The 71001-nt window shown below is 41.3% G+C and overlaps 2 protein-coding genes across 2 annotated transcripts; both read left to right on the top strand.

Annotated features, from left to right (window-relative positions):
* Window positions 1-10423: 10423 nt before the first annotated feature.
* On the top strand, window positions 10424-57582 carry HIPK1 (homeodomain interacting protein kinase 1). Its single transcript, XM_082857529.1, has 16 exons — window positions 10424-10502; window positions 20660-21737; window positions 29179-29302; window positions 35451-35570; window positions 36351-36437; window positions 37170-37354; window positions 37697-37859; window positions 38725-38950; window positions 42763-42884; window positions 43830-43964; window positions 46594-46736; window positions 47145-47327; window positions 47820-48026; window positions 49607-49848; window positions 51512-51642; window positions 52727-57582. Exons 2-16 carry the CDS (start codon window positions 20662-20664, stop codon window positions 53213-53215), a joined length of 3633 nt encoding a protein of 1210 aa, XP_082713655.1. The 5' UTR covers window positions 10424-10502; window positions 20660-20661; the 3' UTR covers window positions 53216-57582.
* Window positions 57583-59436: 1854 nt separating this feature from the next.
* Window positions 59437-62234, top strand: OLFML3 (olfactomedin like 3). The gene is made up of 3 exons (XM_082832951.1): window positions 59437-59664; window positions 60373-60658; window positions 60971-62234. The coding sequence occupies exons 1-3, from the start codon at window positions 59551-59553 to the stop codon at window positions 61789-61791; spliced, it is 1221 nt and encodes a 406-aa protein (XP_082689077.1). The 5' UTR covers window positions 59437-59550; the 3' UTR covers window positions 61792-62234.
* The last annotated feature ends 8767 nt before the right edge of the window (window positions 62235-71001 follow it).

The following is a 71001-nucleotide window of genomic DNA, read 5'->3' as shown; positions in this document are numbered from 1 at the left end:
CCCCTGCAGTGGAAGCAGAGTCCTAACCACTCTGCAGACTTTGTGAACATGCAGTCCTCTTCTTGTGTGGCTGCAGAAAGAGATAGAGTCTGATCAAAAAGGACCAGTTTATTCCCATTGTTTTGTGTGTCATGTGTCATTCCCCATGTCCCCTTCTGTCTCTTCCTAGATAAAAGTCCCTAGGTGGTTCTGTTTTTTTAATTTAGGAACTGTGGTGCAGGAGGATAAAGTGACCCAGGCAGCACGTTCCAATCCTGAAGGTCACTGATTTGCTGTGACCCCATCCAAGTCACTTCCTGTCTCTGCCTCTGGGAGGGAACAGGAAGTGATGAAGATCCTTGAAAAACTGGAGACAATTTCCACCTCTGCCTCCGTGAGAGTTTGCAGTTAGTGTCCCTGAGGACCTACCTGGAATACAGCCAGCTGGGGGACTGGGCACCCCTCACCAAGGCAGTATCTGGAACCCAGCCAAACATTAGGCTTAGGGTAAGATGGGCCTCCCAGCTGCCTAGAGGCCCTGACTATTTGGCTGAAATAAGGTTACAAAAGATCAAATGTGCTGCCAGATAGTCTTGATTGTTCACACAGCTGGGATATTTGCTGCCCCCCTCCACCCAGTATCCCCCCCTTCCATCCTTGGGTTGAGTAGGGAGCTGGAGGACATAGCCTGTTTGTTTCAGTAACCAGGGCAGAGACGAAGGAGCCAGCTGGTGGAAGGGGTGAGGGTGTGCAGTTCTGCCCTGACCTTCTGCTCACAGCCTGACAAAATGCCAAACCAATAAGCAGGACAGCAGATACCACAGTCACAGGGGGCACAGGCATGTGGAGCTGGGCACATGGATAAAAACTGTTTCACAATGGAGCTTCAAGCCTTCACAATGAAGAAGCCTCTGATTCTTGTCCAGGGGGCTGGAAATTGTCTACTTCTGGAGGAAGATATAAAGAGTTTAGAAAGCAAAATAAGGCCTTTCTCTTGGGCAAGCTGTATACAGCTCTGTTTTGTCAGTGACCTTCACTGTAAGCCTCCCATGGGCCCACTAGGAGCCATAGCAGGTGAGGCATGTGGGGTAGCAGGGGACATGGGCACTGTCCTGGGCTTGAATCCAGGGTACCTGGGCAAATAGAGATATCAGGCTTCCATAGCAGAGCCTCAGTTTCTCATCTGTAAACCAGGGACTCTCCTGATTGCTTTGGAGGTTAGAGAATTGGTAAAATTCCTAGCTCAGTGCCTATCACATGATGGATATTTTAAATATTGGTTCTCTCAGCCTCTGGTTCTTTAAAAAAAAATTATTCTCTATATAAAATAAGAAACTTTGGAAGTCATACAAAATATAAAGAAAAAATCAGAATTCCTCCATGTAGATCAATTATTTTCTTCTAGTCTTTTTCTGTGCATGTAAATATATTAAATATATAATTTTTTTTCCAAATTGGGATAATACTGTATATAGTTTTATATCCTGCATTTTACTCTTAATATTTTAAGCATTTTCTCATATCATTAAATATTATTCAAAATGTCATTTTAATAGTTGTATAATACCCTATCATATGGGTATACCTTAATTAAAACTATTTCTGTTTTATTCAACATTTTGTGCTCTTTTTTTCACAATTACACATATTACAATGGACATTCTTATGCATATATCATGGCATTTGTGTTTATTTTCTTGGAGTAAATTACTGGAAGTGGGATAAGTTTTAAGTTTTTAAAATTTATTTTATTGAAGTATAGTTGATTTCCAGTGTTGTGTTAATCTCTACTGTACAGCAGAGCGATTCTGTTATACATATATATACATTCTTTTCCATATTCTTTTCCATTAGGTTGAATATAGTTCCCTGTGCTATATAGTAGGACCTTGTTTATCCATTCTCTATATAATAGTTTGTATCTGCTAATCCCAATAGTCTTAAGTTCTTGATGCAGATTGTGCCCAGTGCCCTCCAGAAAGGTTTCCTTACTATCCTTTCTGCAGAAGAGGATAGCATTAAAATACCTTGAAGACTCATTAAGTTCAAATGGTGTCATTAGAATGGTACGTAGAAAACCATCTTGTGTGCTACATTAATATTTACTAAGCTGTGTGGGCAAGGCTTAGCCTGACTTCATCTGGGAGCCTCTAGCTGTCTCACTTCTGTGCTACTCGAAGGTGGCTGGGAGAGATAAGGTAGTCTTCAGTACAAGGGCCCCCAGATGGGAGTTATCTTCTAGCAACAAGGAAACCTGTCAACTCTTGGCATGTGCTGTGTCACACGTATTCCTATAGAATACCTTCCATATAGAAGCGGGATCTATATGAATTCAGATGGGGGGGTGGGAGGTAGAAGCAAAGGGCTTTGAGGAATTTAGTTGTTGGTGGCATGTTTCTGTATTAATAATGGGAAGGGACTTCCCTGGTGGCGCAGTGGTTAAGAATCTGCCTGCCAATGCAGGGGACATGGGTTCGAGCCCTTGTCCGGGAAGATCCCACATGCCGCGGAGGATCCCACATGCCGCGGAGCAACTAAACCCGTGCGCCACAACTACTGAGCCTGCGCTCTAGAGCCCGCGAGCCATAACTACTGAGCCCGCATGCCACAACTACTGAAGCCCGCACTCCTAGAGCCCATGCTCTGCAACGAGAAGCCACTGCAATGAGAAGCCTGCACACCACGACGAAGAGTAGCCCCCACTCACTGCAACTAGAGAAAGTCCACGCATAGCAACGAAGACCCAACGCAGCCATAAATAAATAAATAAATAAAATTTTAAAAAAAAGAATGGGAAGATTTCATACTATTCTAAATTAAATTTGTCTGGTTTATAATAGAGATTGGCAGTTGTCTTATTTGTTTCACTTCTCAACACTCCCTCATATAAACATGCTGCTTTGCTACATCTTTAAGAAGCCAATTTAATTTCTTTTTAGAATTTAAGGATGACCCCATAGATCTATGAAGATCTTGCAATGAAGCTTGAAGTTACTGGGAGACAAGAAGTTCCCTAGAGATCAATTAGTTATTTGCTTCATGATCTGTGGGAAAACTTGTACTTTTCCACAAGGAGACTGAAAGTGATTTAAGTCCCTTTAGGGAAGAAAATCTGCCTGACTGGCCTTGGGGAACCATCTCTTACTCCTGATCCAGACTATCCTTTGTGGTAGGAAATAGAAGATAAGTGAATCCACTTGTTCAAGAAAAGGGATTTAGACCTGGGTTCTCTATCTCAAGTCCACCCCCAAAGAGACAGTTCTCTCTACATTCTTGGAGTGGTTCATAAGCAGGAGAAATTCCATCTGGAGGTCCATTTAAAAGAAAAATTATTTTGCTGAACTATAACTGATTTTCAATGTTGTGTGAATTTCTACTGTAGAGCAAAGTGGTTCAGTTATACATATATATATATAGGTATATATACACATATATGTGTACATATATGTGTGTGTATATATATATACACACACATATATGTACACATATAAATATACATTCTTTTTCATATTCTTTTCCATTATGGTTTATCACAGGATACTGAATATAGTTCCCTGTATGTGCACATATTTCCGATGCTATCACTAGTGAGTAACTGTCAGTCCGTAACCTGTTCCCACCTCTCACCCTCTCTAACCACCACCACCACAAGCTGTTTTGTCTTGGGTTCATGGCACTTCTCCCTTTCTCTTCCATAAGATATCCCACCTACATCACTACAGAATGATTCTGCTTGCCCTTATTAGTATCTGTATCTACAGCTGCCCGTGGGGGATTCTCATCCTCAGAATGGTTAAGCTTGTCTTTATTTTGGCCACAATGCTTTTATTTAGATACACCCTTCCACCTTGACTATCTCATTCCTGGGTAACTTTCTCTTCTTTGACCACATCCTGGACCCACCAGATCACAGAAAGCTCCCAGATTCTTGGGCTTGGTTCTTTCCCTAAACGGATAGCTTATTGAATCATCTTTCAATCACACAAAACTTCTGGTTAGCCTTGGGTTAGTGTTTCCCTTGCAGTATCCACATATTTAAAACACTATTGTATTAGGGCTATCTAACCAGTCCTAACTCCTCCCATCAATTTATAATAACTTTGGGGAGTGGAGGATGAAGTCTGTCTCCAGTGCTACAACCGCATCCTTAATGTGCTCACTGAAAGGTGTGCTTCTAAGAAGCCAAGAAAATTGGGTCAGGCTCACTCACCCTACTAACCAGGCTCTGTAGAAACAAAGCATGAGGGTGAGACCAGACACCTGGTGCTTAGGGAGTCGGGAATATAAGGTTTGGAGAAAACCTGCTAAAAGGTCTGAGCACCCAAAATTGCAAGCAGGGGTTCCCCTGCCAGCCAACAATGCTCTAACACCAGTTGGGTGTCCTATAATTCAACTCAGTTCTGACACTATCTACTCGGAGAGGACATCAGATCTCACAGACTAAGGCTTCAGTCTCACAAGCCTGCCCCCGCCACCACTTGAGATGCCCATCATCACAAGTCCAGGTTATCATCTGTGCTTCTGACCGATCACTATAGATTGGAGGTTTCAATGACCCCCTCTTTGGGTTTGATTAATTTGCGAGAGCAACTCACAGAACTCCGAGAAACATTTTACTCACTAGATCATCAGTTTATTATAAAAGGATGTAACTCAGGAAGAGCCAGATGGAAGCGATGCATAGGGCAAAGGATGTGGGAAAGGGCCAGGAGTTTCCACCCTCTCTGAGTGCCACTCTCCCCATATCTCCACCTGTTCACTTCCTCCTTCAGAACTCTGTCTTCATCCTGGATGACTTCAACATTCTGGCCTCTCAGTTTCTTTGACCTCCTCATCTCCAAAGACCTTATTTCCCTCTCTCTACCTTAGCACCCTGTCATTATCATAAGTTGTACTACATCTGAAATCTCAAATTTAAACCCTCTTTTCTCCCAGCTTATCTGCTCAAGTACCCTCATTGCCAATGTTTTACTGTTCATAAGCTCTCTCTGAGCTTCACTTCCTACCTTGACTGGACTGTATGCTACAATCCATCAATATAATATCACTCCCTTGCTCTCTTTCACTCAAACTTGCCTCGAAAAACTCCAATTCTGGATAAATCATAATATCTATCTACTCTTTGCCTGCACTAGAGCAGCTAGATGTTGCTGGAGAAATCATTCAACCAGGGTGACTGGTTTCATTTTAAAGTCATGATCTCATACACCAGAATGGCGTTCCATACTGCTGAGTAACCCTATTATGTGTCTCTAGTAAGCTTGGTTTCCTATTCTCCCTTTCCTGTTGCTTTCCCCTCCTACCCACACTATCATCTGTCAGTATATCCTGTTGACTGTACCTTGAAACATATCCTGAATCTTATTTCTTTTCACCATCTTCACCGCTATCACCCTTGTCCAAGCAACCTTTGTCTCTTGTCCAAGTTCTTCAGTAGCCTCTTAAATGTTCTCCCTGCTTCCAACACTGCCCCCCTCCTCTCCAAATACACAAGTAGAGTCCCCACAGCAGCCATGACATAAATCATAGCATGTTACTTCTCTGCTCAAATCCTCCGATGGTTTTCCAGCTCACTCAGAATAAAAACCAAAGTTCTCCTGGTGGTCTGAATGGTGCCCACCATCTGCCGGTTCCTCTCCTCCTCGTCTCCCACACTTCATTGACTCTGCTCCAGGCACACTGACCTCCTTGCAGTTACTGCAATGTGCCCGGTAAGCACTCACCTCACTTCTTCCCTCTCCCTACCATCTTTTCCACCCAGGATACCCACATGGCTCCCTCACCTCCTTCAAGGTTTTGCTCAGTGAGGCTATTCCTGGTCATCGTATTTAAAATTACAACCACCTTGCCTACCACTCCCTCTTTCCCTGCCTTGCTTTTTCTCCATAGAGCACTTCACATATGATATCATTTACCTATTGAGGTTAGTGTGTGCCTCACTGTACTAGAATGTAAACTCCAGGACTCTTTTTTTTTTGTCTGTTTTGTTCACTATTTCATCCCTACTGTCTAGAACACATAGCACGTTCTTAATGATAAACATCGGGTGAATGAATAAATGAATCAATCTGAAGGAATGGATGGATTGCACATCCTTTAGGCAATCCTTCCTCAATAAATACTATTTCTCTCCAAGAGGGAATAAAGCAGAGTTCATAGCCCTCAAGGGGCTGACAACCATTGAACGCTTAGTTCGGCAGATACTGTATAAATATTATCTCTATAACTGGCAACTACCCTATGTGAAAACTAGTGTCCATAAATGCCTTCATTCATTTGTTCATTCAACAAATATTTATTGAATGCCTACTATGTGCCAGGCATGTGTTCCAGACATTGAGGATATAAAACAGTGAACAAGACAGAAGATGTCCTGCCCACATGGAACTTAAATTCTAAAAGAGAGATACACGCAGTATACATGAATAAATATCAGATAGTGATACGTGTTAAGAAGAAAATAAGACTGGCTAATGGGGGTAAAGTGCAGTTCAGATAAAGGTCAAGGAAGTGTCCCTGTGGAATAGAATAGAAACAGACTCACAGACATAGAAAACAAACATGTTTAACAAAGGGGAATTAGAGGGGGGGAAGGGATAAATTAGGAGTATGGAATTAACAGATATAAACTACTATACATAAAATAGATAAGCATCAAGGATTTACCGTATATCACAGGGAACTATATACAGTATCTTGTAACAACCTGTAATAGAAGATAATCTGAAAAAAAATATGTATATAACCTAATCACTTTGCTGTACACCTGAAAACTAACACAGTATTGTAAATCAACTACACTTCAATTAAAAAAAATATTATCACCCAATGAGGGACAGAGACATTCATCTAACTTTGGGTGTGATACCCTGAGAAGAACGCAGTGTCATTATTCTGGCCGGAAATGGATAACTTGAACCTAGTAATGAAGGAACATGAGATAAACATAAATGACAAACCTAAAATGAGGAGCATTGTGTTATTTTAAAGAAGGATTCTGTATTCTTCAAAAATATCAAAGACAAAGAAAGGCTAAGGATCTCTTTCAGATTAACAGAGACTGAAGGGACTGACAATTAAGTGGAATATTTGATTCTAAACTGGATCTTGTGCTGGAAGAGGAAAAGATGGTAAGAAAGACATTATTGGATTGACAAATCTGGAATACAGATGGTAGATGAGATAAAAGTATTGTATCAATGTTAAGTTTCCTGGAATTGATAATTGTATGTATTGTGTCTGTAAAAGAATGTATTTATTCTCAGGACATTCGAATATTAAGGGATAAAGGGGCATGACGTATGCGATTTACTTGCAAATGGTCAGATAAAAACGTGTGTGTAATCTATTTGGCTGAGAATGCAAATGTTAAAGTAACAGGCTCAAAATGTTAATAAGTAAATATGAGTACAGGGTATACGGGTGCTCCTTTTACTATTCTTGCAACTTTTCTATGAGTGTGAAATCTTTTCCAAATAAAAAGTTTCCTGGAGTCTAGATTTGAAAAATCAGTGAGGATTCTCTCTTGTTGATTCAAAGGATTTGCCCACGTTCTGCCTCCTATTCTCTACTTCAGGCCTTCACTCTCATCTGGTTTTCCCAGTTTTAGAACTGTTGGCTTCTACCTGAATTCTCTTTTTCTTCTGGGTCCCTTGGATTTACTACTTGTTTGGATAGTTTGCCTAGCTTTCAGACTCAATTTCTCTCAAGACACAGCCTTTTGGTCAGCTTCTCCTACTTGGCCTTAAACACTGCAGCTCCTCAGTGACTTCTAGTCTACAATGCTGAATCTAGGCCCTAGAGGGATATCACACCCTAGATGACACATCAATGCTTCCAACTGGCAACAGCTCCATCTCCCTCTCCAGCTGCCCCGACTTTGGGAGGAAATAGTTCACATATCCTCTCCCTTCTCTCCATGTTCCCTGCTTGATCAAACCCTCATCACAGTTTTCTAATTAGACTCTCTTTGTCCAGTCTTTGCCCACTCCAGCCTGCCATCCTCCTCACTGCTACCAGTTCTCTCTTTAAAGCACAGATTCCTTCATATTACCTGTCTGATTAAACCTCCACTAGCTCCGCATTGCCTTTCAAAATCTGACTCGGCCTACCTTACTGTTTCCATATTCTGTTCCTTCTCTGCTGAACTGTATGCTCCTTCAGGGCACAGACCGTACCCTTTTCTTCTTTGTTATCTTTAATTCTAACACAGTATCTGGCATACAGAAGATACTCAATAGATACTTGCTGAATTGACAAATGAACTCTAGTTACACTAAACTCTGAAATTTCTTTAAGCGTACCATGTTTAAACATCACCTTCTCTGAAGATCTTCCCTGACTCTGTCATTCAAATCTTAGATATATGTCCCCATGCATTTTTTTTCCTCACTAGACTGTACTGTAAGCTTTCTGAGGGAAAAGATCATGACTTATTCATCTTGCATCTGACTCAATGTGTAGGAGAGTACCTGGCATCAAGCAGGGAGAGTTTGTTGGATGGATATACGAATACTGGAGAGAGGAAAATAGATTTTAAGATCTATCTATTTTAAAATAGATTTTAAGAAGGTCTCCATGTAGTGAGACAGACTGAGGAAATGACCAAAGAACAATGAAAATAGAGATCAACAAGTATAAATAAATAAGGTACAAGAAGTAAATGAAGTAGTCAAATGATGATGCAGAACTGAATAACCAGAATCAAGTGGGAGTCAAAGAGGAAAGTCTTCCTAAAGGCAAATTTTGAGATGTGTTTGAAAAGAGGAAAGGGACATAATGTGGGAGAGTAGGAGCTTAGAGGCCTGTCATGGAGTTGGGTTGAACCAAGGCATGGTAAGCAATTAATGTTTTGGAAGCCTGCTTTTCAAGCAGGATCTGTTCTACCCCAGAGCTCAAGTTCTGCATTTTTCCTAGCTCCCCAAGCAGGCATGTTCACCAACTCTCCATGTCTTGAGGTTTCCCAGGTCAGTCCATCGTAGGACTTTATGTTCTCTAAGTTTCTGTGAAAATAAGCAAACAAACCTGCCCTGTGGGATTGAATACTCTTGCTAACCCTGGTCTTCTAGGGAAATAAAGTTCCCTGTTCCCAACAAAACAGAACTGCTCCCAGTGCTGTTAAGCCAGGAGAGAAACCCAAAGGTAGCATAACCACTTTAGCACATCTTCACAAAAATTATCTCTTCCATCCAAAGAGGTCAAGGATGTATAATGAATGACATCTGAGAAATATAACCCGATAGCAGAATCTTGTCTTAGCCACATCTGCCCTCTCCTTAAAGCGTATATGCAAATAAATACCCATGGTGCTGCACAGCCACTTTCTAGGGCACAGATCCTTGTCGCCTCCAGCACTTGCGGGATGGAAAAAAATATACTACCATCTCCCTACAAATGTCCCATTCTTTAGGAATCAGCAAGAGGTATATCTGAAGTTTTCCAGAATTTCTTGGCCCAGGGAGATGGCAACTGTCTTTCTATTAGGATAACCTAGTTTTCACGCAGTGTTTATTTTTCCAGAATGTTGTGTGCCCAACGCATTCCGTTTCCTGAATACCCGGTTTTGCTATCTCCTGGTAGAGGAGAGAAAATTATGTATTAGCTCACTGCAGGTTTTGAGGGGGCTGGGTTCAGAGCACAGCTATTCTTTCTCACCTCCTAATGCAAACCCAGGTTCCCAAGGAGGCAAGGGAAGAGCCCGCTTAGGGGCTCCTAATGCGTGTGGAGGCTTACAGATCCTATACACCGCTGTCAAGCAGCTAGAACGTCCCTAGATTGCAACGATACATCAAAGCCTAAACTGAGGTAATTCCTCACCAGCAGGGGGCTTCCTCGGTAAGCACTGCCTCCCCGCGCGCTGTCCAATCTCTGGGGGTGTCACGCTAGGCGGTGGTGATGTCACACTGGCGGGGATGACATTTTAAAGCTGGACCGCCACACCGCCACCAAGCACCTTTAAATCACCGCGGAGTCGGCCGTGAGGAGGGGGCGGGGAGCCGATCCCCGCACTCGATCCACGCTGGCTCCCCACGGAGGCCCCCCAACTCCCACTCCCACTCCCCTCCCCCTCCCACCAGTACTATGAAGTCATCCTAACCCGCCCGCTCTCCGACACTTCCGCCTCAGTAGGTGTCATGGCGCGGGGCTGGGGACTAGTTCCCGCGAGGAGGGGCCGGCCGGATGGGGGCGGCCGCTCGGCGCTCAGCTCGTCGAGTCTGGCGACAACGGCGGCTGCGGAGTCAGGGGCCCGGCGGTGGCCCCGGACGGCAGCGGGAGGCTGAGGCGGGAGCGCGCGGTGCTGAGGCGGCGGCGGCGGCGAGAGGCCGGGCGGCGGAGCTGGGGGGAGGCTGAGGGGGCTCCCCCCGTGGGACGGGCGCGGGTACGGCTCCGGGGGGCGGGGGCCGGGGCCCGGGCCGGCTCGCGCGGGGGGTATGATGATCCGGCGGCGGGGCCCCGGATCTCGTCTCCTCCGCCGCCTCCTCACTGCAGCCCCAGCTCGCGGCTGAGAACCAGACACACCGGCGGTGAGTCGAGGCGGGGGGGCAGTGGCCTTGGCAGGGAGCGACCTCCCATCGGCCTCCCGCGGCGGGGCCGGGCCGGCCACGGGCTCTCCGGGGCGCCCGGCCTGCGGGGGGAGCCTCCCTCAGCGGCCCCCACCCGGGACCAGGCGCCGAGCCCTGCGCCCCGGCCGGTGACGGCCGCGGAGGGGATAGCGTTCCCAGGAAAGTGGGGAGGCTGCGGGCTTGTTTTCGGGGCAACTCCCCCGTGTCCTGCCACTTCTCTCCTGGGCGTGTTGTTGTCCTCAGATGACAGGGGACCGCCTGGCGTTTTCTCACCCGGCCGGTTTTTTCTCGGCTGTCGTGGCCGGTTCCCAGTGTGTGGCTTGTGCGTGTGAATTTCACAGCTCTGCTTAGTGCCGTGTTTGGGGTTATTTGTGCTGTTGGGGACCAGGAAGCGGTGTCTGGAACGGACGGCCGCGGAGATGTGGGTGTGGGAGTCCTCCTATCCTCTCCACTGCTGTTATTTAATCGTTAGGTTGGTAAATTGTAATGATGGTGGAGACTGCGTGGGACCGGCCCACCTAATGTATATCTATGCAAGGCAGATCTAGATGTCTGGCTCAAAGAGAAACTTTTGCTGTTTGACGCCACTTTCCCAAAGCTTTCGTTTAAAAAAAAGAAAAAAAGGGAGGGGGGCGGGGAAACAACCAAAACTCTTGGTAAGGCCCCCCGCTGTTCACAGGTCTGTGGGAAAGAGGCCGTTTTTTGTGCCTAGCAACCAAGACTTGGGGCTCGGTCTCCAAGAGCGCTGGTCTAACCTCCAATTTGTTGTGGTGACAAACCGTGAGCTCTGGCCTGTGTTTACGCTCGGCGCGCTTTCTTTTCTGTTTAGGTGGGGGAAGGGAGGAGGGGCTAGAAGAGGGGAAAAGAAACACCCCAAACTCCAGTGTCTTTCCTCCACTTAACCCCCTGACTCAGTTGTAGATACTCTTTGAGGCAGCCCTAGATGCTTTTTCTTAGTGACACTTTGGGAATTTTCAGTCATTGCATCAAAATATTAATTTCAGCTGTAGACTCTTCTGCCCAATCTGTCCTTTATCTTATTTGTTTCCTGGTAACTGATGAAAACAGCAGCATGGCTTGCTTCTTCTGATGAAGTGGGGTTTAAATTAAGTGGCTGATGCCCTCAGTAGAACCTACAGTTTTGCTCTTGTTTGTGTGTAAAGCTATTTTTGATTCCTGGTCTGTAGTGGGTTCTTTTTTTTTTTTAAGATTATAGAGAATGCAAATCTTTACCAGCTCTTTTTCATATGTAGGTCTAAAGCTTTCTGTAAAACATCTAAAAATCTACTAACAAGTCGTATAATAGTTGTTAATTCAGCTGGTGATTTTGGAGATACCTGTAATCATCTCAGGGTTCTGTGTTATAAAACTGGTACGATGGTATGATGAAAGATATCACTGACTTTAAGACACTGTTCCAGGCTTGAAGGATATTTTGGTAAAGTACTTGTGGCTGGAACTGGAGGCAGCCACGCCAGTAAAACATCTTACCAGTAGAATGGTGAATGAGATGTTGTAAACATACTGAGTCTGATTAGTAAGTAGGACTTTTGCTGGCGATATCTTCATGAATAGTTTATCCTGTCTTTGGACATTGTAGTTTTATGGATTGCAGAGCAAGTTGATTGGTAACTTGAGATTGAAAACCAAGCCAGAACTCTCTCCTAAAAGAAAAAAAGATAATCTCAACATTCACAATTCTCTGGAAAATAGACTTCTTTTATTCTTTGGTTTTGTTTTCATAAACACAGCTTAGTCAGTGGTTGTGTTGGTAGAAATCAGTGAGCCAAAACTGCCTTATAAACTTCTTACAGTTGGAACTTGTGCAGCTTGTTGTTAGTTATATATCGTAACTGGTTCTTTTGTAATTTGAAGTAATTTTGCAAACATGAACTTCCTGATTGGCCCTTTATTTTCATTTTCATGACTATATAAAGCAATCCATTTTTAAAAAAGTTACAGTTATTAATTCTTCCCCAGTTTCTTCCCTTAAATGTTATGCCATTCTGAACACAAGTCATCAAAATAATTTTTCTCTCAAGTACCACTTCAACAATCACTGATTTGCTTTTCGCTTCCTTTTTTGTTTTTTAGTTTTTGTTCCTAATCTCCTATCTCCCTAAATGCCTTATGTATTTTTGTAGAGCATAATTTGGCACTTAAAAATTTTTACATCCTGTTTTTATATATATATTTTTTGTGTCATATCACCTAAGCAACATTTTAAGTTCTTTGAAGATAGGGAAACTTAGGTGTATTTCTTTTGGATTCTTTAAGAGCGCCTTGTACAGTGCTTTCCCACCATACTTAATGAAAAAGAATCAGAAAACCTGAATTCTTTGCCAGCATTACTACTCATTAGCTCTGTGTAAAACTTGTTTGGCTTTCTTGGGTCTACTTTTTCTCATCTTGGAATTACAGGGTTTTAGAAAGTCTTTTAAGGTCCATTTTAGCCGTTAGAATCCCTGTACTTTTTTTGCCAGTGTCTTCTGCTCCAATCAAATGCATTACTCTAAATGGTTTTTCATTTTTCCATATCCCCTGGCATACTGGCAAAAGTTATCTCATTCATCTAAGACCTTCTACCTTCCATCTGCCAAACTGTCGTTACCTTAGTTGAGTCCTGTTTTCCTTAGGCCTTTTCTGGCTGATCCAAACAGGGTTCTATCTTAGTGTTTATGTTTCATATTGATTTGCTAATTTGTCATTTTTGTTAATTTGTCATTTTTCTTATGATTGAAACTCCGAGGTATAGTTTTCTTTATTCTAAACTTTATAGACTTTATAGACTGTCCTGTGCACATACTAAGATAGTGCCATTTTACCAAATACAAAAAACACTTTTCTTTTGTTCTGTTGCTATAGATTCTTCATTCCAAATAAATCTAAGAGAGCAATTGAAATTTAGGAAAAAATATCCTGCCTAGAAGGAAAACGCCACTCAGCCAGTTTACCAAAATATTACAGAATTGGTTTAAATGGCTGTAAATTACATAGAATTGTAGAGCTCCTTCTTTGTCAGCTACCACCACCTATTCCACACCCTATTTTTGCATACTAGTTGAGGAACTGGCTCTTTCACATGGTTCCATGTGAAGGAAGTGCTACAGGAAAGGGGGTGGGGAACTTTGATTCAAATGCCGTCCTCAGGGTTTCAAGCTTATTTTTTCCTTCTGTATCACTATACTTAGAATAAGTATTCTCTTGTAGACAACAGACTATAATTTCTATCTCATGTGAGTATTTCTCTAATTTAGCCAGAATGACTTCTGAGATCCCCTTACATTTATATATGGAGCAGTAATGTGATCTCTTTATAGTCATTCATTCTAGCAAACATTTGACACACGCAGTGTGCCAGCCATTGTGATTGATGCCGATGATACAAAAGAAGAAGATACCTATTCTGCTGTTGGGAATTGCCATCATGGAACTTGCAGTTTAGAAGAGAAGTCAACTTTTAAATAAGTATTTATTTATTTATTCTAAGTATGACTACAAATAGTCATACTTAGAATAAAAATCCAGAGCGACCGCAAGTCAGTATGTATTCTGGCCCTTGTCTGCCTTTTTGTGTTCTGCTTCTACTATTTTTTCCCTTGTTCCGTTCCATCCATTCTGGTCTCTTCTTCAGATCGACCAAGAATGTATCTTGGCACTAACTGTTCTCTCACTGGGATGGCTTCTTCTTGTCAATTAGGTCTCAGCTTTAAGTGCCACCATCCTACAGTGCCTTCCCTGACCACCAAAGAGTATCTCTCCCCCTCCCACCATCTCTATCATGTCATTGTGTTTGTTTTCATCATAACATTTATCACTAGCTGCCATTTTCTTGGAGAAGAGGTGTTTATCTCCCCAGTAGAAAGTAAACTCCAGGAGATAAGGGATCTTGTCCATCTGGAACCACTGTTATCCCTGGGATCTAGAACAGTGCCAGCAGACATACTAGATGCTCAAAATATGTTTGTTCAATGAATAAATGAAATAAGTACAAGTGTGGTAAGTGCTACTACTTCTGTAGTAGAGGATCCTGTGGGAGCCTTTATCAGGAAATCTAACCTAGTGGTCTGGAGAAGGCTTTCCTGAATGTATTTGTCAGCGTAGGGCTGGCTAAACAGTCTTGCTGAAGGAAAGTTGTTTTTCTCTCATGTAACAGCCTAAAGTAAATGTTCCAGGTTGAAGTGAGCATTCCTGCTGGGCAGGTTACTCTGCTCTACATGATCATTCAGGTACCCATGTTCTTTCCATCTTGCTGCTCTGCCAACCCTTGAGTGTTGTCTCAGGGCAGAAACTGGATCTCCATGGGTTCCTCCTGGTGGAAAGGGAGTGGAACACTAAAGGCTCATACGTCACTTTTTATTGGAGGGAGGGACTGGTAAAATGTTGTCTAGCCTTGTGCCTGGGATGAAGGAGAAAGTAGATTGTGGTCCAGACCAACAGCCTATGCCACATTGAAAAAGTGAGCTTTAAGTAAAGGCTAAAAGGATAAGTAGTAGTTAAAAGAAGAGAAGACAGGGTAAAATGAAGTTCAGAGAGAGAATGTTATGTATGAAGGAACTGGGGCAGGAGAAACATTTCGAATTACTAGAAAAGAGAGTGCCTGGGGGAAAGAGTCAGTGAAACGAGGCTACAAAAATAATCAGGGTCCAGATCTTATAAAGCTTGACAATCCAAATTAGAGATTTTGGACTTTATCTTAAAGTTTTTATTTTATTTTGTTATTTTATTTATTTATTTATTTATTTTTGGCTGCGTCGCGTCTTCGTTGCTGCATGCGGGCTTTCTCTAGTTGCTGCGAGCGAGGGCTACTCTTTGTTGTGGTGCACAGGCTTCTCATCACGGTGGCTTCTTGTTGTGGAGCACGGGCTCTAGGCGTGAGGGCTTCAGTAGTTGGGGCGTGTGCGCTCAGTAGTTGTGGCTCGTGGGCTCTAGAGCGCAGGCTCAGTAGTTGTGGTGCAGGGGCTTAGTTGCTCTGTGGAATGTGGGATCTTTCTGGACCAGGGCTCGAACCCGTGTCCCCTGCATTGGCAGGCGGATTCTTAACCACTGGGCCACCAGGGAAGTCCCTATCCTAAAGTTTTAAATGAGGGATAGATAATGCATTTTTAAAAGCTTCAGTTGTAAGGTGAAGAATGAATTGAGAAGGGACCTTAAAAAAACCCTTCAATTGTAAGGTGAAGAATGAATTGAGAAGGGCTAGAGAGTACCATTTGGGGAAAGTTAGGCTGTTGAACTAAGTAGTGCAGGATTGTGCAGTAGGTGGGAGATATTTGGTGTTCCAGTGAGAGTTTTCTTCCCAATCTTATCTTTTTCCAGAATGTGTATTCTTATTTACCCACTTTAATGATATGAATACTCTTTATATATCAGTGTGCTGGAGAATACGTACATCTGTGTACATGTCAGCTGAGGACAAGTGCTAGAGGAAGAAATCAATATGCAGTACTGATGGTAGGTTATTTAGATCATCAATTGTTAAATTGTATCAAAAAGTCAAAGATGACTCCAAGCAAAAGCATTAGGAATTTATTATTGGTATGTCCAGGAAAAGATGGAATTTATTATTGGTATGTCCAGGAAAAGATGGAAGTTAGTCAAGACTAAGGGCAAAACACTGATAAATGATTACCTCCATTGTCATACTCAGCTATTTCATTCATAGTTATAATATTTGAATTCTTTATGGTAAGATTATCTAACTGTAGTGCCCAGAGGATGGGGCACCCAGTAAATGTTGTTAAATAGATGTGCCCATGGCAGGGAGTGGAGAAGCTGTTAATTTGACTGTTTTTGAAAGCCTTGGAGTCTAGCAAGACTCAATTCTCTTTTTAGCAATACGTACAAGTACCAGTAGCCTTTTGCCTTTTGTTCTAGTTTGGGATTAATGCAGTGGGAAAGTTTGTTATTATATTTAGACGGTTAAATCCTTGGAAAGTCAGGTTTGAAATGAAAAGACTAGTTTATTGCTAGAGTCAAGAGGGGAAACATTTTCAGGAAGTTAGCTTTTAATTTATTGGGAGCTGTTCTCATGTGAATTGAAAATAGTGTAATGTGCTTAACGGAGTGTGATACATTGTAAATTTCCCACAGATGTTAATTCTATTCCATGGTTTTGTTGGGAAGTCTCAGCCTAGGGAGAAAACTGTCTCTCACCCCCCCACCCCACCCCCTGCAAAAAAAAAAAAAAAGAAAAAATTTTTTGGGGGACATAGTATCTTTATTTCGTGTTTAGAAATGGCTGTTTTTAGCGGAATTTCAGAGTGTTACATAAATAAGAGTATAGATTTTTCTAGGCAATTTTGATTCTGTATTTTCTTCTCACCTAGTGCTTGTTGAGGTCAGGCTGAGTCTCAGCCACACTGTAAGAGTCCTGGTGGCATGACATTGACTTCAGTACCATACACCCTTGCTGGGGGGAAGGCCAGTGAAATTCTGGGTTGTTATTTCCCTATGGGTGGACTTAAGTTTGTCTTACTGAGTAAGAATTATTATATTTATTTATATACTTAAACTTTTGGAGCAGTTTCCTAGAACTTGTGCTTTTTGCAGTACTCAGTGTGAATTTGAAGCCATCAGTATCTGTTATTTTGTTCACTGGGTGAAAGGTTGTCATTAACATTCCTCTGGTAAACAGAATACTTTTGAAAAGTGTCCAGTTATGATCATCATACTTTTAAAAACTTGGAGCTACATTTCATGAATTCTTTTCAGTATAAGCCCCCATATTCCTATACATAGCTACAAACTGCAAATTTTGTATAGTATTCAAATTTTTTACTACATACTTTTAGGTACATGAAGGTTGTGCTTATGTATTTTGATAGATTGTTAAAAGTAGTAACTCAACAAATATACGATGGAAAACAAATTTCAAAAATTTGCTTCCTTTTCGTTGTTCAGAAATTGGTTTGATATTATGACAAGAAATATTTTTGCATATATTAATAGGTAAATTTTGTAAAGGCACTACTTGATTTCAGTTTTTCTCTTATTATAGTTTGGTATTATGTCAGTGATATAGGTAGAATAAGATGATTTGTAAATCTGTAACCTAGGAGTTAAATTGCAATAACATTTTAAAAAAATATTTATTTATTTTGGTTGCTCCAGGTCTTAGTTGTGGCTCCAGAGCTCCTTAGTTGCGACACGTGGGCTCCTTACTTGTGGCATGTGAACTCTTAGTTGTGGCATGCATGTAGGATCTAGTTCCCTGACCAGGGATCGAACCTGGGCCCCCTGCATTGGGAGCGCTTAGTCTTATCCACTGCGCCACCAGGGAAGTCCCGCAATAACATTCTTTTAATTTATACTTTTTTTCTCTTCAAGGTTCATATAAATTATAGAAACTCTTGTTTAAAGTAAATCCAGACAGCATTTTAGAAATTGAAGGTTGAGTGTTTGTTCTTTCTTCTAGCTATCTGGTCCAATGCAGATGGTTTTTAGTTGCATTCAAGCACAAAGAAATGTACACTTTGTTTTTTTATGTTCTGTAACATCCCTTGTCATGTTTCCTTCCTTTCTAGTTGTGTGTGTTTATTCTCTTATGACTAATAAAATTACACTGTGTGTACTAGAGTGGAGGCTTCCCCCATATCTCAGGACTGCACAGATAAAAGACAGGGACGTCAAAAAACCAAAACAAAAGAAGCATTTGAGAATCCTGCAGTTTAACATGAGTAGTAGGGAGTAGAAATGAAGTTGGTAGGCAGTGGTCAAATCACCCAGCAAATACTGAGTGTCTGTATATTGTCAGAGTCTGTGGTAGGTTCTGGTGATAAAAGCAAAAGAACAAGACAGATATGGTACCTGCTCTCATGGAACTTTTACAGTATCCAGGGATGTAACATTAAATAAATAATGTTATAAGATAGGTACAGGGTGTTGTGGGAATGCAGTGGTGGTGATGATTGTGGGGAGTGTGTGTGTGTGTGTGTGTGTGTGTGTGTGTGTGTGTGTGTGTGTGTGTGTGAGAGAGAGAGAGAGAGAGAGAGAGAGAGAGAGAGGGAGGGAGGGAGGGAGGGAGGGAGAGAAGAAACAGTTTTCCTAGCAGAGAGTCTCCAACATAGAGGGCCTCCCAAGAACTGAAAGAAAGGGCAGTATGACTGGAGTGGTGGAAGAATGGAGGTGGGGAGATTTTGGAAGACAGCAACTAGATTTGTGGGGAGCTTATTAAGGCAAGTTGAGGATTTTGGATTTTATCCCTAAAGCAATGAAAGACCCTGGAGGCAGAAGGAGGGAGATGGTTAACAAAGAGCAGTCCTCCAATATATAATACATAGTTTAAAAGCAAAGGTCCCCTGAGTGCATTCAGGATGAGTTTGGAGGCTCCTGGCAGTTTGAACTAGAAAGGTTCCAATAAGGGTAGAGAAAAAATGGCTGATTTGAAATATGCTTAGGAAGTAGATAAGATTTGTTATAGGTTAGATATGGGGATTAAGAGAGGGAAACAAGGGAGGGGAATGAGTCAGGATAATAATATTAAAAGTGAGTTTTTGGCACTAAGCATGTCATGTGTATTAAATCATTTAATTCACCATTTTATAGATGAGGAAACTGAGACTCATTGCCTCCCTGATTTTTTAGCTTGAGGTGTTAGATGCATGATGGTGTCTCATAATTGAGGTAAAAAACTGGGCGTGGGGTGGAGGCTCAGAAGTTTAATTCTGGACATCTTGAATTTGAGATGTCTCTGAGATATCCAAGTTGAAGTGTGGAGTGGTTATTTGAAAATAAGGATTTGGAGTTCAAGAGAGAAGTCTGGGTTAGAGAGGGAAATTTGTTACTTTTTCGCAGATGACTAATGCTGGGAAGTAGTGAAAAGAGGGAACATGTGGAGCAAGAGAAGAGGGATTAGTGTGGAGGCCCGAGGCACCTGAGGGTTATGTGATTCAGAAGGAAGAAGATAAATATGAAATGGCTTGTATGCTAGGTCAAATGTTTGGACTTTATTCTGAAAATATTAGCTTTGGGATTAGTCTTTGGGCTTATTGAGCTTGAGGTGTCTGTGGGACATTCAGGGACAGAAAGGTGGGCAGTTCTTATTACTTTTCCCCATATTTTTCTAAGGATGACTTCCCTAGGTTCTTCAGAAGATCCCGTCTGGGCTTTGCCTCATCCTGATTACTTTCTTCTGGTCAGTTTATCAATGGTCCTTTTACAACATAGTGGGCAGAGCTAGACACTGTTTTATTTGTGATCTGAGCAGAGTGGGTTGCCTTCACTTTGCTACATTCTGGACACTACTTTTTCTGTGAATATAGTTTAAGATTGAATTAGCCTTTGAGGGGAGGGGAACATTATTACATAATGTTTCTCTTGCTAACAAAGTGTTTTTCATATATGATCCTGTGAAACCTTGTATCTCTTATCCTTGTGCTTTGTGCTAGCCAGATTTTGGACCTAAGCAGGAAGTCAATATTTGTGTTAAATGTCATCAGCTAGATTTACCTTATGGTTTCTGCTCTTTGTGATCTTTTTGGACCTGTTACTTAGCAATATTGAGTATCCTGCCCAAATTTGGTTCATCTATGAATTTTATAAGCATGTCATCTATGTCTACTTTTAAATAATTGATTTAAGAGCTAATCAGGGCAGGAATGAAGACAGCTGTGGAATGAACTCTGGGGCCAAAGAGCTTGGGTTTGAATTCTAGTGCTGCCACTTAAGAACTGTGTTATTTTGGGCAAATTCTTTTAACCAGTCTGTGTCTTAGTTTCCTCATCTGTAGAATGGAAATAATGATAGTATGTTTTTCAAAAGGTTGTGGTGAGAATTAAATGAGTTATGTGTATGAAGTGCTTAGACTACCACTTGACACATACTAAGTGATCAATCATCTAAGCTATTGTTGTTTTTATCTTATAAACCATCTTAGATGTTCATACTCTTTTAACAGTATGTCCTATTATTGCTGAGTCTCAAAAAAGTGATTCAGGATGTGTAATTAGACCAAAAAGTTTATCCTTCTATAATAGGAAACATGTTTTGGAAAATGTATAAAATAAAACCTCAGCCAGATATACGTTTACTTGTTTTTTTCTAAACTGAAAGTTTTCTGATATACTAATTGAGGGGTTGTATAAAATTGAGGGCCTAATTCTTCCTCTTTCTTGGTGTAGGTATGGCATCACAGCTGCAGGTGTTTTCCCCCCCATCAGTGTCGTCGAGTGCCTTCTGCAGTGCAAAGAAACTGAAAATAGAGCCTTCTGGTTGGGATGTTTCTGGACAGAGCAGCAACGACAAATACTATACCCACAGCAAAACCCTCCCAGCCACACAAGGGCAAGCCAACTCTTCTCACCAGGTAGCGAATTTCAACATCCCTGCTTACGACCAGGGCCTCCTCCTCCCAGCTCCTGCAGTGGAGCATATTGTTGTAACAGCTGCTGATAGCTCTGCCAGTGCTGCTACATCAACCTTCCAAAGCAGCCAGACCCTGACTCACAGAAGCAACGTTTCTTTGCTTGAGCCATATCAAAAATGTGGATTGAAAAGAAAAAGTGAGGAAGTTGACAGCAACGGTAGCGTGCAAATCATAGAAGAACATCCCCCTCTCATGCTGCAAAACAGGACTGTGGTGGGTGCCGCTGCCACGACCACCACTGTGACCACAAAGAGTAGCAGTTCCAGTGGAGAAGGGGATTACCAGCTGGTCCAGCATGAGATCCTTTGCTCTATGACAAACAGCTATGAAGTCTTGGAGTTCTTAGGCCGGGGAACATTTGGACAGGTGGCTAAGTGCTGGAAGCGGAGCACCAAGGAAATTGTGGCTATTAAAATCTTGAAGAACCACCCCTCCTATGCCAGACAAGGACAGATTGAAGTGAGCATCCTTTCCCGCCTAAGCAGTGAAAATGCCGATGAGTATAATTTTGTCCGTTCTTATGAGTGCTTTCAGCATAAGAATCATACCTGCCTTGTGTTTGAGATGCTGGAGCAGAACTTATATGATTTTCTAAAGCAGAACAAGTTTAGCCCACTGCCACTCAAGTACATCAGACCAATCTTGCAGCAGGTGGCCACAGCCCTGATGAAGCTCAAGAGCCTTGGTCTAATTCACGCTGACCTTAAGCCTGAAAACATAATGCTGGTCGATCCAGTGCGCCAACCCTACCGAGTGAAGGTCATTGACTTTGGTTCTGCTAGTCACGTTTCCAAAGCTGTGTGCTCAACCTACTTACAGTCACGTTACTACAGGCAAGTGGCAAATGCTAAAGAGCATGTCTTCAACTAGAGATCTGTCTTTATATTTAACATATATTACAAAGGGCTACGTATAACAATGAATTTATTTACAGATTTCAACACAGAATAGGATAATATACTTTAGTATTATCCTAAATATATTTAGTATTTAATATTCCATGTGTGTGGCATTCCTATATGTAACATTATTTTATTTCTGAAATTTTAACTCTAGAAAAATTAATTCAGTCTGATTCTGAAGGTTGTTCCTAGTTGAATCATAGTAGCATCTGGTTCCTTCTTTACTACCGTTATACCTAATTTTCCCATTTTAAAGTATCTTTAAATATATAAGATGTTTACTTATATGTGATGAATTTGGGCATATGCTGCTATTTTTCCCAGGTTCCTCTCTTGGCAGGTAAGATGCCTTGGGAATAATTCCAAGTTTAACTCTAGCAACGTTTTATTATGTTACATTTTCTTTCTTGCATAATAGAATTGGATTAGATGATTGCTAAGGTCTCTTCTCGTTTTAATATTCTCCATAGTCCTTTGAACTTATTTGCATATGAACTTATTTGGTTCCATAGTCCTTTGAACTTATTTGCATATGAACTTATTTGGTTATCCTAAAATGGCCTTGACCCAAACACCTTATACTTTAGTGATTTATATTTCCATATTGATACTTCTAATAAAGCTACCTTTTCAATATATAATAATTATTGGGACAGAACTTAAATGCTGGTATGTAGAATTTTGTCTGTACTGTAATCAAGGAGCATTACTGAAAGAGAGAAGACGGGAAAGTCTTTAAATGAGCTTTTATTTCTCAGTACGTCATTTATCTGTCTAGTTATTAATTTTAAAGAATCTGATATTTATTTTAATGGTCATGCATTAAACACAGATTGTACACTCACCCAATCACGAGGTGAAACAATAAAAAAAGATAACCCACAAAATAAGTTTTATCAAGAGATATGTCCAACATGCCAAATGCCTATAATAAATTTTGAGGAAATAGAAATTCTGAACTAAGAATTTTATATTATGTGTGAAAATAATGTAAGGACATTTTAACCTCTATAGGGACTCAGAAAATATGCCATCTACATATTTTTGTTTTTCTAATTGTGATAAAACCTACCTAACATGAAGTTTACCATTAACATGTACCATTCAGTGTTGTGAAGTATCTTCATAGTGTTGTATAGCCTTCACCACTATTTCCAAATGTTTTTTATCACCCAAAACAGAAACTCTGTAACCATTAAGCAGTAACTACTCCACCCTCCTACCCCCTACCCCTGTTACCTCTATTTGACTTTCTGTCTCTATGAAATTGCCTATTCTAGATATTGCATATAAGTGGAATCATACAATATATCTCCTTTTGGGTCTGACTTACTTCACTTAGCATAATGTTTTCAAGGTTAATCTCTGAAATTCTGTAGCATGTATCAGAATTTCATTCCTTTTCAGGACTGAATAATATTCTGTTGCATGTATATACCACATTTTATTTATCTATTCATCTGTTGATGGACACTTGGGTTGTTTCCACATTTTTGGCTATTGTGAATAATGATGTAATATGAACATTGGCATTCAAGTGTTTGAGTCCCTGTTTTCAATTCTTTTGGGTATAAAACTAGAAGTAGAGTTGCTGGGTCATATGGTAATTCTTTAACTTTTTGAGGAACCACCAAACTGTTTTTTCTCAGCCATTGCATGATCTTATATTCCCACCAGCAATGCATGAGGATTCCAATTTCTCCATATCCTCACCAATCCACCAGCACTTGTTATTTTCTTTCTCTCTCTCTTTTTTATTTTGTTTTTTTTTTGGATAATAGCCATCCTTATGTATGTGAAATGATATCTCATATAGTTTTGATTTGCATTTCCCTAATGTTTAGTGATGGTGAGCATCATTTCATGTGCTTATTGGCCATCTGTATGTCTTCTCTGGAGAAATGTCTTAAGTCCTTTGTCCATCTTTGAATTGGATTGTTTTTTGTTGTTGCTGAGTTGTAGGAGTTCTTTATATATTCTGAGTATTAATCCCTGGTCAGATATATGATTTGCAGATATTTTCTCCCATTCCATGGGGTTGCCTTTTCACTATATTGATAGTGTTGTTAGCACAAAAGTTTTAAATTTTGATGAAGTCCTATTTGTCTTTTTTGTTGTTGCTTATACTTTTGGTATATTCAAGAAATCGTTGTCAGGGCTCCCCTGGTGGCGCAGTGGTTGAGAGTCCGCCTGCCGATGCAGGGGACATGGGTTCGTGCCCCGGTCCGGGAAGATCCCACATGCCGCGGAGCAGCTGCGCCCGTGAGCCATGGCCGCTGAGCCTGCGCGCCTGGAGCCTGTGCTCCGCAATGGGAGAGGCCACAACAGTGAGAGGCCCGCATACTGCAAAAAAAAAAGAAATCGTTGTCAAACAAATGTCATGAAGCTTTTCCCCATGTTTTCTTCAAATAGCTTTAGCTCTTATATTTAGGTTTTTGATCCATTTTGAATTAATTTTTGTATGGTATAAAGTATGGGTCCAATTTCATTCTTTTGCATGTGGATATTCAGTTTTCCCAGCACCATTTGCTGAAAAGACTGTCCTTTCTCCATTGAATGGTCTTGACACTCTTGTCAGAATCCTTTGGCCATATATATGAGGGTTCATTTCTGGGGTCTCCCTTCTGTTCCATTGTTCTAAATGTCTGTCTTTATGCCAGTACCATGCTTTTTTGATTACTGTAGGTTTGTAATAAGTTTGGAAATCAGGAAGTGTGAGACCTCTAGTTTTATTTTCTTTCAAGATTGTTTTGGCTGTTTTGGAGTCTCCTGAAATTCTATATGAGTTTTAGGATGGACTTTTCTATTTCTGAAAAAAACATCATTGGTGTTTATAGCGATTTCACTGAGTCTGCAAATCACTTTGCGCAGTATTGACGTCTTAACAACATTGTCTTCCAATCCACCCTAATCTGTTTTTATCTATTCTTTTTATAGTTTTCTAAAGCTCTATCACAGTAATACTTGATGAGCCTAAGGCAAGTGGAATAGCAGCTCAGGCATTCCTTCTTTATATAAATTTTATCCACAGTGGTCCTGTGCATGTTGCATTGTTGCTTTATTAGAGTCCATTAAATCCTCACCCTCTTGTCTTTCAGAAAACCTCTCTGAAATCCTTTTGACCATTGAAGCATTCTGGCTCCAGAGCCAGCCTTCCTCTTACCCTCCTTTTTACATTGCATTGTTTACATTGCTTCATCTTGCTGATAACATGCCAAAGTACTATCAGTTGACGTAAATTTTTGCCACCATGCTGTCTCTGTTGGCCATGGGCACAGCTAAATGATTCAAGCAGTTAAAATAAAGTACTTTATTTCCTAGCCCACTGTAAATGTAAATGTAGACTAATTCCAAGAAAAGTTGCTGTCTTTGGGGCTTGAGTTTTAGGCACAAAGGTTTGTCATGCTTACAAGCTCAATGCTTTTCCATTCTGAACAGGCTAGCTGGCCTTAAAGCTGAGGTCACTTTGTTATGTACGGAAGGACAAGATCTAGATAAGGAAAACATATTTTCAGTTTATCCTAGACAAACAAACAATCCAGTTTCATCTGACACTGAAACCACAGTTAACACCTAAGCCACAGATGAAGGAAGTTAGACTTTATGTAACATCTCTTATTTGGTTTGATGCCTCTGAGATGGGTGGGAAGAAACAAGAGTGTTCATGAAGATGAGCAGAGAATGATTTGTGCTGTTAAGTGATTCCAACCTTAGCTTGCTCTGGGTTCCAGTGAAATAGAGCTTTATGACTTAGGTGGAAGTTTTCAATTTAAAGGAGTTTGAAGTTGGGAAATCAAAATGCAAGGATTATTATTTCTACCTCCTGGTTATAGCAGTGAGAGCCTGTTTAGTATTTGTTCTCAAAGGATGGGATGTATCTTCAAAGAGGAGAGTCACCATGTCCAAAGTACAATTAATGCCATTTTCCTACTAAAGGGAAGACTGCTAGTTTTGTTTTCCTTTTTCCTGTGCTTTAATAGGTAATCTTTTTTACTGCCCAGTTGTTAGGATGTCAGAGCTGGAAAGGGACCTAGAAGAGTAATTAACTTATTATATAGATGAAGTAGAACAAGAATTTCAGTGTATAGTTTATATTGAGGGATTGAGAAATATTGGAGGCCAAGGGGAAAGATGATATAGTAATGAAAATATTATCAAGAATCTTGATTTGAATTCAGAGGTTAAAACATTCAGTCTTTAAAGGTGAACCTGCTCTAAATGATGTTCAGTAAAAGAAGATAACTTAAGTCGTTTTGCTTCCTGGAGTTTACATAAGTCTAACATTTTTAGGCTCTAATGAAAGTGAAAAGTCCTCAATAGACTGAGCAGCTTTATTTTATTTTACTTTATTTTTACTGCTTTCCTTGTTTTTCTTTTGATACTTACCTTTTTGCATGGTAGATGTGGTAGAGTTAACTGTTTTGGGTGAGCTTTTACTTGAAATACTTAGCTGCTTTTGTTACTCCAGAAGCAGAGCAAGACCAAATGGAAAAACTGATTCCAGTCAGTCTTCAGGGTTTTTTTGTTTAGTGGGCTTGGGAGATGGAATTAGTGTTTTTCTTAATTTCCCTTAAACTTTAAGCCTTAGAAGCCTAACAGTTATCACATCTTATGGCTACCTTTTTAAAGAAGTAAGTTATTGGGTGGCCTGGCCCCTCCCTGTGACCTGCCTTTTGGATTTTAAAATGTCTTCCTGGTATAGTAGGAATGGCAAAATCAATCTGCTGCTCTTCAGTTGATGTTTAGGAATGTTCTAAGCCCAGTTTTTATTTTGGCACAAAGCCATTTGCATTCTCCCTGCCAGCTATTTTTGGCACTGTCATGAACTTAGAAATTAATGAGTCTGCTCAGTGAAAGTAAAAATTGTGTTCCTTTTCAATTTTAGAAAGGCTTTTATGTTTCTGGGTACTCTTACCCTCTGTGGCTCAAACATGCCACAGTGGTTGTATTTAATTGAACTCTGAAATTCCATCAGTAATATGGGGCTCTAGCCACCTGCAATAGGAATATCACTTTTTTGTTTTCTTTGGCTGACAGAACCACAGTTCACATCAAATAGCCCCAAAACTGATGGTATTAGTGGTTCCACCCTTAGCTGTCAAATAGTGTAAGTCCCAGCAGGCCTGGATCTTCTGCTGTTTCTGTGCAAGGATCAGGAAAGTTTTTAGACTCTTTGGAGTCCTCTAATTTACCATTTTCTAGGGGCTACTTAGAAAATTACTCTGGGAGGATATTCTTATTTAGGGAAATATCTTTATACCCTCCCCACTCAGTCTTTGTCTGCCCCCCTCCCCCATACACACAACACAACAATAAGCACATACTACTTAAGAATAAAATTTGGGAAACCTAGGCACTTCATGAGGAGCCATGGCCAATGGTTCCTAATGGAGAGATCTGCTTTTCCATTTAGCTCCTGATTAATGAGGGATCTGGATCTGGAGTGTCCTTACAGATTCAAATTCTGTGACTTGTAAGAAGGAAAGGAAATTATTTGGAGATGATAAAGTGTTTCAGAGCTCAGACCTTGGATCCAGACTGCCTGGGCTCCAGCCTTGGGCAAGTTACTTAACCTGCCAGTGCCCAGTTTCTACATCTGTAAAATGGAAATAATACTTTCTTACATAGAATCTAAGGTGCCATTGATTGTAAGATGAAATATAATATTATTTATGTACCAATAAGAAAGTAAAGGCACTGCCATTAAACTAAAATATATCATCATTTGCAGGAATCTTCTTAATTTCAGAGATGTTAAAATGTGAAAAATGTGTACCTTATAATTGATGACTTAACAGTGATAAGATATACTTTCATAGGATTGTTGTAAGAATTAAGTGAACCCCACATTTTAAAGAACTTAGTGCGTGGCACATACTAAGTACTATATAAATGTCATCTATTATTATTAATATAACCTATTATTATCATCCCCCTTTTGAATCCATTTATCTCTTAATTTTAGTTACAATTTGAAAAATACCATGTATACCACCATGCCAAATAGATAGGTATGTATTTAACTTTTACTTATTTAGAGACAGTATAATGTACTCAACTTCAGAGCTAGGCTACCAGGATTCAAATTCTAGCTCTGCCACTTATTAACTGTGTGATTTTGGGCAAATTACTTAATCTATTTGCCTCTGTTTCCTCCTCTATAAGTATAACATAGAGGGGATAATAATTTTGCCTTGGATATATTCATATAGAGAGAGCTCTTTGTTTATGGTATTACCATAGTTTTCTCTTTAAGGTTTCGTAGGGTTGGGTTTCTCACATGGAGCGTTAGTGGAAATGAATATTTCTGAAGGCACACAGAGAGTTCAAAGTTTTAAAAGAATGATGGTATAATAATAATAGTCATTGTTTTATCTAACACATAACACGCCATGTGCCAGGCGCTGGTCAAGAGCTTTAATATTTGAATGACATCATTATCATCATTATTTTTTACTTATTTATTTTAACCTTACCACAACCTTATGTAGTAAGAGGTACTCATCTCCATTTTATGAATGAGGAACCTGAGGCTCATAGTGGGAATCAGCCGCATAGCACAGGGAGATCAGCTCAGTGCTTTGTGACCACCTAGAGCGGTGGGATAGGGAGGGCGGGAGGGAGATGCAAGAGGGAGGAGATATGGGGATATATGTATATGTATAGCTGATTCACTTTGTTATACAGCAGAAACTAGCACACCATTGTAAAGCAATTATACTCCAATAAAGTTGTTAAAAAAAAAAAAAGAACCTGAGGCTCAGAAAGATTAATTGCCTACAGCTGTTAAATAATGGAATTAGGATTTGAACCACTGTGTCTCTACAGAAGGCATTTCTGTCATAAAGGGGTATTTATTGATCAGGCCATTTAATTGATTTTTCTGTAATTAAAAAGTTTCTAAGAATAAAAAGAATAAGTCCATAATCCCTTATCTGTAATTTCTAAATTCAGAAAGCTTTCAAAGCTAAAAATCTTTTTCTAAGTTTGGTATAAACTTATTTATTGGCAAGACCTGGCTTGAATCAATGTAAGGCTGTTTAAAGTATTTGTCTGGCTTAGTGTGATTGCTCATATGTTTTGTTGCAGAAGTATTAATGTGTTTGATTATGGGATGCTTCCCTAAACTCCATTGGGATTATTATAAAGTATGTAGTTTATGCATGGGTAGTACCTTTCTGAAATTCAAAAAGCTCTGAATTTCAAAACACATCTGGGGCCAAGAGTTTCGAATTATGGATTTTATACCAAAGATTGTTTTCATTTTCATTAAATCAATGTACCTTTACCTGATACTAAAACAAGACTTAATCAACATAGTTTCCCAAAATAATGTGTAATTTTTTTAATTTGCTATTTTTGTTTTTGCTAGAGCCCCTGAAATTATTCTTGGATTACCATTTTGTGAAGCTATTGATATGTGGTCATTGGGCTGTGTGATAGCTGAGCTGTTCCTGGGGTGGCCTCTTTATCCTGGTGCTTCAGAATATGATCAGGTAAGAGTGTTTATTTGGATGGCAATAGAAAGCAAGTAGTTACTGATGAAAGGTTCTAGAGGAATAGAAGTACTAGTGAAGTATTTATTTAGATTGTAGGGAAAGAATAGTCCAATTAAAAATAATTTTTTAAAGAATAGAATTTTCTCTACGTGCTTCATAGTCTGAAGTTATATTTGCAGTTCTAAACTTTAAAAAGGATTTTATTTTATATTACTTTAGGTTGCTACTTTTCCAGGTCTGTAATGATTTATTAGAGACTTAACTTGTCAGCCAATATGTCTTGTGAATTAGGATATGAAAGTAGAGTAAGGATGTGAAGTTGGAATTTTAAGAGCAAACTTTGGCTCATTTAGTGCTATTTATTCCTTTTTATACATGACACACACTGAAGTAATTACTATCTGCATACTGAAACACATTGGACCCTAGAAGCTGTGATGTGTATTAGGTCTCTGTAACATAGGATTTAGGAGGGAAATCTTATGAGTTGAAAAGTATTGTAACAAATTATCTATGTTTCAAAACAGACAAGCTTTAGAAGATATGCTACAACTTCCTAAGAAACTGGTCCTAAGGAAAAAAGTTTTGCCATGGAAGTAAATTGTGAATTCTCATTTTTTGTTCTTAAAAATAAATGGTTCTATGGTTATTTTAAACCATTAAAAGAGAAAAGAGCAAAACAGTGTTTTTCCCTATTCAACCTGGCATTTTGACTCCTCAGTCCATTTTACAGTAGATGTAACATTTACCAACTTCCAAAAATTTGACTCTTTGGATTTGTCTCTGAGTGAGACATAAAAAATGAGTTGTTCATATGATAAGTAACCAGTTACATTGAGCTTTGTAATTTTTCAGTCTTTCATCCACCTTGTGAGATGTGAACCACCTTCCTTATTTTAACAACAACAACAAAGAAGTGTGAGGGAGATTAAATGATGCAAAACCACAGTTACTTGAACCAGTCCATTGATTCTCCTCTTTCGGTTTTAGACTCTTGAGAATCTGATGAAGCTATGGATCTTCTCAGAAAAATATGCTCACAATGTTTTATATACAAAGTTAGGGAATTCGTGGACCCCCCGATTAAGAAAACTTGCTCCAAGCAATTATAGCCTCTAAAGTGCCATTCCTAGGCCAAATGCTTTGTGGCATCTCTTCAACCTTAGTAAACAGATTGCATTGTAAATATTCCTAGGAAGTGGAACCAAATAAAATTAGATTTAGAAGCTAAGGTACAATGGGGGGTTACCTTGTAAAGAAATGATATAGTAGTTTTGAGAATTTTTGCCTGGCGCACAGATGTGAAAATGGGTTGTAGGAGAAAGTTGTTTTTTTCCCATGCTTAATAATGAATAAATAGGGTGTTGCTGTTGTAGAGCAGGATTGGGAATACTTTATCTTGATGCATCTTTGCTTATACAGAAAGATTCCTGTGGCAGGATCCTTGTTCTTACAGCTGAGTTTTTTTAAAAACAACTTTATTGAGATATAATTCACATACCGTATAATTCAGCCATTTAAAGTGTGCAACTCAGTGGTCTTTAGTATGTTCACAGGGTTGTGAACCATAGCCATAATCAGTTTAGAACATTTTCATGACTCTAAAACGAAACCCAGTACTTACTAGCAGTCAGTACCCATTCTTCCCTAACCACCCCACCACCACGCTGGGAGCCAGTAATCTACTTTCTGTCTGTATAGATTTGCCTATGCTAGCATAGCATATTCATCACATACAATATGTGGTCTTTTGTGCTGGGCTTCTTTTACTTAGCATGATGTTTTTCATCCATGCTGTTGCCTGTATCAGAACTTCATTACTTTTTATGGCTGATCAGTGTTTCATTGTGTGTATGTCTATATGTATGTGTGTGTGTGTGTGTGTGTGTGTGTATGTATATGTATATATGCCACGTTTTTTTATGTGCTCATCTGTTGATGGACACTTGGGGTGTTACCACCTTTTGGCTGTTGTGAATAATGGTGCTATGAATATTGGTGTACCAGGGTTTAAGTCCCTGTTTTCCGTTTCTTTGGGTATAAAGCTAGAAGTAGAATCGCTGAGTGTCTTGCTAATTCTATGAGTGTCTGAGAAAGTATATGAATATAGTTGAAAACTACCCTAACATGGGAAAGGAAATAGTCAAGCAGGTGCAGGAAGCACAGAGAGTCCCATACAGGATAAATCCAAGGAGAAACACGCCAAGACACATATTAATCAAACTGTCAAAAATTAAACACAAAGAAAAAACATTAAAAGCAGCAAGGGAGGGCTTCCCTGGTGGCACGGTGGTTGAGAGTCCGCCTGCCGATGCAGGGGACATGGGTTCGTGCCCCGGTCCGGGAAGATCCCACATGCCGCGGAGCGGCTAGGCCCGTGAGCCATGGCCGCTGAGCCTGCGTGTCCGGAGCCTGTGCTCCGCAACGGGAGAGGCCACAGCAGTGAGAGGCCCGCGTACCGCAAAAAAAACCCCAAAAAACAAACAAACAAACAAATAAACAATGACAATAATACTTTCTGTTTGCATAAAGGTAAGGTGGGGCCTTTGTTGTTGCATTATTTTAAGCTATGTGAAAAGCAGTATCTGTATGATAGTTCCCATTCTACTTTCACAGTTTAACTCTTTTCATTCTATAATATTAAACATTTTTAATGTTTTAATATTGTAAGTGCATTATTGTAGAGAAATTAGAAAAGATGCAGTAAGCCAAGAGACAAAAATTTCAACCTTTAGTGGTTCTACCCCTCAAAGGTAACCTGTTACGTTTTGGTATATTTTGTATTTATTTATATATTTTAATTTATTAATTTTCTTTATGTATTTATTGACTACTGTCATAGGTACTCTGGTTACTGGGGATACAGTGCTGAATAAAACATTGTCCTTGCCCTCATGGAAGCTATAGTTTGGTGGTGGGAAATAGACATTAAGTAAATAATCACACAAATAATAATATAGTACAATTGAGATAAATTCTATGAAGGGAAATGTAGTTTTGCAGTTTGTGTGTGTGTGTGAGAGAGAGAGAGTGTGTGTGAGAGAGAGAGAGTGGACATGCACGCACACGCGTGCACATGCATGTATGGACATGCATGTATCTCCTGACCATGTATGTCCTAATGCCTCTTGATTATACTCATTTTTTCCTATTGCTATTACCCTCGTCCAGGCTGTCTTCATCACTTACATGGGCTACTAGACAACCTCCCTTTTACCTACTCTTGCCTCCCTCTAGTCTTTTTTCCAGAGTGTTTTTTTTTCAGAACACAAATTTGATCATGCCACTCCCCTGCTCTTTAGTGGTTTCCCATGATTTAGAATTAAGGGCTAAATCCTTAATATGGCCTCTGAGCCTCTACCTGGGTTGTTCTCCTCTTCCTCTCTTCCTTTCAAGATTTGATCTTATACCATTTCTTCTTGCTTTTCTTGCACTAGCCCCACTGGCATCATTTCAGCACTGGTTAAGAATGTTTCCTTCTAGCACAGGCCCTCACACATACTGTTCTCTTAGTCTGGAATGCTTCTCCACCACCCATTCATTTCGTTTAGTCAGTCCCTACTCATTTATTAGCTAACGTGTCACTTCTTCAAGGATGTTTTCCTCACCAGTCCCCAGTCTAGGTCAGGTTCCTTTGTTATGTATTTTTATAGAAGCCTGTTTATTTTCTTCAGGATGCCAATTCAGTTTGAATTATGCATTCAGTGTCTGTTTCCCTCACTTGACTGCAAAGTCTATGAGAGCAAGAACCATGTCTATTTTAACAATCACCACTGCCTGGCTTAATAAGTACTTACTGAAAGAATGAATATGTGCTACATATAGTTATGTTTCATATATAAACTTATGGACATAGAGGAATACATATACTGTGTTTCATCAAATCTAAGACACTGTTGATTGAGAGATGAACTACCTTTCTGTACCTCTAAGAAAGAATGCTTCCAATTAAACCATGACTTATCATGGCTATCAGTTTTAAGACATATCCTAATTTCAGAGATGTTAATGTGAAAAAATGTGCCTCTTAGAATCAGTGAAGTGTAATTTTTTTAAGTGAGGTCATATTTAATTTGTAATCTGCTTTTTCAGTTAGTATATTATGAAATATCTTTCTTTACAATGTCGATAAATATACTTTTACCCTATCATTTAAAATGTCTGCAGAGTATTTCATTGTACAGATTTTATCCTGGATTTTAAATTCCCTTTTTGTATGAAAAAGAAGTTCACATTTAAAATATTCTCATCCACATCAATTTTTTTTTTTTTTCTATTTTGCCAATGCTGTATTTTGGCTTCCAGTTAGGTACCTCTCACAGATTCAGAGTAATATCCTGCTGTTTTCTAAAATTGTCTTGTGACGGCCGGCCAGATTTGGCCTGTAGGCCATAGTTTTCTGACCTCTGCTTTACACTCTTAAAAAATTGTTGAGGACCCCAAAGAGCCCTGTTTATGTAGCTTATATCTATTAATATATATTGCATTAGAAATTAAAACTGAAATTTTTGGGGAGGAGAGGTGAGAAGTAAGATTTCCTTGCTTAAAAGTTTCTTTCTAATTTCGTCATTAAATATAGCCATTCTTATGTGGAGGGGGGGATGGTTAAAAAAATTACCTCTTGTTTTACTTTCAGTAGGTCAGGAAAGAAGCAGATTGCTTTTTTGGATAGGGAGAATTGTGAAAGCAAACAGAAATGTGAACAATAAAACTGGGAAACTTTTATTTTTATTTTTTAAAATACTTATTTGGTTGTACTGGGTCTTAGCTGCGGCAGGTGGGCTCCTTAGTTGTGGCACGTGGACTCCTTAGTTGCAGCAGGTGGTCTTCTTAGTTGTGGCACACAGGCTCCTTAGTTGCGGGAGGTGGGCTCCTTAGTTGTGGTATGCAAACTCTGAGTTGTGGCATGCATGTTGGATCTAGTTCCCTGACCAGGGGTCAAACCTGGGCCCCCTGCATTGGGAGCACAGAGTATTATCCACTGTGCCACCAGGGAAGTCCCAAAACTGGGAAACTTTTAAAACACAAGAATATACAGGCACATGTCTCATTAGCCATCAGAGCAGTGACATCATCACACATCACCTCTGGAAATCTCTATACCCATGAGAAAGAAATGAAAAAGGCAAATAACTTCTTAGTATTATTATGAAAATAGTTTATATTTCATAGACTCCCTAAAAGGATCTTGGGGACCCCTCAGTGTTCCCCAGACCACACTTTGAGAACTGCTGGTCTAGTTCAAAGTAGGTGTTCAATAAATATTGAATGGGGACTTCCCTGGTGGCACAGTGGTTAAGAATCACCTGCCAATACAGGGGACACGGGTTCGATCCCTGGTCCGGGAAGGTCCCACATTTCTCTAGGCCACGGAGAAAGTAAGCCCGTGAGCCACAACTACTGAGCCTGCGTGCTACAGCTAGTGAAGTTTGTGCGCCTAGAGCCTGTGGTCCACAACAAGAGAAACCACCGCAATGAGAAGCCCGTGCACCACAGCAAAGAGTAGCCCCTGCTCTCCACAACTAGAGAAAGCCCATGCACAGCAATGAAGACCTAATGCAACTAAAAATAAAAATAAAAATTGAATGAATGAACATAGTACCTGCCTTTTATTGATGTAGGGATAGAGAAACTAAATTGTTTAATTTTATGGTATGAGCAATTTAGAGTGGGGACAATTGACAAGAGCTAGAGTAGCCAAGGAAGGAAGAGGTTTATGGAAATTTTTTCCTAATCTCTTAAATTTGATAATGTATGAACAAACAAAACCTTGGTAATCCATGAAATAGTTTGTTGGAAACTATTCTGTTCTGTCCTAGAAATTTCTTATAGTTTTTTGAACTCTGTATCAGAAATCTACCAAAAAAAAAGGTCACACAGAAAATTTTCAAAACTGAGTTTTCCTTGTAAATAATAGGTATAGTAACAAGGAAGTTACTGAATAAATATTTGGGAATTATCTGTGAGTGGGTTAGCATATATATCTACAGATAAATTTCATTTGTATTGATCAAATAGTTAATTTCTTTGCAGTACCTTTCTTTTTTTTTGACTAGAGCTAATATTTATAATATTTTAGTGTAAAAGTTTTTAATAATTTACCTTTTCACTCCAAATCAATGTCTTGATGGTTTTGACATTTCAGATTCGTTACATTTCACAAACACAAGGCCTGCCAGCTGAATATCTTCTCAGTGCCGGAACAAAAACAACCAGGTTTTTCAACAGAGATCCTAATTTGGGGTACCCACTGTGGAGGCTTAAGGTCTGACTCCCTTGCTATACTATACTATTCATTCCTGTACTCCTTAATTCCAATTTGAATTCAAAGTTTAGTTATTAAATTCTTGAGGTGGAGGGGGGCAAAAGGGGGGACAGTGGGAATTTTCGTTTGCAGGAGCAAATACTTTGAGAAATTATATCATTGTACCCGTATGGCCTTATCCTTAGTTAAAAAAACAAAACATTAAATGCCAGTTCAGTTGGCTGAGGTTATTTTATATATTTGAATCAGCAGCTAAGAAGGGGGTATGGAGAGTAGTGCTTATCATTAAGTGATAGGAAGAACTAGAGTAATTTAGTAGTGGCTGTTTTTTAGAGAATTCTCAATAAATATGACAAAACAACACAATTTTATAACTGCCCATATTAAGACCTTACTTATTTTCTTAAAACAAATAGATGTCTGAGTAATTTGATTAACCCAGTGACTCTGTCTCTGAGCCTATTGAATAGTTAGTATTTGAAATATTGTTTCATTTGAAAGTAACTTTTAGAGAAAAATGGTAATGTCTCTTCTTAACTGACATTCTTCAGGAACTGTGCTACATCATTGCTTGCACATTTATTTTATCATTGTTGAAAGGGTGGCCAGGTATCAAGGTCCCATCTCTCTACCGGAAGATTTTCTTGTTGTAAATTACTTTCACGTTTGTGATCTCTGGTTGGCAAGGTGACAACACTTGTATCTCTGTATTCTGACTTTAATTTAGAGTAAGAGGTGAAAACATACAGATGGAATTTTTTAAAAATCTGTATTTTGTAGACACCTGAAGAACATGAATTGGAGACTGGGATCAAATCAAAAGAAGCTCGAAAGTACATTTTTAATTGTTTAGATGATATGGCTCAGGTAAGCATGGAAAGTTTCAGAAAGCCAGACATTTATGTATCTCTTTAATCAGAGATACACTTCCATTGGTTATATTAAAGATAGATTCAATTTGTTATCGTCTAATATATGTTTTCATTTTTTACATAAATACATTAATATTCTTCCACATATTAAAAGAATGTTTGAATCCTAGCAAAGGATATTTTTAGAATTTATATATTTCTCCTTTGCTTTTGCTTAACTAGTCTTTTGCATGTCAGTATTTTGAAATATTATTTACGAAGGTTCCTTTCTTGTCCATTTTTTCTACTAAATAAATACTTACATAAGAGCTAACATTTATTTAGTGCTTTTGTTCCAAACTCTGTCTAAACACATACTATGTCATTTAATCTTTTCAGCAATAGAAACTATATTTAAGTAATAACAATCATTTTTACTTAACTTCTTTGATCTGGATTTTGAATGAAAAGAGCTTATTCAGCTTTATTCTACCAACAAACTGTACCAAATTGAAGATTTTAATTAGACAGTATAAGAAGAGCTTCCATTTGTGAAAAAATTTCCTCAGGTTTTTCTCTTGAGCTATACACACACACACACACACACACACACACACACACACACACACACATATATATTATACATATGAATATTATATATATAAATATGTATACATAGTGCACATGTTAAATGTCAGCATTAAAGGTTGAGTGATGAAGTATAATATTTCTAAATTTTCCTTGTAAGGTGAACATGTCCACAGACTTAGAGGGAACAGATATGTTGGCAGAGAAGGCGGATCGAAGAGAATACATAGATCTGTTAAAAAAAATGCTAACAATTGATGCGGATAAGAGAATTACTCCTCTGAAAACTCTTAACCATCAGTTTGTGACAATGACTCACCTTCTGGATTTTCCACATAGCAATCAGTGAGTATAGTATGGTCTGGGGCATTTTGCCATGATGTGGTTTTCTGTTGAGTTACCATCTTACAGCTAAATGGAAGTATCACAAGAGTAGTGGCTTTGATACTTGCATATTTGGCTTACTGATGCTTTTCCTTCTCATTGAAAAATCATGAAATTAAAAATTAGATGTGTAAAAAAAATTAGATGTGTATTTTTCCTTTTTATGGTTATAAAAACTCTTGGTTCATTTTCTCTGAAAGTACTCAGGGGTAAAAAACCATTAATCTGTATTTATCTTGAGTTATTTGCTATCTGTTTAAATCTCGGCATTTATTTCATTGAATTTTTAATCTCTTTTTTCAGTGTTAAGTCTTGTTTTCAGAACATGGAGATCTGCAAACGGAGGGTTCACATGTATGATACAGTGAGTCAGATCAAGAGTCCCTTCACCACGCATGTTGCCCCAAATACAAGCACAAATCTAACCATGAGCTTCAGCAACCAACTCAATACAGTGCACAATCAGGTATTCAGTAAATGATTTTGGGAACTCAGACCTAAGTGGGATAAAAACTAGTAAGAGTACAGGGTGAGGTAGAGAAACCAGTCTTTGCTTTGGTGGTCTTGTAGCTTCGTAAGAATTTTCAGACTGATAATACCTACACATCATGTGCTGACAAAAATTAAAAACAAAGGCCTAATCCATGCCCTCATAGTCTTAGCATAGCCAAATAAGTGGAACCTGGCTTCTATACTACTTACTGCTGTTGATTGTACTGACTTCAGCCAAATGACTCTCTTTTTGTTAGATAGCTCTCATTACATGTATCGAAAGGTGTTCCCAATCATTTTTTTCTATGCTGTATATTAGGTCCTCAGAATTTACTCATCTGATAACTGGAAGTTTGTACTCTTTGACCACCTCTCCAGCCATCTCCTACCCTGCCCCACCAACTACTGATCTACTCTTTGTTTCTGTGAATTCCAATAATTAACTTTAAGAGTGGTTTTGCATTTGTTTGCCAAACAGTGATATTTACATTTAAGTTTGTTTCTGAAGATGGAAGTTTTCTAATTTCTTAGCTAGGTCTACTTTCTAAATGGAAGATCATATGAGATTTGGTGGGATCTCACATCCAGTAACTTTTTGCAAAGAAAGAAGAAGTAGGGGTTTATTTATATAGCTTCAACCAGAGCAGGACTTTTTTTTTATTCTTTGTTTTCTTTTTCAGCTTTATAATCTACCTTAAATTTAACAGATAGGAAGAATTTCTTAAGCAGAGAGTTATTTCAAAGACAGTTAACATTACATTTTAAAACTTCATTGTTAGTTTTTCTGGATAGAATCTATGTATGTAAAAATGTTTATACCAGTATCCTTTTGTTTTTAGGCCAGTGTTCTAGCTTCCAGTTCTACTGCAGCAGCTGCTACTCTTTCTCTGGCTAATTCAGATGTCTCACTGCTAAACTACCAGTCAGCTTTGTACCCATCATCTGCAGCACCAGTTCCTGGAGTTGCCCAGCAGGGTGTTTCCTTGCAGCCTGGAACCACCCAGATTTGCACGCAAACAGATCCATTCCAACAGACATTTATAGTATGTCCACCTGCTTTTCAAAGTAAGTGGGGAAACTCCTATATCATATGGTATATATCAGACCTACCTGCTTTAGGCAGATCCTAAGTAAGTATCTAGTTGTTTAGTTTTGATCTTTGACAAGTTTCAACTCAGTCTTTGATTATGAAGATAACTGAAGTAGGTTGATCTTTTTTACGTTGGTTATTTGTCTAATTATGATGCTATCTGACACATAGGCATTCAATTAATGTTTCCTTATTTGAACTGCCTGATAACCAGTTTTCTTGTCCATTGAGACCTTGTACTGATGTCCTATATCTAGCATAAACACGTATCTCTCAATGTGCAGAGTATATACATCTTGAAAAAACTTGTTGGAAATAGAACTGTATATATTGAATCTTATTCCCTGTATCATTCCATTATAAAATAAAATTAGTATTCCAAATAAAAGGTAATTCTATTAAAAAATGTAAAAATCATGTTTAAGAATGTAGAAACCTCTTAAGTTACATTCAGAAGTAAAGATCATTATTGAACTGAAAAATTCTACAAGCTGAGGTATTTGTGTGGGTAAGGCATTAAGATTATCTGCTTCAGCTTATGAATTATATTGTTCCTGCAAACTCCTATCAGTAGAGGAACAGAATAGCTGAAGAAGGGGCTCTCACCTGATGTGTTGCAATAAGATTTTAATTTTTACATTTCCATCCTTCCTCATTTTCTCGTTGTTCCGTGTTTATTGATCTGGTGAGCTATTTAAAAGGTTAAATAAATTATTTTAAGGATATATTCTGATGACATCTTGACTTTCCCAATAGAAAGTCAATGTCATGCCCTCTGGGAATAAACCAGGATTCAGGCTTCTCATAGCAGTTCACACAGAAGCAGTTAGCATTTTTATCTTTTTACTTCTGCTACTTATTGACTGTGACTCTTATTTGTTTGGTTTCTGACAGAGTCAGAGCAAACAGAAGGAAAAGAGGGGCTAGGGGAGATTGAGAGATTACCGGGAGTACAGGAGAGCGATAGCAATGTAAATCAGGGAGAAACCACAGGGAGAGAGGAGGAGCAGATTCAAAACCTGTAAATGCAAATTTAGCCTAATTTACCCAATTATTTTTTTCGTATGCTTCATAATAGTAAATTCTATACTTTGGGTTGTCATATGTTGAGTGATTCTTCTACTGAACTTAGCAAATAGCCACCCCTCTCCCCTTCACCTTTCCCAAAGTGAGTTTCATTGGAACAGTTTTCAGATGTGCAACTGAAAAAGTTTTCTGCTTCTTCTCAGATGATATTTAAGAGATGAGGCAGAAGAACTTTTAGTTCCTTTAACAAAACAAAATGTAAGGAGAAGAGGTAGAGGGGGAAAGTGGTTTAACCCCTTTTGGTATAATTAGGGAAGTATAAGCTTTGGAAATTTTTTTCCTATTTAGGAAGTCTAAATAACCTGAGGAGCTAGATAGAGCAAATTTTAAAATTTACAAATGAAAGGGAGTTTTAAAATGAAAGTGATGACAGTAATGAAAACTGATATGTATTAGTTACTACATGCCAGATAATGTTCTAAGTGCTTTTTCATGTATGTATTCATACTCACAAACAACCCTGGGAAGTGGATAATGTCATTATGCCCAATTTATAGGTGAGAAAACTGATCGTGATTCCCTCATTTGCCCAGTTTTTATGTCCAGTCAGCGGTAGGGCCATGATTTTGAACCCAGGCAGTGGGCCCATAGCTTATACGTCTTGAAGTGTTATACTCTGTACTGCCTTTCAGTGTCTAAACTCAAAGAGCTGTAGGGAGTTGTCAGTTCATTTGCCAGCCACAGCCATATGCTGGTTTCTGCCCAGCAGGCCTCTGTACCAGGTTGCCTACTTTTCTTTCACCATCTGCTCTTTCACAAGATGCCTACACTTAGAGGAGAATAGACCCTCATCCATTTGACAGCTTTACTCTTCTTGCCATACTTTCATGTTTTTTTTTTTAATTTAAAGGGCTATGTTCAACAAAAACAAAAAACAAAACAAATAATAAAAACAAAACTTTAATCCAAGTTCAGGGTTCAGGGAGAACCTTCCCAAAGGGTTGCCTTTTGTTAATTCTTTGTTTCCACTTGGGGTTCCCTGCAAAAGCTAGTTTTAAACTAGCTTGACTGCTGTGGCTTAGCCTAAATTACTATAGCAATCTAATACTTATTTAGAGTCACATTTGTGGGTCAGTATATAAATACTACTTTCTATAGTATTCCAGTTGACCAAAATAGACATTTTGCTCAGTGGAAACTATAATTCTGTAATTTTGTCCTCTTTTATTTCATCATCCTGGGACACAAAGATGAGCTTCTATAGTGAACATTTCTTCCTAAATTTTGCCATAGGAGGCTATTGCAATAATGTTGTCTTGTAGTTAGCCATGGAAATATAGATAAGAATCCTTGATGTTACTTAGCTTTCTGATTAGATAGCATTGCCTTAGGAAGAATGGCTGGCAATTTTTTTTTTTTTTAATCTGGATACCTGGATTTGTTTCCTTTTCTTTTTATGTAAGTAGCACTTTTAAAAAAGTTATTATTAGAGTGTTGTAATTCTGATTTTACTAGTCTCTTTTACTTTGTACATTTCTGGATTATGTTTTCCTATGTGACAATTAGTTACTAAATTAAATTACTGAAATGCAAAATTGGAAGACTTAGCTTGCTGAAAACAACAATATTAGAGTTTATGAGTTATGCTCATTTGATACCTCCATAGTAATATTCAGAGAAATTAGTTGGTGATAGCCTAGAAAGTGTCACTGAAGGAATATTCTAATTAAAATGGCTGTATCACTTAACAAAATGCAAGCATCAGTGAATCAAGAGGCATTATAGAAACTTAAATTCTTTACGTTGAAAGCCTTGATAGGGTAGGTTTAAAAGAAAGTTTTGAAGGTTCTCTTCTCAAGTCTTGGCAAAAGGGAGAACTATCTTGAGCCCTTCTTTTCCCCAGAATGAGATACTCCTGATTGCAGGAAACATTTATTCAACATTTGTGCCCAGAGGATAATGAATAAAATGATAAAGAGACATGGTCACTGTTCTAAAGGCAGCAAAAATTTCTTAATTTTCCTAGCTTTCCATTAGCTAGAGAAGAGCTTTAGAAAGCTGTCAGTGACGAGAGCAGATTTCTAAAATAAGTACAAAAAAGTGTTTCTGTAAACCACAATGTCTGCTTTTAAAATATTTTTATCCTAGGCATAATTCCTTCAGTTCACATACTGGTTAAAGATAAAATATATGACTAAATTGTGAACTAGGTTATATATTTTTGAGCAGTTGGGTAAAAACATCCCCTTAAAATAGTCTAAATAAAAGGGTAACCAAGATAATAAATTATTGAGCTTTTCATAATGTTTCTTATCTCATTAACCAGAAGTTATAAAGTCTTTGCCTTTAATAGATTACACTTTTTAAATGCTTAAGTGTTTTTTTTCCCTCTAGGATTAAAAGCTGAACATAACTTACTAAGTGAAGGTTTTTTGTTTGTTTTTGCCTCTGCTGTTAATGGGAGTGGGATGAGTGTTGTGTTTTAAGCTTTGTTGGATAAAAAAAAAAAAGTTTTGAATTTCCTGAAGCCAGCCCTCCCTCTGTCAGGCATCTTTCCATTAATCCAACCTGAAGGGAATCAAGTCTCCCTTTTCTTAACTTCCCAGACTTTGGTGAAACGCCTTTGTCTTAAGTGTCTAGAACTAAAACCTGGGTGGTAGATTTTTCGAACCAAAAAGCTAAAAACAAACCCAAAAACCCCCAAACAAGCAGTATCCCCAGACCTAGCAAAGCAATATAACTGTGATGTTACTTTTTACAGCTGGACTACAAGCAACAACAAAGCATTCTGGATTCCCTGTGAGGATGGATAATGCTGTGCCAATTGTACCCCAGGCACCAGCTGCTCAGCCACTACAGATACAGTCGGGAGTTCTTACACAGGTAAAAGACAGAGCAGCTTGGATACTCAATAGTGCTGAAGTTCTCTGAAGCACTGTTGAGAATCAGATATTTTGTCCTAGAAAATGGTATTTGCTTTGACTGTAAGATCTTTCTTGGTCACGATTCAGTGGACTTAAAATGAAACATCTATAATGGAATGACATACTCATTCCTAACACTATTGCAACTCTGCCAGTGACTTCCTTAGACTTGGAGACATAAATATCCAGACTTTGAGAAATTGTCTACTGAGTAAATTTAATTTTGTGGGATGAAGTTAATTTTTTATCTTGATGCTCTTAAAGGTATAGGACACATGTAACAACACTTTGATTCTAAAAGTAAAAGGTTCCCCTTTTGCTCTCTTAGTGTCCCCATTACTCACTCTTTGAGAATTTCATCACAGTTGAGAGGCTGGATTATATCAGGATGCCTCTTCGAGTATTACATTCCTTCATTCCTTGTGTTTAACTAGGCTGTAGAAAGGTTTAAAACTTTATCCCTGCCATGCAAAACGCAGCTAAGATGGTCAAGAAACTCATGAAATATTCATATAAGCAACAAATACTATATTTTTAATTCTGTGTATAAATGTTTGTGGCCTGTGACACATAGCAAATCTGAAATCCAAAACCCTGATTTTGTGAGTAGGAAGAGGAAGAATTCTTAATACATGCCTTTGTTAACTGCGTTTTTTAGAACTGATCCTCTGAATCCAGCCCAAGAAGGATTCCCATACTTTTTTGCTTTAGGCCATTGACATTTGACCTAGTGGTCCAATGCTGTGCGGAGTTGAAGGGGAAAGTTGTGTTTGGTACATGCATTTTAAGTGATATGAAACTACTGCTTATTGTTGGTAATAACTTGGGGGGAATGAAAACCCTTCTGAATCCAGATAACCTGCCTCCGTGTTTGTTTCACTCACCTGCCTAATCTACATTTCAGGGAAGCTGTACACCACTAATGGTAGCAACTCTCCACCCTCAAGTAGCCACCATCACACCGCAGTATGCGGTGCCCTTTACTCTGAGCTGCGCAGCCGGCCGGCCGGCGCTGGTTGAACAGACTGCCGCTGTACTGGTAATTCCCCTCACTTGATTGTGTTACTAACGGAGTTTCTTTGGTTTCTTTCTTTTTTTTTACTTTTTCCTGTTTGTTTTTGTTCTGTTTTCTTCTGGTTTTCTCATTTTTCCAAAAAAATTTTTTTAACTTAGTCTTTGCAGAGGGCATGGAAGCATGTGCCATCTTGTGGCTGTGTTCTTGCTACATCTTTAATGTCTCATTGTTTTCCTCCCCAACATTTGCTGAAGCACTGTTTGACTCTGATGTTCAGTGTGGCTCTGAAAGGGGTCAGACCCCTTGATTCTTCTTTGCCAGCCTAGTGTGATAAAAGCTCTTGGTGTAGCCTCAGAAGAGCTTCAACACTGTTATCTGTTTCTCTGCCCTATCTTTTACCCTCTGAACCTTGAGAATGAAGGAAATGGCCTTTAGTTTGGCTCTGCTACAGGTACCGGATGGCCAAAATCGGAACTCCTTGGCAAGTTAGCTTCCTTCTTTATTGACTGTTTTAAGCTTCTAAAACTTTTGTGTATGTAGAAATGTTTAAGATGCTCTTACTTTATTTCCTTATTAGTTGACATTAACTTTCCGTCTCTGAACACATGAAGATAACTCTTTGCCACTTATGATCAGTGACAGCTAATATCTTCCATTTAAACATCTTCCCTTTAGAGCCTTTTTAGATCATATTTCATTTGTTGGTTGAAATCAAAGGTGAACTCGTTTATAGGGGTTTTGGAGAAATTAATTATTTTACAAATAGGTCTTTATACAAAAGACCTAGTTATACTGAAAAACTTTATGTAAGAATATCTTTGTTATCAAAAGTCATGGGGAAAATTTATTAAATATAGCAGCAAATGTAGTGTGGGTTTTAGAGATAGGAAAACAAACAAATAGGACTTGGAGGTATATTTCAGCATTTGTAACCTTAATAGTGATTTTTGGATGTGTTTGGTTTATTTGGGGGAGTTAGGATTATTTATTTGACATCTGGCATTTTATCATTTAAAATTTAAAATTAGATAAGCATTCGAAAACCTAATTGATACTGTTGACCCCTGATATTTGTTCATCTTTCAGAGTGGCTTTAAATTTCTTCTGTTGTTTCTCAAGGACTCGTGTGAGTGAAAAACACTTTCAGAATACATACTTTAGTTGCTGGAATTTCTTTGGTTTTCAATTTAAGAGTCTTTGTCACTGCCAAATTAATTACATCATAAGCATAAGCCCTGAGTGTGAGGGAGTCAGGTATATTTCCAACTTGATTGATCCAAGCCACTGGTTTTAACTTGCACACCTGTAGTTTTGAGGTTGGGAATGTTAGTTGACACTTCTCCTTTGCTGCTTCTCTTAAGTTTGCACTAGCCATTTGCTAAGCTTTGCATATTTTTGTTCTTCCTCTGTCAAAACAGTTCGTCGCTTGGAACGCCAGATTTCTGCCTCACGTTGAAATGTTATTTCTTGCTTTGTATTAAACTACATGCTTTGTCTTGTGCAGGTGTTGGCTTATGGAAAGACGCATGGTGTGACTTAACATACTTCTCTTATTTTTTGTTTTGTTTTGTTTTGTTTTGAATTCTGCTTATGGTAGCAGACATGTTTGCAGTTTCTCTGATTTGAAGGCTTCTTGTTTGGAACCGGTATTTGTAACAAGTGGATCTGTTACTTGCAGAAATATTTTTAAAACAGTGTGTTGATGGCCTTGCAGTTTGGAATTCCAGAAACAGAACCATATGTACCCAAGCATTGTAGGTGATTGTACTGTGGAATTCAGGTTTAAAAAGCAGACTTTCAAATCTGTTCCCATTTTTCTAGGAAATGCCACAATTTCCGTAAGAAGTACAGAAAACATATTTGTTGCTATTTATTGCAAGTGGCATGGCTTGTTAAGAACTACAAACAATGTATTTTCTTTTAGTGATTAGTTTTTATGTCGAGTTATGTTTCTACAAATGATGCATATTTAGGAAACTACTAAAAACAAAATATGGTACTCTCCGCATCTATTTCTTAAATATTTTTCTTATTGCATTTTTTAAAAATGCTATCACATGGCTATAAATGATGAAGTTAGCTTTCTCTTGCTGGCATTAAGCTTGTTTGCCAAAGGATTTTGGCCTTTGGTCATCCACATCTGGCTCCATTTTCCAAGGACTACCCTTTTAAAAAGGAACAATTCTCCTCTTTGTTTTATGGGTTGAACTGACCTGCTGTCTTTTATCTGATTGGCACTCAAATTTTTAAATTCCTATTTTTAATCTCAAGGGAGTTGTCTTAACTCTTTCTTGGGATGTTTTTAGACTCTTTGCAAAAATGTTACTCCAGCATTTAACTAGAGCTTACTTCTGAACTTTCAGATTCCTTTACTCTGCAGTATAATAGAAACTCTTAACCACAGGGATCTTCTTTTCTTTAATACCCTGGTGGTCAGGTTATGGAGGTGGCCAAGAGAAGGCAGCGTGTTCTTTTTCCCTGTTCATAAGACTTGTAACCTTGAGCCCCTCTGACCTTCCTTTTTTAAATCTCTGCAAGTTAACAATCTACAAGAAACTTCTTTTAAGCTATTAATTTTTCTTTCATCTAAAAAACAGAAGAAAAAGCCAAGAGTGAGTCAAGTCTGGATCTTTTTGTGTTTGTTTCCTTACAGCAGGCTTGGCCTGGAGGAACCCAACAAATTCTCCTGCCTTCAACTTGGCAACAGTTGCCTGGGGTAGCTCTACACAACTCAGTCCAGCCCACTGCAGTGATTCCAGAGGCCATGGGCAGTGGCCAGCAGCTCACAGACTGGAGGCAAGTGCCCTGTGTTCCTCTCTGGGAGAATTTGCAAGGGCAGGTCCCTTAGGGAAGGACCACTTGAGGATTTGGTGAGACAGGAAGAAGGTAAAGGAAAGGAGAGATTTATCTCTGTGTGAAATCCTTGAAGAAAAGAATCCATATCAGGCTAGGAGACAGAGTTACAAGAAAACTTTGAATGCAGGAAAACAGTAGGTTCTAAGTTCAGAAATTATTTACTTCAGATTTAAAGAAAGTGTTATGCAATAAACCATACAGTGAAAACCCCTAAAGCCTTATAATCCAGGTGCCGAACTATAAAAATAAAACACAGCTTTATTTGGTTGTTTTAATTGCTTTTAGTACCTATTTGGTCCTGACTTCCCAGTGTTTTCAGCATTCATACTTCTCTTTCTGATGATACAGGAATGCCCACTCTCATGGCAACCAGTACAGCACTATTATGCAGCAGCCATCCTTGCTGACTAACCATGTGACGTTGGCCACTGCTCAGCCCCTTAATGTTGGCGTTGCCCATGTTGTCAGACAACAACAATCCAGTTCCCTCCCTTCAAAGAAGAATAAGCAGTCTGCTCCAGTCTCTTCTAAGTAAGTCTCTGTTAGGGCTGATAGTTAAAATTGCCAGTGTGAAAGATATGTCGCCTGGCATCTAGAGTGTTGGAGCATAGACACTTTTGGTGTGAAGCAGCGAGAAGCTGCCAAATTGAAAAGAGCTAACCTTGGGGCATGCACGCAGAGGTGTTCTGATTATGCTGAGCCTTTCTCTCTGCTGCCACTTTGAATCCAGCCTTCTTTTGGCTGATGTTTTTAGTTTTCTGCCCACTTTACAGAGTGAAATTTAACCACGGGGTAAAGGGCATACAAAAATAAAATCTATATTCTAATTTTGGTGTTCTTGTCCTGGAAACCCTGGCTAGAGTGGTTAGTTTACTTTTTATTGGGACTTTTATAGTTAAGTGTATTGGCTTAATGATTTGGTAAGGAGGAATCAAAGAGTAAATTGGAAAGAGTTCTGGGGAAAAGATATCTAGTTTTGGGGACCAAGCACTGAATGATCTTTCTTGTGACCTTTTCCTACAGGTCCTCTCTGGATGTTCTGCCTTCTCAAGTCTATTCTCTGGTTGGGAGCAGCCCCCTCCGTACCACATCTTCTTATAATTCCCTAGTCCCTGTACAAGATCAGCATCAGCCAATCATCATTCCAGATACTCCCAGCCCTCCTGTGAGTGTCATCACTATCCGCAGTGACACTGATGAGGAAGAGGACAACAAATATAAGCCCAATAGGTAAGACAGGTGAATGGTTCCCTAGCTCTGGGGCTCCTGCCCTTGGTCTTAGTCTGTTGGCTTCACACAAGTGGCTCAATTTTGGCTATGAAAGGAAGGACTAAAAAGGGGTATTTAGGAAGCATGGACGTGGATGAGTGAGCCAGAACACTCAGGTTTCCATAACTGAGCATTGTCAAGTTTTCTGTAATATTATACATGTTCATCAGTTAAATCAGTCGTTCAGATACATTAGATGGAAGGTATAGATTACGTTGTCAGGCTGTTCTGGCTTGGAATGCACATTATGTACTACCGACATGATCCCCTGCCTTTAAGGAACTTTAGAGTCTGAAAACAGATACTGTAACAGAAGCATGTAAAAAACAATTAATTGGAACAAGTTGGTAGATATGAGATTATATGAAATTCGTGTAATTTTTTAATCTGAACAGACCTCTTTGGAAGAGGTAAAACTTTAAGTAGGGCTACCTTCTTTTCCCCCCTCTGCTATATGGTCATTCAGTTTAAGAATTTAAGTACCAGATTATTTCCTCTTATCCCAGCACCTTAATCCAAGTCCTTAATTGGGCAGTTAACTAAGAGAGATAGGATACATTTAAGAACTGTGATACACACCTCTCTTGGTGTGAACATAGTCAGTTGCCTTGATTGTTCTGTGTTCTTCTTCATTGTGTTTTTGGTGTTAGGCATATAGAAGAAGCAATAACTCTACTTTTACCTGAGGAGGAAGGATTCACGCATGAAAGTAACTTAGGAGACTTAACAGAGTCACGTGTAAATGAAGTTTAAATGAACTTGAAAGAGTAAATTTAGAATGAAATACTTCAAAAGGGCTATTTACAAATGGTATTTACAAATGGCTATTTACAAATGGTAAATAGACTTGAAACTAAGTTTTGAAAGTGGTTATTGAACTGATTTGGGGAAGAAAAAAGTTAACTTTCCAGTGAAGAAAAGGGGCCTAGTACTGGCAAAAATTATATAACCAGCAGGATTGCTTTGACCGGAGGCAAGCCTATTAAAAATTAAGGAAAAGGTAAAGTTAGTAAGGTAGGGATCATTTTGTGAAGAAACTTTTTTTAAAAACACCTATAGTGAGAAGTTTGATTAGATACAGTAAAGAACCATTTATAGTCTAGCAGGGTGATATGAAAATAAAGTGGTGTTTGAAGAATGCTGTTGAAATAACTGCGAATGGGAATGGCTAAGAGGCAACATAGAATAGTTGCTAGAGGTGTGTACTTTGGAGTCATTCTGTCCTGGATCTGAATCCTGTCTTCACAACTTATCACTTGTGTGACCTTGGTCAAGTTTCTTAATCTCCATCTCCCTCTGCCTCAGTTGCCTTATCTGCAAAACAGGGATAAAGTACCTACTTCATGGAAGTGTTGTGAGATATGTGTAGAGTGTAAGAATAGTGCCTGATGCATAATAAGCACTCAGAAATTTGTTGCTGCTACTGTTGTTATTATTACTATCATCATGATTATCATCATTTTTATTATGGGAAGACCAGAGACCGGCAAAGAAACATTGCTAAAAGGGGGTTGAATTTTCATGTGTTTTCTTCTCCTCAGCTCTGGCCTGAAGGCAAGGTCTAATGTCATCAGTTACGTCACTGTCAATGATTCTCCAGACTCTGACTCTTCCTTGAGCAGCCCATATTCCACTGATACCCTGAGTGCTCTCCGGGGCAATAGTGGACCCCTTCCGGAGGGTCCCGGCAGAGTCGTGGGGGATGGCTCTGGCACCCGCACCATCATTGTACCTCCACTGAAAACTCAGCTTGGTGACTGCACTGTAGCAACCCAGGCCTCAGGTGAGTTTGTTCACAGCTGGAGTTGAATGCTCCTTTGATGTGTGTATCTTTAGTATTTTGCTATAATCTGCTTTTGCCAATGGTACAGACCAGTGGTGTAGATTTTCCTAAAAATTGCCTAGTTCAGAAATCAGTTCCTTGTGATATGAAATTGTTTTTGGCCATCAGTTTATCTTCCTGTGTTTATTTTGCTTGGATCAATATAAAAGTGAGTTTGTAGACTCGGTAATACACTCACTGTTGATGGGAGAAGGTAGATACGACTTTTGTTAGATGGCAGGGAGAATTAACAGGCAGGTTTTTTTGCCACAGGTGGTTCAGATTTGACAATCCAGAAATGAATGGGAACTGATAATATTAAAAGTGATTGCAAAAGTTTTTTTGGAAAACAGTATGTACTTTAGATCTTTTCTCGCCCAGTGGCATAGCAGTGATGCTTTTGTGGGTTGTATTATCAACCAAATTACCTCCATCTGTTTTGCTCTGTGAGATGCTGGGTTTAGGTGCCCGCGTTCAGTTATTGGGTAATGAAAGGCTAACTGCAGTAACAAGCCCCAGTTTTCGTGGCTTAACATAATAGAAATTTATTTCTTAGTCACGTGAGTTCCCAGTGCAAGTGCTCCTGGTTGGTAGGCCTGGCAGCGCGTTAAGGATCAGAGCCTTGGAATCCTCAGCATCCAATCAGGAGAAGGAAAGTATGGAGGAGGCACACACAGTTTTTAACCTCTTTAGCCCTGGAAATAGTGAAAACTCATCACATGGCCCCACCTAGAGGCAAGGGGGCCCAGAAAAATGTAGTCCTTGTCTAGGCAGCTCTTTTCCAGTGGCAACTCTATACACCAAAGGCGAGGACTGTGAAATTTTGGCATCGATATAGCCATCTCTTCGTACTTTTATGAATTAGTGTTTTACCATGAATTATAATACTGCCGAAGACATAAACAGTGTTCTAGTTTGAGGGTGACGTGTGGTTCTCCTCCTGAGAAGTAGACAACTGTCCATTGCAGACAGGGCAAAACTTCCTGATGCCAGGCTACTGAGAAACATTATTAGGAGCTCTGTCCACTATTGGGTCCAAAGAAAATAGGTTGCTCCACAAGTCACTGAATAAATGCTCCAGTTTTCCTAGTGGGACCACAGAAGGAAGCAAAATTTTGAAAATTGATCGTGCTTATATTCAGCTGCACTTCCTGCAGTTTCTTAGAATTTGAAGACAGTGAATGCCCAACAAGATATAATCTTGTCTTCCTTTAAACCCCTTTGACACCTAAATGTTCCTAAATATTACCAATATCTTACTCAGCTTCACATTGTCATTTCTGTACTTGTTTAATCCCTTCCTACATAAACTCTAGGCTCCTTGAGAGCAGGGACCATGTCTTACTTGTGTTTATATTTCTAATAGTACCTTTCACATTACTGGAGATTATTACTGAAGTGAACCTTTTGAAGATCTTTATGGAGCTTTGTAGAAAGACAAGAAATGGATAATACAGTTTTTGTTCTTCTAGTTAAATGTAATTGAGGAAATAAGATACACATGAAACCTTAACTCTTGCAAACCTCATACAAACATGGACTGATTAATATGATGCCATCTGAGGTTTAGCTCAGTGATACTGAGTCCACGTCTGCTCATAACTAAAGCCTGACCCTTTCTTAGGTCTCCTGAGCAGTAAGACCAAGCCAGTGGCTTCAGTGAGCGGGCAGTCATCTGGATGCTGTATCACCCCCACAGGATATCGAGCTCAGCGCGGGGGGACCAGCGCAGCACAGCCACTCAACCTTAGCCAGGTAAGCACTAGGGGCTGCTGCCTTCTGTTTGGGGCCCCCGCTATTGTTACTCTCTGGAGAACCCTGCTTCTGGCTGGACTGCTGAATAAAGCCAAATGAAGTCCCTTTTGTGTCAAACAATTTGGTGTTCCATGGCCTGTGTCATATCTGTATGTGTTGTGTCTCTTCATTCCCTCTGTAAATGTGTTCAGAATGTACGTTCCAGGTTTTCCATCAGACCTCCCTAGTCTATCCTGGAAGATGAGAGAAATGTGTGGAATTTAGAAAGTGCCTAGGATCCTTTAGTTCTTGCCTCGTTCTGCACCACCACATGCATTGAGACTAGATTCTCTTTCTTTATCTTCTGGGTCATAAATAACCTGAGCCTTACTCTGTTTACTTGAAGCAAGAGACAGTGAAAAAGCTTTCTGGATACTTAATCAACTGGTTCTAGTCTTACATGGTGCTTGAGTCTGGGATTTGGGGCTTTTTTCTCCCCATCTGATCCTCTGATGGGGTGGGGAGGGTCACTATTCTATTTGTGTTCACTTTTTCCTCAGCTGAAATTCTGGTGCTTGTATGATGTCTGCTAGTAGTGAGAAAGTGTAAATATGAGGGTGTAACTGTGTGGTTGTGTGTGTGTGAGAGAGAGAGAGCACATGCAGGTGCAAATGTAAGTTTGAGTTAGTGCATGTGTCTTGGGCTCCACAGTTCAAGAGGGATATGAAAAACTTAGAGGAGAGCAAGAGAAAACAATGGCAAGGAAGAAAGGTTAGGAAAAATTCAGTCACTGATGCCAGAATAGGGTGAGTTGAGTCGACAGTTATTTACTTGCAGGAGTGAGTAACCCTATGAACTCTTGATTTCCCCCTTTCCTCTGTCATACTTGAGAGCAAACTGCTGCTGTCTGGGCTGGGTTACGATCTATTCTGCCAGGAGGCAGAGGGATGGATGGCTGACTTCTGACAGCATTGCCAGTCTGGGAGATTCTGTGCTATGGCAGCCCAGAAGCAGTATGAGTTAGAACCTCAACTCTCAAATTGGCCTTTGGTGCCCTGAGCCAGGGTGACCTCAAGATTCCTCACTTCCTTCTTCCTCCTTCCAGAACCAGCAATCATCATCAGCTCCAACCTCGCAAGAGAGAAGCAGCAACCCTGCCCCCCGCAGGCAGCAGGCGTTTGTGGCCCCGCTCTCCCAAGCCCCTTACGCCTTCCAGCATGGCAGCCCACTACATTCGACTGGGCACCCACACCTGGCCCCAGCCCCTGCTCACCTGCCAAGCCAGCCTCACCTGTATACGTATGCTGCCCCCACTTCTGCTGCTGCATTGGGCTCCACCAGCTCCATTGCTCATCTCTTCTCCCCGCAGGGCTCCTCAAGGCATGCTGCAGCGTATACCACCCACCCTAGCACTCTGGTGCACCAGGTCCCTGTCAGTGTTGGGCCCAGTCTCCTCACTTCTGCCAGCGTGGCCCCTGCTCAGTACCAACACCAATTTGCCACCCAGTCTTACATTGGGTCTTCCCGAGGCTCAACCATTTACACTGGATACCCACTGAGCCCTACCAAGATCAGCCAGTATTCTTACTTGTAGTTGGTGAGTATGAGGGAGGAGGGGTCAGAGTTCTTAATGGGCTGTGATGAGCTCCTCCCTCACCCTCTCCTGAAACTCCTTAGCCAGCAACTTGCTCTGCAGGGGCCCACTGAAGCAGAAGGCTTTTCTCTGGGGAACCTGTCTCAGTGTTGACTGCATTGTTGTAGTCTCCCAAAGTCTGCCCTATTTTTTAATTCTTTATTTTTGTGACAGCATTTTTGGTATTTGGAAGAGTTCAGATGCCCACCATCTGCAGTTACCAAGGAAGAGAGATCATTCTGAAGTTAACCTTTGAAAAATATTTTCTCTCTCTGACTTGATTTCTATAAATGCTTTTAAAAACAAGTGAAGTTCCTCTTTATTTAACTTTATTTTATTGTAATTGCTGGTCAGAGGAAAAATGCTGATAGAAGGACTTGAAATCTGATAACAAGAAAAGAAAAATCATTACTTTCTGCTTGTTTAAAAACCAAGACTTAATTGCTTATCTTAAGAGCAGCTTGCACAAGTCTGTATTTTACTATCTTGCATTTCTCCTCAAAATTTTACCTTTGCTAGTGGGACATTTAAGCTTACAGTGTTTCAATTTTGTTTTCATGTCATGTTATATTTAGTGGGAAATTGTTATTTTTGCAAAACTGGTTACATACTACTCTCTGTTACTGTTGGGATTCTCTCAGTTGCTCCTGTGTTTATTATTAAAGTAGTGTTAAAAAGGCAGCTCACCATTTGCTGGTAACTTAGTGTGAGAGAATCCATACCTACCGTGAAAGCACCAGGTATTCTTTCTAAATGAACCCTGTGCATTCTTTTTAAATTATTTTTAAAAAGTCCTTCTCTCTCTGATTTAGCTTAAATTTTATTATTGGAAAAGCCATTAAGGTGGTTATTATTGTATGGTGGTAGTTGTTTTACTATATGCAAAATCTCTTTGTATTATGCGATACTGGCATTGATGAGCTTTGCCTAAAGGTTGTTGGCATCGATGAGCTTTGCCTGAATATTAGTATGAATTTTCAATAATACACCTCTTTCTCTCTTTGCCTCAGCTCTCCCTTCATTCTATGTGATTTATTTGGGGAGAAAGCTAAAGGATCTGAAACCGGATAAGAAACGTTGTGTATAGCTTTTATACTTTAAAGTAGCTTTCTTTGTATGCCAGCAGCAAATTGAATGCTCTCTTATTAAGACTTATATAATAAGTGCATGTAGGAATTGCAAAAAATATTTTAAAAATTTATTACTGAATTTAAAAATATTTTAGAAGTTTTGTAATGGTGGTGTTTTAATATTTTGCATAATTAAATATGTACATATTGATTAGAAGAATATAACAAGCAATTTTTCCTGCTAACCCAAAATGTTATTTGTAATCAGATGTGTAGTGATTACACTTGAATTGTGTATTTAGTGTGTTTCTGATCCTCCAGTGTTACCCCGGAGATGGAATTGATGTCTCCATTGTATTTAAACCAAAATGAACTGATACTTGTTGGAATGTATGTGAACTAATTGCAATTATATTAGAGCATATTACTGTAGTGCTGAGTGAGCAGGGGCATTGCCTGCAAGGAGAGGAGACCCTTGGAATTGTTTTGCACAGGTGTGTCTGGTGAGGAGTTGTTCAGTGTGTGTCTCTTCCTTCCCTTTCTCCTCCTTCCCTTATTGTAGTGCCTTATATGATAATGTAGTGGTTAATAGAGTTTACAGTGAGCTTGCCTTAGGACGGACCAGCAAGCCCCCGTGGACCCTAAGCTGTTCACTGGGATTTATCAGAACAGGATTAATAGCTGTGTTGTGTATATGCATTGTTCTCAGTTTCCCTGCCGACACTGAAAAATAAAAACAGCAGCTTCTCTTTTTTACTGCCACCTCTACCCCTTTCCATTTTGGATTCTCAGCCGAGTTCTCACAGAAGCATTTTCCCCATGTGGCTCTCTCACTGTGCATTGCTACCTTGCTTCTGTGAGAATTCGGGAAGCAGGTGAGAGGAGTCAAGCCAATATTAAATATGCATTTTTTTCTTTCTTTTTTTTTTAAGTATGTGCAATCACTTTTAGATGAGATTTATTTTTTCCTTTTCCCATGTGGCAGTCCTTCCTGCAAATAGTTGATATTCCTAGTAAAATATTTGCTTGTTGAAAAAAACATGTAACAGATGTGTTTATACCAAAGAGCCTGTTGTATTGCTTCCCACATCCCCAATACTATGAGGAGGAGTTTTGTGAAGCCGCTGGTGACAGGGAACTCAAAGAAAGGTTTCTTAGCCGGTGAAGAATATTTAGAAGGAACCAAAGCCTGTTGAGCCATCGGGCTTTTGAGGTTTCTTTTTAACAACTTGTGTATTCTTGGGGCCCTTCAAACTGTGAAAGTGTCCTTGTACTCTCAGCTCCTACACGGATCTGGGTCAAGTAGAGAGTACTGGGAATGGCAAAGTTCCTGCCCATTAAAGATTTGGGGGAAGAAGGTTAACCCTAAGATGTAGACATGTTCCATCTGAACTGAAAATTATGTATTTGAGGGATAAGTCTAGGACTGGTTCTTTGTAGAGATGGTGTCAAGGAGGTGCAGGATGGAGATGGGAGATTTCATGGAGCCTGGTCGGCAAGCTCTGTACCAGGTTGAACACCGAGGAGCTGTCAAGGTATTTGGAATTTCTTCATTGTAAGGAGGAAGGGCTTTCAAGATGGGGCAGATAGTCAGTATAGCCTACCAGGAACATGTTGGTGTTTTCTACTTTTTTTTTTTTTATCATTATTTTGTGTTTTCAGCATTATATTGATCAAGATACCCAAGCAGTTTGTATAGTTTCTGTCACTAGTGTTATACAGTTTTCTGGTCAGTGTGTGCAATCTTTGTGTCTCTTTTTGCCAAGCGCATTCTCATTTTCATGCTCAAAGGCAGATCTAGTTTCTAATGGAAATATTTTTTGTTCCTTATCTTTACAAGGGATAAGATTTGTTGTTTTTGTAAGAAATGAGATGCAGGAAAAAAACACTCCACTCCTGCTCACCCTACCCCCCACCCTCAGTCCAGTAAGTGGATACCACTTAAGATAGGAGTCTTCACGGGGAGAAGACAATACCAAGAGCTTATATTGTTACCATAATCACCTTACTAGCAGTGTGTGGCTTTAAGAATTTTAGAGATCTTCAGTATTAGTTTTGCAAATTGGCATTTCAGATTTACCAAGATAAAAATCCATCTGTGTCTGCTGAATGTGTATGTGCTCAGTGTGGCTTTAGATTCTGTCTCTGGGGCTTAACATTGCTGGCCCTGACAGGATGGGGGAAAGCTCCAAGAATAAAGTGAGCAGCTGGCCCAGGTCACAGTGGCCTGACCTCAGACCAGCTTAAGGCTTTAAGTCCTGTCAGAACTTGTATTTCCAGCTTCTCCCCTTCAGGGTGAGAGAGAAAATGGGAAGGGTTAGGTACAGCCACTCTAGGCTCATCAGGACACTTGATCACTCCGGAGTTTTTAGTAGCTTCCAGGAAGTGATACTATGGTCAGTGCTCAGCTAAAATCCCAGCCCCAGGAATGAGAACTTCATTTAAACAGTTCTGACCATCCATCGTCCTCCACTAGAGGGGCTAAACTTGACTGCCCTTAGCCAGGCAAGCGCAGTAGTGTGTGTTTTATTCAGCATTATTATGCAAAAACCCACTGGTTAGGATGGTTTGTTTTAGGATAGGAAATGAAATTGCCTCTCAGTGACAGGAATGACCCAAGCCTGCTTCCTGTTTCAATTTTTTTTCTTTAACTGATGGATGGTGCAGCATGTCTACATGGTTGTTCGTTGCTAAACTTTATATAATACGTGGTTTTGATTCAGCTTGAAAAATAATCTCACTACATGTAGCAGTACATTTTATGTACATTATATGTAACGTTAGTATTTCTGCTTTGAATCCTTGATATTGCAATGGAATTCCAAGTTTATTAAATGTATTTGATATGCTAGTTATTGTGTGCGATTTAAACTTTTTTTGCTTTCTCCCTTTTCTGGTTGTGCGCTTCCTTTTATGACAAGCCTCTAGAAACAGTTTCTGAGAATTACTGAGCTATGTTTGTAATGCAGATGTACTTAGGGAGTATGTAAAATAATCATTTTAACAAAAAGAAATAGATATTTAAAATTTAATACTAACTACGGGAAAAGGGTCCATTGTGTAAAAACATAGTTTATCTTTGGATTCAATGTTTGTCTTTGGTTTTACAAAGTAGCTTGTATTTTCAGTATTTTCTACATAATATGGTAAAATGTAGAGCAATTGCAATGCATCAATAAAATGGGTAAATTTTCTGATTCATGTGGCTGTTTTTGACTTCTCTTATAGGGGTACAAAGGGGATCAACAATTGGCATCTTTGGAGTGACTAAATACATTGCATCTGAACGCCAGTAGAGTGTTAGAGACAACTTCATTCTTCATACAAATCTCCGCCCCAGAAATAAATAGGGGTCGGTAGGGAATACTTCCCAAGAATGGAGTGTCCAGGGCCCTAACTTAAGGTCATCTGGATCTGGCCCTTTGAAAGATGCAGAAACTTCTGACACACGCTAATTAAACTTTGCTTCCTAGCATGTTCCACCAAACATCTAAAGTACCAGAATGCAAATAAGAATAACCACAAGACGATGCTATTTTCCCCTCCTTTCAGAAAGCTGCACTGTTAGAAGAATCGGTTTTTTTTTATTTTTATAACATCTTTATTGGAGTATAATTGCTTTACAATGGTGTGTTAGTTTTTGCTGTATAACAAAGTGAATCAGCTATACATATACATATATCCCCGTATCTCCTCCCTATCCCACCCCTCTAGATGGTCGCATCTCCCTGTGCTATGCGGCTGCTTTCCACTAGCTGGCTGTTTTACATTTGGTAGTGTGTATATGTCCATGCCACTCTCTCACTTCATCCCAGCTTACCCTTCCCCCTCCCCATGTCCTCAAGTCCAAGGAGTAGTTTTTTTTTTCTTTAGAGGAGGACTTTGGCTCAGATTTCTCTTAAGTGAGTGATTAAAGTAAAATTTCTCCTGATAAAGAATTAGAGATTTGTCTAGATTCATCACTGCGGGGCTCTGAATAAATGCTATGCTCATTTGACTTCTTTTGACGCATGTGTTTCAGGACAAGTCTGTCTTACAGTGGCCATTAATTTTTTGGGCTCCTGTAGTCATAGTTGGGATATGGAAATGAGAAACATTTAGAAACACCCTTTTGGGCCATAACCAAGAGAAGTTATCAATAGTCTGTTCTCTCCCATTAGTAGGGAAGTCAGAGTATGTTTATTTTGATTTAAACTGCACCATATATATTTTTCATTTTTTTTCCTAAATAAATGAATGTAAAATTAGTGTGAACTCACTGAACACTACCCAGTTTGGGTTAGAGAATATGCCTAGAAACTTTCAGGCAAAGGAAAACTGTATATAGAAAGACTGCAGTCAGTCTCACTTCCAGATAATCAAGAATTAATTTACTAATTTCTCAATGACCTGTTTTGGGTTTTTTGGTTTTTGTTTTTAGTTTTAATCTCAGATACATTCTCTTTCTTAGGCTAAATCAGAGAGAGATTGGGATAGCCCCATAAGAAATTGGATAGTCCGTGGGGAAAGCTGCATTTTAATCATGAAAACCCCTGTAAATTCAATCTACTTAGCTTGCTTTGTGGGAAATTTTCCACTGGAGGTGAACTTGGTTTCCCTATTAATTCTGAGATGACACCAGGTGCTTAGCACAAGATGGCGCCAGTGAGCTGTAGAAGAAGGTACTACAGACTTGACCACTGTGGCCTTTCTTCCCACCCCTTCCCCTCAAACCTCATCTCCCCTGCTTCCAGCTTCCACTAAAGGCAGAGAACAATCCATGCTGTTATTGCTGGGAAAGGAAAGGATTAACGAAGGATGGTTCTTAAGTCAGCATTGGAAGCATTCTAAAGCAGGAATAGAGTTTGCTAAATTTCCTCCGGGGCCTCTGCCTCCCCCTGCTAGCTCCTTTTCCTGGGTGACTGCCCAGAAGGCCTTTGCCCTAGGGTTTCCAATCTCCTTCTCCTCTCCTGGGGAGCCCACGGCCTAGGCGGGAGGCGGTTAAGCCTTCTGGCTGCTCTGCAATAGGGCCATCTGTGTTTGATCAATCCAAGCGGAAAGGAGGGGGTGGGGCCCGTAAAGAGACTGTGAAAGCATTCCAGAGTAGTGAGAGAGCCCCGAGATCCTGCAAGAGAGAAGGCACCGCCCCCAGCCCGGCCTCCGAAGCTAACCCGCCGGCTTGAGTGGAAGAGGCCGTGTGCACACGACTACACACTTGGTCTACCCTGGCCCTACTCTCCCGCAGCCATGGGGCCCCGCACCCCGCTCCTTATCTTGTTCCTTTTGTCTTGGTCGGGACCCCTTCGAGGACAGCAGCACCACCTTGTGGAGTACATGGAACGCCGACTAGCTGCCTTAGAGGTAGGTGTCTCCTTTCTCTTCTGGCCCAGCCTGGAAGGATTCCACATCTCCTGTTGATTCAACCAGTTTGTCAGGGATATGGGGATGACAAATTAGGGCTCTTGTAAGAACCTCCAGAAAACTCCATCTTTTAATAAGAGGATCCTCAAAATTGCAAGTCCTCCTCTTTCCCCACATACAGAAAGCAATTCCAAAGCAAATAGACCTTTGTGTTTCACCCCTGGGATTAGATGGGATAAGGGAAGAGAGTGGAAATTGAGAGCTAGAATTATGGGAATGCATCTCAGGATGAGCTGATGATTCTTTTAAAAGCTGGAAGTTCTCAGAGAATCTGCAACTTTCTGCCTTTTTAACAGCTTGGAGTCTGTAGCATCCTAATTCCCAAGAAGAGGATCGTATAATGGAGCAGAGGTCCCTTCTCACCCTCATGCACTTAGACTGCCCTAGAGGCTCAGAGAAGTCAGTGGCACTGCTCACAGCACGGCCGGAGGATGCAAAGTCGGGATGGGGGCCTAGATGGATCTTAGCTGAGCTCTTTGCGCATTTTAGCATCTTGAACATTTGCTTTTCTCTCTGTGGAGGTTGAAGGGGATGCTGATGCCTGGCTGAGTTTTGCTTTTTCCCATTCCTGACTCCCTGGTTGGGCCTCTCCCTGCCTGAGAGTTGTAACCCTTCGGCCTTCCTTCCTGCTGCCCCCCATCCCTTTAGGAACGGCTGGCCCAGTGCCAGGACCAGAGTAGTCGGCATGCTGCTGAGCTGCGGGATTTCAAGAACAAGATGCTGCCGCTGTTGGAGGTGGCCGAGAAGGAGCGGGAGGCACTCAGAACTGAGGCTGACACCATCTCTGGGAGAGTGGACCGTCTGGAGCGGGAGGTGGACTATCTGGAGACCCAGAACCCAGCCCTACCCTGTGTAGAGGTTGATGAGAAGGTGACTGGAGGCCCTGGGGCCAAAGGCAAGGGCAGAAGAAACGAGAAGTACGATATGGTGACAGGTAAGCAATCTGAAACAGACCCCTGTATTCTTCCTTGGTTCTTCCCTTTTTTCCTCCTTATCCCAGTCCATTTGGCTCTGTCTTCTAGAATCTGTTTTAGGGAAATCTCTGTACTATCAGGTTCATTAAGGAGAGTTTCTGGGGACCCAGGCCTCTGTGGTGCTCTTTGCCCCAATCCTCCATGAGAGTGGAGGCGTCCACTGGGCAAAGGCCCAACTGTTCTCCAAATAGCCCACCCTGGGGGGTTCCTGCAGTGAGCATCTAACTCTTGCCTGTTTTTCCTTGTCCTGTGCTTTTCTCCTTTCCCACCAGACTGTGGCTACACAATCTCTCAGGTGAGATCAATGAAGATCCTGAAGCGGTTTGGTGGCCCAGCTGGTCTGTGGACCAAGGATCCACTGGGGCCAGCAGAGAAGATCTACGTGTTAGATGGGACCCAGAATGACACAGCCTTTGTCTTCCCAAGGCTGCGTGACTTCACCCTTGCCATGGCTGCCCGGAAAGCTTCCCGAGTCCGGGTGCCCTTCCCCTGGGTAGGCACGGGCCAGCTGGTATATGGTGGCTTTCTTTACTATGCCCGGAGGCCCCCTGGAGGACCTGGAGGGGGCGGTGAGTTGGAGAACACTTTGCAGCTCATCAAATTCCACCTGGCAAACCGAACAGTGGTGGACAGTTCAGTATTCCCAGCAGAGGGTTTGATCCCCCCGTACGGGCTGACGGCAGACACGTACATAGACCTGGCGGCTGATGAGGAGGGCCTTTGGGCTGTCTATGCCACCCGGGAGGACGACAGGCACTTGTGTCTGGCCAAGTTAGACCCGCAGACACTGGACACAGAGCAGCAGTGGGACACACCATGTCCCAGAGAGAATGCTGAGGCTGCCTTTGTCATCTGTGGGACCCTATACGTTGTTTATAATACCCGCCCTGCCAGTCGGGCCCGCATCCAGTGCTCCTTTGATGCCAGTGGCACCCTGACCCCTGAAAGAGCAGCACTCCCTTATTTCCCCCGCCGATATGGTGCCCACGCCAGCCTCCGCTATAACCCCCGAGAGCGCCAGCTTTACGCCTGGGATGATGGCTACCAGATTGTCTATAAGCTGGAGATGAGGAAGAAAGAGGAAGAAGTTTGAGGGAGCTAGTCTTGTGTTTTGAATCTCTTTCACCTCCATACATTTATATCCCGACTAAATTTCCTGCTCGTCATTCCGGGCAAGTTGTGATTCACATCTCATATTTTCAGCCAATGGAAGCCAAATTCTCATTGCCCCTTCATTTCACATGGGACTCCAGATCTCGAGGAATCCTTTCAGAGCTAAAAGAGAGAAAGCCCTAAACGTTCACTCCTCTCTTGCCCCATGTCAGCAGATTTCAGGCCGGTGAAAGATGAGCCAGTTCCAGAGCTCTGACCCTTATACATATGGAGGCGACCCCAGTGAACAGGCAACAGAATATTTCTTGCCTCAGTGCGAGTCAGGGGAGAGAGAGGGCTAGGAGGAAATGTTAGACTCTGCCCTCTCTCCCTTCTCCCTTCAGTGCCCTAGAGGATGGGACTCGTTCTGTACTGCAGCGTTTTGCATTAAAAGGAAAATCCACTGCTCCTTGCCTGTGTTTGTTTGGGGTAGCCCTCAGATCAGATTTCTCCCCGTGATCGTCCATCTTCTCCTCTGCCACATCCCCGCTCCTTAAGCCGCATTAGGGACTTGGCTGGGCTCCCTTGCCTAGCGAGAGGGGCTTCTCCAGTTTCAGACTTCACTGGGAGGTGCCTGGGGAGGCGGCAGAATCCCAGCACTTCCAGAGGCTGGGGCAAAAGCCCCCGGTGCCCACCGTCCTCCACAGCAGCCCTCCCAGAACCACCAGCGGCACCACGCCTCCGGCTGCGAGACTGGGGCCCAGGGGCACAGCTTCCAATTCCAATTCTCCGAGGTTTTGATGCAGACAATGGAGTTTAGTCGAATGTGGAAACCAGAGCCCTGAATGCGTGAGGGGTCTGTAAGAACGTTAAGCCTCACCTCTGAAGTGGACTCTGCCCCCAGGACCGGAACCCCACTCCCATCTCCAGCATCAAGCTCATCACCAGGGCCAGGTTGCACAATCGCGCTTGGTCTGAACCGCTCTGATTTTCCTGCTGCCACGGCGTCTGCGGTTTGGGTGAGGAGGAGGGGCAGTGACCACGTCCCAGATGTTAGTCTTACCAGTTTCCCAACACATCCCTCCCGCCACCCTCCTCACCCCCACTTACCTACCCCAGTCCTGGAACCTGGCTGAAGTCTGTCCAGAAGTCCCGGAAACTTAACCCTTTCCTGCCTAGCACTCTGGCCTCTGGGCTGCAATTGCAGAAGGCCATCTGGGGAAGGGAGAAGGGAGAAAGGACAGGAGGAGACCCCGGTTTCGGACTCCAGTCTCTAGGCATCTGCTGAGCTCTGTACCAGGCCCCGCTCCAGCCTCATCCCCATGTCCAACTCTCCGGAGCAAGGCCATCTGATGGACAAGATCCACTGCTTAGACTGTGAAGTTGACCTCAAGCAGCCCTGGGAGTCCTCCTGGTTATTTACCCCTTGCGGGGGGAGGAGAAAGGGACCCGGTCTTCTCCCCCCACCCCTCCCCCACCCCCGGGGTAAGGTGGATCAGTCAGGACCCTGTGATCCTCCTTTTGTCTTCTTCCCTCCCCAGGCAGAGCTGCTCCTGACGTAGGTTGGTGAGGCAGGGGAAATGAAAGGCAGTGAAGCAGCTCACAAAGACGCTATTGTGGGGAGCCTGGGCGGGCGGAGGCTCGCTCCCATTCAGTTCTCTCTAATATGGGGCTGGCAGCAGTAATCACCGCCTGTCAGCCCACAGAGGGGTCTGCCCACGGAACATCTGGCTCTAGCAGCGCGCGGTTCGCTGAGGAGGGCGTGGAGGAGGGAGGGAGTTCTCGGTGGGGGCCGGGCCCCGAGGAGGGGTGTGTGGGCACGTGCACACATGGGGGGAGCTCGTCTCCTTAGTGTGACACCACTGTGTGAGAGGGTGAGGCCCCGTCTGTAGAGGCATCTTGATACAGAAATGGCTTTTTGACGACCCTGGGGAGGGAATAGCTCGGAGACTCTGTGTGTAGATGACATCAGTGTGAGGAGTGAGTACCAACACCGGGTCCTTCCACCTCACAACGTGTGTGCCTGTCTTTGTGACATCTTTTTTCCCCTGGTTCCTCAATGAGGGAAGATGCAGCTTTTTTTTTTTCTTGCTTAAAGTTTCTTTGGAAAAGTTCACTCAGACTTTTCTGAAAGGGCAGAAATCTCTGGGGCCTTGTCACTTACTACTTTTTCCTTTTTGTTTTTCTTTTTTGGCTTGTGTACAATAGCTAGTGCTATTTTGGAAGCGTTTTAGACGGTGAGTGGAACTGTGTGGGCAGATCCAGTGAACTGTCCAAATTCATTAAGCTTAATTATCTGCTGCTCAAGGACAGAGCCTCCGTGGCTGAATCCTATCATCAAAAAGCAGCCTCACTGCTCCTTCTCAGACCCTCCATAACATGTCACTTGACAGAAACGGGTTATGACCTCTGGTTTGAGTTGACAGTGGGAAGACAGTGGGAAGCAGAGGCCCTATGGGGTAAAAAGACACTAAGAGTCCAAAGAGAAGTTCCACGTGTGTCCCCAACACCCGGCCCTAAGACAGTAAAAGCCAGGGATGGGGTTGTGGGAATAGCATCAAGAAGCAGGAAGGGCCGCTGCTGTGGGGACAGCTGTCTGCCAGATCTCTGGTCCAGGCACTGCCTCTCTATCACAAGGCAGGGTTGAGAGGGTTCCCTTTACCCCTATTCTGCCCTCAGAACTCCCCACCCTCACTTCCCAGCTCTCCTCTTTGTTCTCAATATCCTTTCCTCCCTGGTGCTGGTCTTTGTGTCTGCCCATGAGAGAAACGAACGTGTTCACCTTGTCATTTTCATCAGGGAACCTGAGCCAGTGTTGTCAGAGCCCCAGATGGTGGCGGAGGGAGAGGGCAGAGATATATAAGGAATGAAGTTGTTGATTCAGCTGACAGTGCTTCCTCTGGAATCGGGCTCTGAGCTTAACAGGAAGCAGAGGCCTTTCCCTCTTCCTCCTCCTCCAGTCTCAGATTTTCTGGATTCCTTCTCATCCCTCTCCTTGTACAGGCGCCCTTCCCCGAGACGCCTGGAAGCATCCCCTTCTACTGCTCCACATTTCTCTACCTGCTTTAGGTCAAAACATGCCCATTTTGAGAGCTCTTGAAACTGTTCTGGTATTTCTCCCAGCCTGCAGGATTGGTCTCTTGAGCCTCTCTGTGGCTGCCTCGGCAATGCGGTCTCTGCTCCAGGAGGGCTGTTTTCGACCTTCAGCCAGAGGGCAGGGGGGCCGTCCTTCCGCCCTTCGCCCTGCTCTGCAGCTGCAGCCTCTCCTGATCCTCTGCCCCAGCAGCCTGGACACGTCTTCCTTTGCTACCCCCGGCCACCAAGGCTGGTAAGCTTTCCTCTGCCTGCTTTTTAACTTCTGCTCTCACAATGCAGAGCTTAAAAGATTAAATCTTTATTTATGGATTTAATAACTCCACAGAAGAATTATAAATGTGGCAGACAGTGTATTACTTCAGAGGGCAGAATGAGAAGGTAAAAACGAAGACCTCTCAGCACCCTCTCTCCAGAACATGGGTCTGACAATATCTGGAGTTGGACACATCTCCAGAACACTCCAGCCTGACCTCTGAGGTCATGACCTCCAGCCTCCCCAGCTCCACCTTCTCTGAGAACGGACACCCTTCCTTCCCATCCATAGCCATGTGGCCCAATGGGAACAAATCAGATTCTCTCTCCTGGGGATTTAGAATTGCAGATCAGAGATGTTAGGTCTGAGAGAGTGTCTGGAAGCATCTTTTGCCCTGCTACGGAGAGACAGTGAGAGCCAGACTGCAGAGGGAAAGGGATACGGAGACACCAGACAGAAGCAGAGACAGGAGAGGAGTGAGGGGTGACTGATCAGGGCCAGTGTGCATGTCTGATCTCAAACCAGCTCTCCTGCGGTCCCAGTACATTGCTAGCACTTGGGTTCTACAAAATGCCTGAATCCTTAAACTAAATACTCCCTTTTCTTGTTTGTTCGTGTTTATTTTTTTGCTCAAGTTAATACGAGTAGGTTTCTGTTTCCTACAACCCAAATCCAACTCCTCATCTACACCTTACCTTCCCACCAAAAAAATCACCCCATCCGCTGGACGGCCGGGCACATGGCCTTCAGGCTTTAGAGTGTTTCTCCCTGCCCATGACCCAGAGGACTCACTAGAGTGATGAAGAATCTGTGCAGGCCTGTCCTGAATCATTGTACCACGGCTCGCCACGCCACTCATCCTCCGCGACACCGCACAGACCGCAGCTCACTTACCCTCTCCTGTTCTGGCGTCTCATGGTGTGGCGTTTCTTTCTCCATTGTAGCTTGTAGCACAGTGTTCTCTGAGGCAACCTGACATAACTTTAGGGTCCGGCAAGCTTGGAGTCAGAGCTCCTGGGGTGAGAGTCTGCCTCTGCTACTTACTGCTCTGATACCTTGAGCAAGTTACTTAATATCTTATCTATAAGGTAATAATATCTGCCCAACAGGATTGTTGCTGTGAGGATCAGAGATGGTATATGCCAGCTCTTTGGCAGTGCAGACAATCAGAATGTAGTTCTCAAGCCCCACTTCCTTTGGGACGCTTTTCTGGCTGTTCTCAATCCCACCTGGCAGGGTCAGGGGCCTTTCCTCTGGGCCCTGACTTACCCTGTGTGCATCCCAGTTGGAGCCGGTACCACAGTGTGTTGTGTCTTGCTCATCTTTGTGTCCCCAGAGCCTAACCCAGAGCCTGGCTCAGAGACGGGACTCAATAAATACTTGTATCGTGCTCCCCCAGGAGACTGTGAACCCTTGGAACTCTGGGCAGATTTGTCTCCTAACTCAGGGCCTAACTCAGACCAGCAAGCAGTAAATGTTCTTGGTGGCATTTTTCAATTCAGCTGGACAAAGACAAGCTACAGATAAAAACAGAAAGCAGGGCTACCCTGGTGGTGCAGTGGTTGAGAGTCTGCCTGCCGATGCAGGGGACACGGGTTCGAGCCCTGGTCTGGGAGGATCCCACATGCCGCGGAGCAACTGGGCCCGTGAGCCACAACTACTGAGCCTGCACGTCTGGAGTCTGTGCTCCGCAACAAGAGAGGCCGCAACAGTGAGAGCTCCGCGCACTGCAATGAAGAGTGGCCCCCGCTTGCCACAACTAGAGAAAGCCCTCGCACAGAAACGAAGACCCAACACAGCCAAAAAAATTAATGAATTAATTTAAAAAATAATAAAAACAGAAAGCAGTCTCCCTTCAACTGCAGAACGTGTTGGCCTTCCCACAGTGGCGATTTCTAGCTCCTACATCTAAGGGGAACGTCTCAAAGTAGGCCAGCACAGCTAAGCCCTGTGGCCACGGGGGAGGAAGGCAATAAAACTACGGAAGGAAGGCAGTGGGAAGACCTTTGTTGTTCAGCATCTGGTTCACAGCAGGGGTTGTGGAGTAGTTAAGTCTGTTCCCACCCTGGCCCTGCCACTTGCTACCAAGTTACTTCTCTGTGACCCTCGGTTTCTTCATCTATGTATGATGTAGAGAATACCAATTCCGCAGATTGCTGTGAGAATTAAGCGAGGTAATCCCTGTAAAGCAGTAAACCGGTGTCTGGCACATAGTAGGTGCTCAGTAAGTATTGTCTTGTTATCAATATCATCTTGATTGCAGGAGTCTTTTCAGATTAAGAAATGCTCATGCTTTTTGTCTCCTCGGATCCTTTCAACAATTCTGTGAGACAGGCAATTCTCAGGAACCCGAGGATTATAAGAGATTTAATGATTCGTCTAAGGTTGCAGAGCTAATAAAGGTAGTAGGGCCAGAACCTAGTCTTGGAGGCTGTGTGGAGGAGCGGGGAGAACTGGAGCTCTGAACACAAGCTGAGTTCAAATGGTTGCTCAGCCGCTTGCTGGCCAGGTAATCCTGGGCAAACCAATCCTCTGAGAGTCTGAGCGTCAAAGACTTGTTGTGAGGGTTGGGTGGACTAGTGTGTGTAAAATATCTAGCAGAGCATCCAGAACAATAAAGTTGCTCACGACATGCTCATTCCCAGGACTGTGACTTGCTGTCTCATGTTGGACAGTACGCTGCTGATTCTCTCTGTTTGGTGATCAACCCTCTGTCTTGATCCAGTGGCTCTCTGGCAGCCTTCTCTCTCCACTTGTACATTGTCTACAAGAAGGCAGGACACGTGTTTCCCACCATAATCTGTACATGATCAGTAACAGCGGGGTTGACAGGTGTCCTGTGCCAGGGGTGAGGGAAGAAAGCAGGCTGTGTGGGAACATCCCCACCTCTTCTCTGTGCCTGTACCAACTCCACCAGCAGTGCTGTGTGTGTTTGGTTTTCTTTCTTTTCTTTTCTTTTAAATATAGTGCTCCCAAGCTGCCTTTTCCTTCTACCACGTTTTCTCTCTCAGAGATATTCTGGTTGTTCAGTATGTGTCCCTAGTAGCCATTACTATTGACTTTTTGGATTTATCTTGCTGTTGATCTTGCTGTTGACTTTGCCAGATCCTTCGATGCCGTTTTGGTTGCACTTTGTCTTACAGATATTTATTAGTGTCCAGTTGCACATGATTTTTGTTTTGTGGCTGCTGAATATTGTATTCCAGGCCTGTAAATTCAGGCAGCTGTCAAATGCATGAGCTGTTCTCCATCTACTCTGCTTGCCCTTTTGGAGGAAGGAAGACAGTGTGGAGAGAGCACAGGGGTGGGAGGAAGAAGACCTTTCTATTTCAGTGTGACTGGTTCATGTGGCTGAGTGTCCTGGCTTTGCTCCTCATTAACTGTGTGACCTTGAGTCAGATGCTAACCTCTCTGAGTCTCAGTGCTCACTTACAGAATAGGATTATGTTACCTGGATTACCATCTCGTAGGACTGTGGAAGTTCAAGTCTTAATGCATAAAGCTTTTAGGACCTCCAGGAAGGAATCTTAGGAATCACTGAGTTTAGCTCCCTCATTTCACAATTGAAGAAATTGAAGTCCAGAGAGCCTTTTGAGGGCAGGGACCATGCCTTATTCATCTTTCTATCCTGGGGATACAGACAGAGTTAGGCGCAACCTGGGTGTCCAACAAATATTTTGTAAATGAGCTGAGCAATCAGCTCGCAGGGACATGTCTATGATTTAACCTCTCGATGACTCAGGGTTATCAACATCAATTACTGTGCTGTGCCTCTGTGCCTTGATGCCTTCAAAACCAATTATGCTGTGCAGGATGTGGCTATGATGCTTTTCTTCTTTGTGTGTCTCGTCTCTCCTCCCGCACTGTCACCTGTCAGTTTACCTTGTAGCCTTTGGATCCATTCTGAGAAATCTCCCTCACTGTTTCTAATTGACTGTCCACTCAGGCTGGGACAGAACAAGAGTTAAAGGGCTTTGAAAGACGTAAAGTTGGCACACAGGCCAGGTACCTTTACTGGCATCACGAAGAGTGTGGCAGAGTATTCCGCAGACTAGAAGCATAGCCTATTTTAGTCTGGAAGAGGCCTTAATGTCATCTGGTCTAGGACCCTCAAGTCATGCAAGTGTTTTCTAACTCACCGTACACTTCCAGAGCCTTCTAGCATGGTGTGATCGGTTTACTCAGTGACTTGTGAAGCAGGTGCATGTTTTATGCTGGCAGTGACTGAGGATTCAATGGTTTCTACCCCCTGGAATCTCTACCCAATGACCTGGATTCTTGAGCATTTTTCCCTCCCAGCAGAGGGGAGGTAAACACACAGATGTGGATTTCTCCTCTCCTGCCTGCTTATGACCTAGAAATACCCTTCTCTTCCTCTCTCTGTCCTTTCCAGCCCTCCTTAGTCCTGATGGAGGTGAAATACTTTTTACCATTGTATACTGTTTAGATATCTAGGGGAATCTTTAAAGACGTAAACTAGAAACACTAGCTTAATAATTAAGTAAATAAGGGGAGACATAGGGGAAATGTTTCTTTTATCAGTGGATTTTTTTTTTTTTTTGGCCGCACCTCGTGGCTTGCAGAATCTTAGTTCCCGATCAGCGATTGAACTTGGGCCCACAGCAGTGAAAGCGCAGAGTCCTAACCCCTGGACCGCCAGGAAAGTCCCTATCACTGGATTTGAAGTTGAGGCAGGAGTAATCTCATTTAAACAGACTTCAGTATACATCTGAAAGCCTGTAAATTGCAGACAAATTATCAGCCACAAAGTGGGATTTTATGTTCTGTGAGTTTTTAATGAGGGCAAGGGAGGCAGCTCAACACTTACTGATTCATGGTCTGGGAAAGATCAGCCTGGCTTACCCTCTCCCTGAGGACAGGGCAGTGGCAGGGCACAGAGCAGACATCTGAGGTTCAAGTTGCAGTTCAGCTCTTTTCTGCCTGTGTGATCTCAGTTTCCTCATCTGTAATAGAACAACAATATTCATATCTTCCTCACAGGGGCAGTGTGATGACTGAAATGAGATAATGCATGTGAAAGTGTTTTGTAAATCATAGAGCCACACAAGTGCTCACTGCTCAGATTACTCAGTTAAGAGTCAACGTAGAGTGTCTTGTGTATGTGCTGGGTTTCGGGCAGCCAAGGAATGGGACAGGCGGAGGAGCCCGTCCAGCAAGAAGGAGCAAAGGGTTGCTGCACAAATGAAAAGTCATCATTAGGAAAGTTGATCATTACAAACAAAAGGAACTTGTAGGTGTATCAGACTCAGAAAGGGGGATATGACGCCTATGGAACCAGGACCCTGTTATGGGATTGAATCGCTGTGAGTGGTCATCAGCAGGCAGAAAATGCAAAGTCAGAGACGGTGTTCAGACTGCAAAGTCAGAACACCATGACTGTGTAGAATGAGACCCAATGCCTAGTTATAGAGCAGGAAGCAAATCTGGGGGTGAGATGCACATCCGCATCTGGGAAGGTCACTGAGGGATGTTGAAGTCTGAATGGAGCCCGTGTGAGAGGCAGCATCAGTGGGGACCCTTCCATGTCAAAGCCACTTGGACAGACAATTGATTAATGAAAAATGTAATGGATATTGGTGAAGTATTTACTATGTGCTAAGTGCTTCCTCACAACAGTGAATAAGACAGTCATGGACATATCTTCACAGCTCCTGGACTGGTGGTTAAAAAGATGAATCAATAGGAACCACACTGCAGTGCAGTAGGGCTTGTGCTATAGGAGGACCTTCTACCCAAGCCTTTCCTGCAGTGGGGGATGGTCAACTTCTGGAGGGTCCTCAGCCTGGCTGGAGGGACACCCATCAGGACCGCTCTGCACACCATTGCCACGGCTGTCATCAT

Source organism: Leucopleurus acutus, assembly GCF_964270905.1.
Source record: "Leucopleurus acutus genome assembly, chromosome: 2".
Taxonomy (NCBI): domain Eukaryota; kingdom Metazoa; phylum Chordata; class Mammalia; order Artiodactyla; family Delphinidae; genus Leucopleurus; species Leucopleurus acutus.
Note: the sequence above shows the minus strand (reverse complement) of the source record. Positions and strands in the feature narration are given on the sequence as shown.

Bases quoted from the DNA above. Each gene is read 5' to 3' on its own strand.
- HIPK1 (XM_082857529.1), top strand. From the start codon at position 20,662: ATGGCATCACAGCTGCAGGTGTTTTCCCCCCCATCAGTGTCGTCGAGT. The intron at 21,738-29,178 runs GCAAGTGGCAAA...TGTTTTTGCTAG, and splicing joins TTACAGTCACGTTACTACAG to AGCCCCTGAAATTATTCTTG. The intron at 37,860-38,724 runs GTATTCAGTAAA...TTTTGTTTTTAG, and splicing joins TCAATACAGTGCACAATCAG to GCCAGTGTTCTAGCTTCCAG.
- OLFML3 (XM_082832951.1), top strand. From the start codon at position 59,551: ATGGGGCCCCGCACCCCGCTCCTTATCTTGTTCCTTTTGTCTTGGTCG. The intron at 59,665-60,372 runs GTAGGTGTCTCC...CCATCCCTTTAG, and splicing joins GCCGACTAGCTGCCTTAGAG to GAACGGCTGGCCCAGTGCCA. The intron at 60,659-60,970 runs GTAAGCAATCTG...CTTTCCCACCAG, and splicing joins GAAGTACGATATGGTGACAG to ACTGTGGCTACACAATCTCT.